Here is a 72,089-nt window from a genome sequence, read left to right on the forward strand (position 1 = left end):
CATGTACTGGTCTGCCGACACTGACTTGCAGTTGCAGGCTCTGGCTAGCTGTTGAAGCTCGCACGCGTACTGTTCCATCGTTTCGCCGGGCTGCCGTCGTCGAGTAGCCAGAAGGTATCGAGCATGCATCTCATTCGGCGGTTTGTTGTATCGCTTCTTGAGAAGCTCGAGGGCCCCTTTGTAGTCGGTGGCTCCACGGATCGCTAAGTACACAGCGTCGCTTACCCTCGCGTGGAGGACCCGGAGTCTGTCGGCGTCGTCGGTGACCGCTGTGGAGGCGTCGAGATAATCCTGGAAACACTTCAACCAGTGGTCGAAAGTGTTCGATGCTCCCGCCGCACGTGGGTCCAACGTAAGCCGTTCGGGTTTAAGCATTTGCTCCATGTTTTCTTTGTCGTTTTGTTTTTCAAAAAAAAGAATTTACTTGTTGGCAATAAAATTGATGCGCGATATAACACACGAGAGGCGTGATGTACTCGGGAAATAAAGGCTTTTATTGCCAACAATAACAGAGCTACTATATACAGTATACGATCCCAGACTAAAGGGTCACCAGGCAGAGCAGTGACCTTTATACCTCTCCCAGGAGGCGGAGTTGACTGGGGTGTACCATAACAACTATATTAACATGTAGAACAGCCCAACCCTAACCCCAACAGTAACATATATACAGACTCATAGTACTGGCCAGACCATGGCTCAGCACTACCTGGTGGGAACCAACAATGGTTCACCACAAGTGGGTTGGTATGTGATCTCAGACTTTTGTATCATTTTCCTGTCGGAAGAAGGTTATAACTGGAGGTTAACTTATTTTTGTTTCCAAAAGGGGTAATTACTTCAGATCTTTGCATGTGTTTGACCACTTTTTAAAAAGCTGGAGTGAAGCCATTAACATGTGGCAGCATTGACATCTAACTAAGACCACAAAAAACCTACAAAGGGCTGTGAACATAGCCTAGTGAATCATGCAAACTGGCCTTCCATCCATTGAGCTTTGTCAGCTTTGACAAAGGGTCACCTGGACTCGAAACATCAGCTCTTTTCTCTCCTAACAGATGCTGCCAGACCTGCTGAGATTTTCCAGCATTTTCTCTTTTGGTTCCCATCCATTGACTCTGTCTAAACGTCTCGCAATCAGCAGAATCAAGGACCCCACGCACCCCGGACAAACTCTCTTCCACCTTCTTCCGTCGAGAAAAAGAAACAAAAGTCTGAGATCATGTACCAACCAACTCAAGAACAGCTTCTTCCCAACTGCCATCAGATTTCTAAATGGACCCACCTTATATAAAGTTGATCTTTCTCTACACCCTAGCTCTGACTGTCACACTATATTCTGCATCCTCTCCTTTCCTTCACTCCTATGTACTTTATGAGTGGTATGCTTTGCCTCTACAGTGCGCAAGAAACAATACTTTCTACTCTATCACAATACATATGACAATCATAGAATCCCTCCAGTGCAGAAGGAGGCCATTCGGCCCATCGAGTCTGCACTGACCACAATCCCACCCAGGTCCTACCCCCACATATTTACCTGCTAATCCCTCTAACCTACGCATTTTAGGATTCTAAGGGGCAATTTTTAACCTGGCCAATCAACCTAACCCGCACATCTTTGGACTGTGGGAGGAAACCGGAGCACCCGGAGGAAACCCACGCAGACACGAGGAGAACGTGCAAAATCCACACAGACAGTGACCCGAGTCGGGAATCGAACCCGGGACCCTGGAGCTGTGAAGCAGCAGTGCTAACCACTGTGCTACCGTGCCGCCCTTAAATAATAATAAATAATAAATAGTAATAACAATAATAAATCAAATTACAGGAAAGTGTGAAGGAGTGATAGTGTAGACTGAGTGAGGAAGTGATAGTGTAGACTGAGTGAAGGAGTGATAGTGTATGCTGGGATGTATACTATGTGGACAGCAGCAGTCTCAGTCTCTCTGTGATTAGGGTGATAGTGTATGCTGGGATGTATACTGTGTGGACAGCAGCAGTACACTCAGTCTCTGTGGTTAGGGTGATAGTATGTGCTTTTTAAAAAATTCATTCTTGGGACATGGACATCGCTGGCTGGCCAGCATTTATTGCACATTCCTAGTTGCCCTTGGAAAGCATTTGAGAGTCAACCACATTGATGCGGCTCTGGAGTTACATGTAGGCCAAACCAGGTAAGGATGGCAGATTTCCTTCCCTAAAGGACATTAGTGAATCAAATGGGTTTTTCTGACAATTGACAATGGTTTCATGATCATCAGTAAATTCTTAATCCAGATTTTTTTATTGAATTCAAATTCCATGATCTGCCGTGGCGGGATTCGAATCTGGGTCCCCAGAACATTAACTGAGTTTCTGGATTAATAGTCTAGTGATGAATGGAAGAGCAGGCCCAAAGGGCCAAATGGCCTCCTCCTGTTCCTATCTTCTATGTTTCTATAATGCCACTTGGATATCACCTCCCCATGCTGAGGTGTTGATGCACTATCAATCAAGCAAAGTCTAGTTTGTATGCTAGAACAAATAGGCTTTTATTAGCAAAAGAATTGGAGCACACCCATGCCGATGAACTGGTCCAGAGACTGAGGCAGGGGGTGGGGAGCAGTCACCTTTATACCTAGACCAGGGGGAAGGAGTCCCAGGCCGGGCCGGCAAGGGCATGTCCAGGCATGTCACACACACACAGGCAATAAGCTAACAGTGGTTTACCACATTCACCCCCTGCTTTGAAAAAAGAGTCCAGCCGGGGTGAGGTGGGTGGAACGATATTTACAGAATTACAAATTTACAAATTTAGTCTCTCTGGGTGCTTGATCTGCCGCTGCGACCGCTGTAGTGCCGGTTGTGGTGTCGGTTTCGGTGGCCGCGGTGTTGGTTCAGGCGCCAGGCCGTAGTCGCTCGAGTCGTCTGTAGTCCCTTCCGATTATCGGGTGCGTGGTGGCGGCTCCTGGGGCTCAGGCGTGCTGTATACGGGGGTTGGGGTTGTGGGGTTGTGGGTCGTCGTGGTCCCTGGGGCACCTGCGGGTGCCAGGTCTAAAATAAAGACCGTGTCCTCCCACCCGTCGGGGTATGCCACAGAGGCGTATTGGGGGTTGGCGTGGAGGAGTTGGACCCTTTCGACCAGGAGGTCCGACTTCTGGGTCCTCACGTGCTTCCGGAGCAGGACAGGGCCTGGGGACGTCAGCCACGACGGTAGTGAGGTCCCCGAGGAGGACTTTCTGGGGAAAACAAACATTCTTTCGTGAGGGGTAGCATTGGTAGCTATGCAAAGGAGTGATCTAATCGAATGTAGTGCATCAGGGAGGATCTCTTGCCAGCGGGTGACTGGAAGACCTTTAGACCTCAGAGCTAATAAAACGGCCTTCCAGACTGTTGCGTTATCCCTCTCTACCTGTCCGTTCCCCCTGGGGTTGTAGCTAGTGGTCCTACTTGAGGCCATGCCTTTGGAGAGCAGGTACTGTCACAGCTCATCACTCATAAAGTAGGATCCCGGTCGCTATGGATATAGCTAGGGAAACCAAACAGGGTGAAGAGGCTGTGCAGGGCCCTGACGACCGTGGCCGAGGTCATATCCGGGCAGGGAATAGCGAAGGGGAAACGTGAATATTCGTCAATGACGTTGAGGAAGTATATGTTGCGGTCAGAAGAGGGGAGGGGGCCTTTGAAGTCGACGCTTAGGCGTTCGAAAGGGTGGGTGGCCTTTATGAGGTGTGCTCTGTCTGGCCGGTAGAAGTGCGGCTTGCACTCTGCGCAGACCTGGCAGTATGTGGTTATAGACCTGACTTGCTCAATGGAGTAGGGCAGGTTACGGGCTTTAATGAAGTGAAAAAACCTGGTGACCCCCGGGTGGCAGAGGTCATTGTGGAGAGTCTGCAATTGGTCTATTTGTGCGCTGGCACATATTCCCCGGGACAGGGCGTCTGGGGGCTCATTGAGCTTCCCGGGCCGGTATAAGATGTCGTAATTGTAGGTGGAAAGCTCAATTATCCACCTCAACATTTTATCATTTTTGATCTTGCCCGCTGCATGTCATTAAACATGAATGCAACTGACCGTTGGTCCGTGAGTAGGGTGAATCGTTTACCAGCTAAGTACTGGTGCCAGTGCCGTACAGCTTCCACTATGGCTTGGGCCTCCTTTTCGACAGAGGAATGTCGAATTTCAGGGCCTTGGGGGGTTCATGAGAAGAAGGCCACGGGTCTGCCCGCCTGGTTAAGGGTGGCGGCTAGGGCGAAGTCAGATGCATCACTCTCCACCTGGAACGGGATGGATTAGTCTACAGCGTGCATCGTGGCCTTCGCGATGTCTGCTTTGATGCGGTCGAAGGCCAGGCGGGCCTCTGCCGTCAGGGGAAAAGAGGTGGATTTGATGAGCGGACGGGCTTTATCCACATAATTGGGGACCCACTGGGTGTAATACGAGAAGAAGCCCAGGCACCTCCTCAGTGCTTTGAGGCTGGTGGGGAGGGGGAGTTCCAAGAGGGGACGCATGCGGTCAGGATTGAGACCGATGACCCCGTTTTCCACAACACAACCAAGGATGGCGAGGCGGCGTGTGCGGGATGCGCACTTCTCCTTATTATAGGTCAGATTTAGGAGTGTGGCGGTATGGAGGAATTTGTGGAGGCTGGCGTCGTGGTCCTGCTGATCATGGCCGCAGATGGTGACGTTATCCAGGTACGGGAAGGTGGCCCGCAGCCCGTTCTGGTCTACCATTCGGTCCATCTCACGCTGGAAAACCGAGACCCCGTTGGTGATGCCGAAGGGGACCCTAAGGAAGTGATAGAGGCGGCCATCCGCCTTGAAGGCAGTATATTGGCGGTCTTCCGGGCGGATAGGGAGCTGGTGGTATGCAGATTTTAAGTCGATGGTGGAGAACACCTGATATTGCGCAATCTGATTAACCATGTCAGATATGCGGGGAAGGGGGTACGCGTCCAGCTGCGTGTCACGGTTAATGGTCTAACGGTAGTCAATGACCATGCGATGTTTCTCACCAGTCTTAACAACTACTACTTGGGCTCTCCAGGGGCTGGTACTGGCCTCGATGATCCCCTCCCCTAGGAGCCGTTGTACTTCGGACCTGATAAAAACTCTGTCTCCAGCACTGTACGTCTGCTCTTGGTGGCAATGGGCTTGCAGTCGGGGGTGAGATTTTCAAACAGTGAGGGAGGGGCGACTTTAAGGGTCGAGAGGCTGCAGGTGGTGCACGGTGGGCGATCTAAGAACTGCCGATTGCAAACAGAGAGCGGGGGAAAAGGCCCATTATACTCCATGGTGACGCTCTTAAGGTGACGCAGGAAATCTAGCCCCAGGAGTACGGCAGCGCAGAGTTGTGGCAGCACGAGGAGCCTGAAATTATTGTACACTGTGCCCCTGATGCACCATCAATTTACGAGGACTCCAGCGAGTGAGTGGAAATAACAGGCTTTTAATCGCAAAGAACTTGAACACACCCTTGTAGCTAGCCTGGCCCAGACTGAGGCAGGGGGGAGGAACCGTCACCTTTATACCTCGTTCAGGTGGAAAGGGAGGAGTCTCGGGTCAGGTACAGCAGGGGTATGTCCAGGCATATAACATGTAATTACAGTGGGTTACCACAGCCCCGTACAGTCAGGGTCGCCACGCAGTACCCGAGGACATCCACCGAGTGGGACTTTAAAGCCATGGAGATCGTTTGCTTCACTGGCAGTACTGAAAGGGCGTAGCGACTCACTGTGTTAGGGTGAATATAGCTCTCCGTACTCCCACAGTCAAATAAACAGTTTGTAGTGCGACCGTTTACCTTGATGTCCATCATGGACCTGGCGAATTGGTGAGGCCTGGTCCAGCATAATCGAAGCCACCATTGGATTTTGCGACACGGCTGACGGCGTCCAAGATGGCGGCCCGCTCGGCTCACACGCGGCTGAAGGCATCCAAAATGGTGGCCCGCACGGCTCACACGTGGCTGAAGGCGTCCAAGATGGCGGCCCGCACGGCTCACACGCGGCTGAAGGCATCCAAGATGGTGGCCCGCACGGCTCACATGCGGCTACTGGTGCCCAAGATGGCGGCCCCCATGGGTTGCACGTGGCGCTACTGGGCTTGGAGGTTGATTTCGCCCTGCATACCTTCACGTAATGGCCCTTCTTTCCACACCCGAAGCAGATCGCATCCTTCACCGGGCAGCGTTGTCGGGGATGCTTCCCTAGGCCGCAGAAGTAGCACTTTGGGCCTCCGGAGACTGCCGCAGCGGTCGGGTCGTTGGTGGGGCGTGGCGTGGCGTAGGCCTGCAGCCCTCCCGAATACAGAGGTGGCGGTGACCACGGTGTCCACGATGCGCCCCTGTGGTCAGGGGTGTAGGCCTCGAGATTACGGAAGGTCACCTCTAACGAGTCGGCAAGCGCCACAGTCTTTTGTAGGTCCAGCCCACCCTGTTCCAGCAGTCGTTGTCGGATATAGTTTGACCTGATACCCGTGACATAAGCATCTCTGATTAAGTCCTCAGTGTTTTGGGTGGCTGTTACGGCCTTGCAGTTGCAGGCCCTGCCAAGTGCTCGCAACGCACGCAGGAATTGATCACCCGATTCTCCTGGCTGTTGTCTGCGAGTAGCCAGAAGATGTCTGGCGTAGATTTCATTAGACTGTTTGTTGTACTGGCCTTTTAAAAGTTCGATCGCATCCTTGTAAGTTTCAATGTCTCTAATCATCGAGAATACTTGATCGCTTACCCGGGCGTGGAGCACGTGGAGCTTGTCGGTTTCGGTCCGGACGACGGAGGCAGTGGCGGTGAGGAAAGTTTCGAAACATCGCAGCCAGTGATCGAAGCTGTTAGAGGCTCCTACAGCTTGAGGATCCAATTCAAGTCTATCGGGTTTTAGTATCTGCTCCATCCCAAAACTTTTGCTAATAAAATTGATGCACTATCAATCAAGCAAAGACTAGTTTGTATGCAAGAACAAATAGGCTTTTATTAGCAAAAGACTTGGAGCACACCCATGCCGATGAACTGTTCCAGAGACTGAGGCAGGGGGAGGGGAGCAGTCACCTTTATACCTGGACCAGGGGGGAGGAGTCCCAGGCCGGGCCGGCAGGGGTATGTCCAGGCATGTCGCACACACACACAGGCAATAAGCTAACAGTGGTTTACCACAGGTGTATACTGTGTGGACAGCAGCAGTACACTCAGTCTCTGTGGTTAGGGTGATAGTATATACTTGACAGTATACTGTGTGAACAGCAGCAGTACACTCAGTCTCTGTGATTCGGGTTTTAGTGTATACTGAAATGTGTACGGTGTAGACAGCAGCAGTACACTCAGTCTCTCTGTGGTTAGGGTTATGGTGTACACTGAAATGTATAGTGTGTGGACAGTAGCAGTACACTCAGTCCCTCTATGGTTGGAGTGATAGTGTATGCTTGTAGGTATACTGTATGCACAATAGCAGTACACTCAGTCTCTCTGTGGTTAGGGTGATAGTGTATGCTTGGAGGTATACTGTGTGGACAGCAGCAGTACACCCTGTGGTTAGGGTGATACTGTATGTTGATATGTATAGTGTGTGGACAGCAGCAGTATACTCAGTCTTTCTGTGGTTAGGGTGATAGTGAATGCTGGGAGGTATACTGTGTGGACAGCCATGATGTGGAGATACCGGTGTTGGACTGGGGTGGGCACAGTAAGAAGTCTCACAACACCAGGTTAAAGTCCAACAGGTTTATTTGGTAGCACAAGCTTTCGGAGTGCTGCTCCTTGGACACTGCTCGAAAATCACCAGGCAGGAGTGTTCCCTTCCTGTCGGGGAACACTTCAGCAGTCACGGGCATTCAGCCTCTGATCTTTGGGTAAGCGTTCTCCAAGGCAACCTTCATGACACGCGACAATGCAGAATCGCTGAGCAAAAACTGATAGCCAAGTTCCGCACACATGAGGACGGCCTCAACCGGGATCTTGGGTTCATGTCACACTATCTGTAACCCCCGCAACATGCCTGGGCTTGCAAAATCTCACTAACTGTCCTGGCTTGAGACAATTTACACCTCTTTAACCTGTGCTTAACCCTCTCTCCACTCGCATTATCTATACCCGTAAAGACTTGATTACCTGTTAAGACTCGCATTAGGGTGATAGTATACGCTGGGAGGTATACTGTGTGGACAGCAGCAGTACACTCTGTGGTTAGGGTGGTAGTATATGCTGGGAGGTATACTGTGTGGCCAGCAGCAGTACACTCTGTGGTTAGGGTGATAGTATATGCTGGGAGGTATACTGTGTGGACAGCAGCAGTACACTCTGTGGTGAGGGTGATGGTATATGCTGGGAGGTATACTGTGTGGACAGCAGCAGTACACTCTGTGGTGAGGGTGATGGTATATGCTGGGAGGTACACAGTGTGGACAGCAGCAGTACACTCCGTGGTGAGGGTGATGGTATATGCTGGGAGGTATACTGTGTGGACAGCAGCAGTACACTCTGTGGTGAGGGTGATGGTATATGCTGGGAGGTATACTGTGGGGACAGCAGCAGTACACTCCGTGGTGAGGGTGATGGTATATGCTGGGAGGTATACTGTGGGGACAGCAGCAGTACACTCCGTGGTGAGGGTGATGGTATATGCTGGGAGGTATACTGTGTGGACAGCAGCAGTACACTCTGTGGTGAGGGTGATGGTATATGCTGGGAGGTATACTGTGGGGACAGCAGCAGTACACTCCGTGGTGAGGGTGATGGTATATGCTGGGAGGTATACTGTGTGGACAGCAGCAGTACACTGTGGTGAGGGTGACGGTATGTGCTGGGAGGTACACAGTGTGGTATACTCTATGCTGAGGGAGCTGCCCACGCTTCCGCTGGGCGGGGCGGGGCGGAGGGCGGGCACGCGCTTGCCTTGCCGCACACTCTTCCCACCGCTCTGATTGGTGAAAGCCGGGAAAGGGGGCGGGGTGGACCAGCGACTGATACAAGCCGGCGGCCAATGAGCGGCCGGATCATGTTGCCCGGGCGACGTTTCCCTCCAATCACGGGGCGCGCACCTGACGAGCTGTCAATCAGCGAGTATCCTTTCCCGTAGTTTCCAGGCTCCGAGCCCCCGGAGCGGCGAGACCGGCAGCTCGGGGAACGGGAGGGGGATCGCGTTTGGGAGCGGCAGCCTGTGTGTGCGCAGAGCTAACGGAGGGCTCTTTAACCATGTAGATCCCAAATGTATCCGGGCGAATGCCTCCGAGGGAACACTTTTCCGCGAAAATAAAGGCAATCTCTCCGAAATCTGTCCGAGTGCTCGACAGAAGGAAGTTGCAAAAGTCTCCTCTGTATTAAGGTGGGTGTCGGAACTGTGGACAGGCTCCCGGGTTTATATATATTTTTCTTCTGGTGTGCAAAAGCGTCCCTTACTTACAAGTGGGGCTAAAATGCTTCAGACACACCGTGTCTCTGTAACACTACACAAGTCAGAAAGTCATCCTGACAGGTTTGTGTTTGAGGCTCCAGCAGCAAAAGGCGAAGCAAACCCATTCAGCAAAGCTCACTTCGTCCAAAGTGGACGCGATGTTTCCGAGCGGCTGTGGGTGGGGGTGGAATGGAGCTGTTTCTCAGCGTCCACTTGGCTGGGATCCGTCCTCCCAGCGCTAAACATTGCGCTGCGTTTTTAACCATCCCTCACTGACTAATGTTTCTCCAAATCGCGAAGCCCCTTGAGTTAAATGTTGGCACATTGTCTCGCTGCTCCAGCCCATCCGACTCCCCAAGTGCTTTTTTTTGGGGGGGGAGGACTGGTTGTTCCGCTTGATTTGATGTACCGGGTTTGGCCAAACATGACAGTTTGACGGATGGAGGAGTCGATCTTTTAGTGTCCCGATTCAGGAAAGAATAAGCGGGGGACAGAATGGGGACCGGGGAGAGGTGGAATCATAGTCCATCATGAAGATTAACTGAAAGGAGGTTGAATAACTAATGCCCCGATGTATGTTATATGATATTAACATGTAAGATAGCATATAATCCAGGAAGATACCTGTTTGATCCTGGCCTGCCTTGAGTAAGTTGGGGTCAACCAGAACTCTTACAAATCTGACACACTGGGTGCTGTGAAAAAAAGGGATAGGAAACTTTGATGTTTAAATCTTGTCCTCTTGGGGGGGGGGGGGGGGTTTCTAAATATAAATGAGTTTTCAGATGGAGTGTCTTGGGCCTGTGCCCTGGAGACAATGAAAGATCCTTTTAGGTTCTTCTCGTGATTGACCTCACTCATTGCTGTTGGGGAGGACTATTTCTTTCGATATCTGTAAGTTAGGCTGGTGGATTCCTCCCTGGCGGGGTGGGGGTGGGGTGCAGGGTGGAGACTTAAAGCTGACACTGGAGTTAAGCTTAAAAAAACCCAGGGCCATTGGAGCAGCAGTGAGGAGGATGGGTCATATAGGAGGCGGAGTCAGAAAATTAGCTTTAAATAAAGAAGGACGTCTTTCTGAACAGCATGTCTTTTATTCATTATGCAACAACAAGTTGTATTAATGGTAGTAAGTAAAACTGATTGTAACGGTTCTGTAGAATAAAGCAGCAAAATACTGCGGATACTAGTAGAATAAAGCAGCAAATTTCATACAAGTCTTGACTCACTTGGTGGAGATTTGCCCCAACTTTAGTGGGATTGAAAAAAATAAAGCAGCACAAATATTTGGTCCAGATTGCAAGGCCCTTTTATCTGAAAACTAATTTTTATTTAGAGATCCACTTTAGAGGCCAAGATTAGCCTTTTAGCATTAAGGCAAAATACTGCCGATGCTGGAATCTGAAACGAAAACAGAAAATGCTGGAAAATCTCAGCAGGTCTGACAGCATTTGTGGAGAGAGAGTAGAGCCAACGTTTTGAGTCAGGATGACCCTTTGTCAGAGCCTTTTAACATGTTTTGCACGAAAGGTTTCCTTCCCCTCTTCTCAGATTTTACCATCCTACAGGTGGATGTGAGATATAAAATGATTTCAGACTTATCGAAAGAGTAACTGATGCTATTGAACCTAAGAAGGTATCTACAGCAGACGTACGTTTGTCACTGTACTCTGTGTAAGAAAGTGTAAACATTAACTTGGGACCTGACTGCTGTTCACCTAATGACTACTGCTGAAAAGTGTCTCTGTGTGATACACAGTGAACAGTAAGGTTAAAATTGATCATGGCCACTTATTTGTTCCTCTGGTTGAATAGCCTTTTGATAGTTGCTGTCTAGGCTCTGGCATGATCAAAAACCTTTTGGGAGAGATGTTAGAGGATTGCTGCTACCCATCCAGCATGAGTGGTTGACAGACATTTGGGGTGGGCAATGATTACTGACTGAACAGTTTCAAATGGTGGCAGTCTGATTCTATACAGTCTACACTAAGACTGCCAGAAAATGCGCACATTTCAGACATGCAATATGACTTTAACTTGGTATGAGATGGCCTCATGAAGGGGGCTCATTCTTCACTGCCATTTTTGTTTTGGCATGTATTCAAAACTGTTCCACATTAATTCAAAGGTGGCAGTCTAACTGGAGCCTTAAATACATTGTGCATGTCTGAGAAATCAAGAATGTACCTACTGGTGGTGGGATTTCATGTGACAGGTATTGTCTTTATAATGCCTGCTAAATTTACTTGTGTAAGAAAACATGTTAGATTATTATTATACGCTTTCATTAAAATGGAAGTTGCTTCAGGAACAATATGAAAAATCAAGAATTGATTGGGCTTTATGCTTGATGCAGTCAGCTGTCCTTTGTAACCAAGTGTTATGTTGACATTTTCCTTCTATATTCAATCTTTGCAATAAGACAGTCCTATAATCACAAACACACTGATAAAATAAATTAAAGCAACATTTGGGTGCCACGGTAGCACAGTGATTAGCACTGCTGTTTCACAGCTCCAGGGACCTGGGTTCGATTCCCGGCTTGGGTCACTGTCTGTGTGGAGTTTGCACATTCTCCTCGTGGCTGCGTGAGTTTCCTCCGGGTGCTCCGGTTTCCTCCCACAGTCCAAAGATATGCGGGTTAGGTTGATTGGCCATGCTAAAATTGCCCCTTAGTGTCCTGAGATGCGTAGGTTAGAGGGATTAGCGGGTAAATGTGTAGGGATAATGGGGTAAGGCCTGGGTGGGATTGTGGTCGGTGCAGACTCGATGGGCCAAATGGCCTCTTTCTGCACTGTAGGGTTTCTTTGATTTCTATGATGATTATGGAGGTGGGCCCCTCATGATAAGTGGAAATGAAATCCCTTTACGAAGTTCATTATTGATAATTTCTCAAAGCTGTAAAGTCGCATAAAACATTTTTTTTAAGACAACCGCTGCCACTGACAATGTTAATGTTGAAACATTTAAATGCAAGCCTGGGTTTTAGGAGTGTAGTGTGATGCAGCCTCTCCAAAGAGTCATTTAAATGGCATGCACCTGTACTGTAATGTGCATCAAATCAAAATTAATTAATCTCCCATTAATTTTTTTTGGCTCAAACGTAATTTAGCATTAGGTTCCGAACTAGAGGACATGGGTGAACAAAGAAAATTACAGCACAGAAATGGGCCCTTCGGCCCGCCAAGCCTGCACCAACCATGTTACCCAACTGAACTAAAATTCCCTACCCTTCCGGGGACCACATCCCTCTATTCCCATCCTATTCATGTATTTGTCAAGATGCCCCTTAAAGTCACTATCGTATCTGCTTCCACTACCTCCCCCGGCAGCGAGTTCCAGGCACCCACCACCCTCTGTGTAGAAAAAAACTTGCCTCATACTTCTCCTTTAAACCTTGCGCCCTAGTAATTGACTCTTCCACCCTGGGAAAAAGCTTCTGACTTTCCACTCTGTCCATGCCTCTCATAATCTTGTAGACTTCTATCAGATCGCCCCTCAACCTCCGTCGTTGTAGTGAGAACAAACCAAGTTTCTCCAACCCCTCCTCATAGCTAATGCCCTCCATACCAGGCAATATCCTGGTAAATCTTTTCTGTACCCTCTCCAAAGCCTCCAGTGTGGCGACCAGAATTGAACACTATATTCCAAGTGCGACCTAACTAAGGTTCTATAAAGCTGCAACATGCCAACTTGCCAATTTTTAAACTCAGTGCCTCGGCCAATGAAGGCAAGCATGCCGTATGCCTTCTTGACTACCTTCTCCACCTGCGTTGCCACTTTCAGTGATCTGTGTACCTGTACACCCAGATCCCTCTGCCTATCAATACTCTGAAGCCATTTACTGTATATTTCCTATTGGTATTAGACCTTCCAAAATCCATTACCTCACATTTGTCCGGATTAAACACCATCTGCCATCTCTCCGCCCAAGTCTCCAACCGATCTATATATACCCTGTTGTATCCTCTGATGGTCCTCATCGCTGTCTGTAAATCCACTAACCTTTGTGTCGTCCGCAAACTTACTAATCAGACCAGTTATATTTTCCTCCAAATCATTTTTTAATATATATATATATAACAAACAGCAAAGGTCCTAGCACTGATCCCTGAGGAATGCCACTTGTCACAGCCCTCCATTCAGAAACACACCCTTCCACTGCAACCCTCTGTCTTCTTTGACTGAGCCAAGTGGGTGCTCAAGTCATTTAAACTACTCAATTGCACAAATCACTTTTCTGAATTAATTGCTTGTCAGGCTATCTTAAATTCTGTGATGGTACTGTGATCTGTTTGGCATTATCTTTACGTGTGACACAAGCACATACATAAGATCTCCTGTATTATTTAGAATTCTGGATTGATAAATCAAGGTGGACTGTACTGTTCTGTAAATGTCTTGTGTTAAACTTCAGTCAGTTGGCGAAGGAGGAGACCAGTAGTAAATCCTTACTCGGTTTTATATTTATTCACAAAGTGAGACTTTAAAAATGTATAGCACCTCACACCAGTGTCAATAAGTGTCCCTTTATATGTGGCTATGTAATTACCTAATGAGTGCCCCACTGTATACACTTAACTTTAACTTTCACAATTAACATTGTGTGATCAAGTAGTTAACAGTATAAGCAAAATTAGATAACGACTACAACTTACAACAATAATTACTCTTTAATGCACCAATATGCCCCAAGATGCGTCACGTGTATAATCAGACTGAAATTAATACCTAATGAAAGGAGGAGGTATCAGGTGACTAAAAGCTTGGTCAGGGAGGTAGGTTTTAAAGAGCATCTTGAAGGAGGCGAGCGAGTCAGAGGTTGAAGAAGAGAATTTCAGAGCATAAACCTTGGTAGCTGAAGGCGTGGCTGCTGATTATATAGCACTACACACTTATGTAATAACAGTGAATGCAGTTCAGAAGTACTGCTTTTAACCTGAGACTTTAAGAAGAGATATTTCCTTTTTAATTTTATTTACGTTAGCTGATTCGGTCCCCCTCTTGATAGTTGAATGGAAACAACAGCAACAACTCGTATTTGTGTATCACCTTTAACATATTAAAACACTCCAAGGCACTTCTCGGAAGCATTAATGAGCAGCATCTGACACCAAGCCACATAAGGAGATATTAATGCCGATGACTGACAGCTTGGTCAAAGAGGTAGTTTTTAAGGAGCGTCGTAAAGGAGAAGAGAGGTTTAGGGGAAAAAAAATCCACAGCTTAGTGCCCAGGCAGTGAAGGCACGGTCGGCAATATTGGAATGATTAAAACTGGGGATTCACAGGAGACCAGAATTTGGAGAAGTGTAGGGATCTGAGAAGATTTTAACATTGGAGGAGGTTACAGAGATGATGAGAGGCGAGGCCTTGAAGGAATTTGAAAACAAGGATGAGGATTCTGAAACTGAAGCATTGCTGGATAGGAAACCAATGTAGACCAGTGTGCGAAGGTGTGATGAGTGCATAGACCATGGTGCCTATTGGGATATGAGCAGCACAAAATCTATACTCTATTATATAAAATTAAAGTCTTGCAAAAGAACACTTTGGAATTCTTACATGCAAATATTATGAAAAATGTCTGTGATCTGCATGTCTGCTACACTGATTACAAGTTTTGAATATTCTCTGAGGAAGCTGTATTGTCGTATAGAAGTTTGTATTGCTTCTATGTTGATGGAGGTTTCTCTTTATGTTATTGTGTTTGTTTGTCTCAATCACAGATCCCACAACTATTTTAAGTTACAGATTTATTTTCTTCAATGTACCTCTATTTTAAAAAAAAATTGCCATTTGATGGTTTAAATCATGTTTTCCAAATCATCTAAACATTTACAACAAAATTACAACAAATAGTTTCTACCACTGAGCTGTTTTTTTTTCCTTAACTCTACCATAAAGAGGACGTTGTATTAGTATCTAACTGAGATTAAGTATCTTTTACAGAGTACCAATACAGGATTAATAGTGGTACCAGAGTCTTGGTAACAATTAATACACTTCGAAAGTACTTAATTGGCCATGGCATTCTTTGGGATGTTCTCAGATTGCAAAAGGTGCTATATAAATGCAAGTTTATTCTTTAATTGTCAAATTTAGCAAAATATTGTTCTTTGGCTGAACAACTAAAATATCTTTGATCTGAATTGTGCACTGCACTGATAGTAGGAATTTGTAGAATAATTTGCAATCGTCAAATTGGCACAGTGACATGCAGATAAAGTGGAATCCTGATACCAGAGTACAAATCAAGGTCTAAACTTATGAGAAAATTCAAAGATCCCCAGCAGTTTCCATTTAGCTGATTCTTTATAGTGAAACATTGTACTAATTTACAGATGTTTAGTAATGGAATGTACCTCATAGATAAATGCAAATTGGTACTTCAAAGTGCAGAAATACAAACTTTACATGTGCTGTCACTTGTTTTTGTATGTTGCTTGTACGAGTTTAATTAATGCTTTCTATATTTTAACCAGTTTCAAATCCTTATAAATAAAGATCACCAGAAAAGGGTTCTTCACTGTGCTTCAATATATTAGGGCGAGACTTTGGACTGTTAAACAGTGTGAGACAGGGAAAGAATGCAGTGAGGCTTCGGAGGGTTTAAGAGCGTGAGGTGGGGAGAGAGGGGGGTCAGTCTTCTGTGGGGGTGTGTGTGTGTGTGTGTGTGTGGGGGTAGGTGTGTGTGTGGGGGTAGGTGTAGGTGTGTGTAGGTGTGTAGATGTGTAGATGCCCGGGGTCATAATCAGCACAGGAAGGGAAGAGAGAGCAGCGCGGTTCTGGAGGATTAACCAATGCGGAAATGGGTGAGAAAGTGGGGTCAGCAGCTTCAGAATCAACGCGAGAGAGAGTATTAGTAGGGATTACCAGCAGTAGTAAAGTTTATCAATAGTTGGAAGGTTTATTAGTATTGACATGGTTGATTTGCAGTAGTAAGGTTTATTAGCAGTAACAAGGTTATTAGCTAATGAATAGCATAATGGCAGGCTACTCCAACTTTGAGAATGCACTTCCTTTGCAATGTGGGAACTCCAGGATGTTTCCCATGTCCTGGATAATCATTTCTGCAGGAAATTTCATCCGTTGCAGTAGCTTGAGTTTTGGGTTTCAGAACTTGAACAGCAGTTAACATTTGTGGTGCATCCATGAAGTTAAGAACAACATGGATAGCAGGCTTTTTGAATTGGTTAGCCTTCAGGGTATACAGGGAGACGAGGAATGGGTGACCACCAGATGGTCAAAAAGAAGCAGGAGTGCTCTGAATGTATCCCACTTTCCAGCTAGTATTCACTTCTGAATACTGATGAGGGTGATGGTTCATCTGCAGGATGCAGCCACAGCCAAGTATATATTTTTTAATTTATTTATTTGTATTACAAGTTTCTATAGGTGCAGGTCAGTGGGACTAGGCACAAAAATGGTTCAGCACAGGCAAGAAGGGCCAAAAGGCCTGTGCTGTAATGTTCTATGGTTCTAAGTAGGCTTACATTAACACTGCAATGAGGTTACTGTGAAAATCCCCTAGTCACCACACTCCGGTACCTGTTCGAGTACAATGAGGGAGAATTTAACATGGCTTTCAGACTGTGGGAGGAAACCGGAGCACCCAGAGGAAACCCACACAGACACGGGGAACGTGCAAACTCCGCACATACAGTGACCTAAGCTGGGAATCAAACCAGTGTCCCTGTGCTGTGAGGCAGCAGTGCTAACCACCATGCCACCCCGGTGTATAGGGGATACAAAGAATACTGGAAGAGCCATAGTGATAGTTGATTCTGTAATTAGGGGAGCAGACAGGCAGTTTTGTGGGTACAGACATGAATCCAGGGTGGTATATTGCCTTCCTCTTACCAGGATCATGGATGTCACTGAGCTGCTGCAGAACATTCTGGAGGGGGGGAGGTTACGGTCTATTTCGGTGTCAACAATGTAGGTAGAAAAAGGGATTAGGTCCTGCAGGCAGAGGTTAGGGAAGACATTAAAAGGCAGGACCTCAAAAGTGGTAATCTCCAGATTATTCCCAGTACCATACGCTAGTGAGCATAGAAATAGGAGGTTGGAACAGCTGAAAGCATAGATGGAGAGATGGTGTAAGAGGGAGGCCTTAGATTCTTGAGGCTTTGGGGCTAGTTCTAGAGGAGGTAGGACCTGTACAAGCCAGACAGTTTTCTCTTCACCTGGGCAGGGACAAATATCCTTGCAGAGAGGCTTGTAGGTGCTGTTGGGAAGGGTTTAAACTAATTGGGCAGGGGGATAGGAACCTGAGGGTGAATTCAGATGGCACAACATCAAAAATGGAAGCCTGCAAATTAGTGAATGAGTCTGGAAGGCAGAGGAAACAAAGGTGAGGAAAGTTTAAAAAAGGCGTTTGTAGCGCTCAAGGTATCTACTTCAATGCAAAGAGAATAGCAAATGAAGCAGCTGAGCTGAGGGCACAAGGCTGAGAGATAGAAATGTGGCATTATTATATTATAACCATTACAGAAACATGGCTTAAAGAGGGACAGGAATGACCGCTCAACATTCCTGGCTACAGGGTTTTCAGAAAAGATAGGGAGGGGGATAAAAACGGAGGGAGGGGGTGGCAATTTTGGTTGAAGAGCATCAATGACAGCTGTGAGGAGGGCTGATGTGATAGAAAGATTATCAAATGAGGCAACAGGGCTTGCACTAAGGAACAAAAAAGGGGCAAAATGTTACTGGGAGCATGCTATAGGCCTTCAAAAAGTCAGAGATGGAAGAACTTGTATGTAGACAAATCTCTGATTTAAAAACAATAGAATTTTAACTTCCTCCATATTAGCTGAGATAGCTTCAGTGTGAAATTAATGGAGGGAATAGAATTCTTGAGGTGCCGTCAGGCAGAGGTTTTGGCCAGTATGTAGCAAGTCCAACAAGAGAGGGCATGGTTCTGGACTTACGTTTTTGGAAATGAAGCTGGACAGATGGAAGGAGTGGCAGTGAATGAGCATTTTGGTGGTAGTGATCATAATCCAATTAGTTTTAACATAATTATGGAAAAGGACAAAGATGAAGCAGCAGTTAAAGTTTTAAATTGGGCTGAGGTTAATTTTACTCAGCTGAAGAGTCATTTAGCAAAAGGCAAAAAGGTGGCACGGCCAAATCTAGAGTCCGCTGCATGTCATGGAGCATGATGTGGAGATGCCGGCGTTGGACTGGGGTAAGCACAGTAAGAAGTCTCAACACCAGGTTAAAGTCCAACAGGTTTATTTGGTAGCAAAAGCCACTAGCTTTTGGACATCCTTTCCTGCGGCGTATCAGGTAGACAACGTTGTCTACGAGGCATGGTATATTGGGGAGACCATGCAGATGCTACAACAACGGATGAATGAACACCGCTCGACAATCACCAGGCAAGGGTGTTCTCTTCCTGTTGGGGCACACTTCAGCGGTCACGGGCATTCGGCCTCTGATCTTCGGGTAAGCGTTCTCCAAGGCGGCCTTCACGACACACGACAACGTAGAGTCGCTGAGCAGAGACTGATAGCCAAGTTCCGCACACATGAGGAAGGCCTCAACCGGGATCTTGGGTTCATGTCACACTATCTGTAACCCCCATGACTTGCCTGGACTTGCAAAGTCTCACTAACTGTCCTGTCTGGAGACAATACACATCTCTTTAACCTGTGCTTAACGCTCTCTCCACTCACATTGTCTGTATCTTTAAGACTTGATTACCTGTAAAGACTTGCATTCCAACCATTATTTTGTAAATTGAGTTTGTGTCTTTATATGCCGTGTTTGTGAACAGAACTCCCACTCACCTGATGAAGAGGCAGCGCTCCGAAAGCTAGTGGCTTTTGCTACCAAATAAACCTGTTGGACTTTAACCTGGTGTTGTGAGACTTCTTATTGTGTCAAGGAGCATACAGGTTAAGATAAAGTAAAAAAAGGAAAGGCAGACACCAAGAACTCAATTACAGAAAGCTGAGAGGAGTGTAGAAAGTGCAGGCGTGAAATTGAAAAGGAAATTAGGAAAGCAAAGAGGACATGAAAGAATTGGCAAGCAAAATCAAGGAGAACTCAAAGATGTTTTATCAATACATTAAGAGTAAGAGAATAACTAAGGAAAGAGTAGGGTCCATAAAAGATCAAAAAGGTAACCTAGTATGAAGGTGGAAGATATGGGGATGGTTCTTAATGAATACTTTGCATTTGACTTCACTAAAGAGGGGGCTGAGGCAGATATTGTAGTTAAGGAGTGTGGAATATTGAATAAGCATAGGACAAGAGGAAGTATTAGGGGAATTAACATTCTTGAAAATGGGTAAACCACCAGGTCCGGATGACAAGTACCCCAGGCTGTTAAAAGAAGCCAGGGGAAAAAGTAACGGATGCTTTGACCATCATTTTCCAATTATCACTGGATGCAGGTGTGGTGTTGGAGGATTGTACCTTTGTTTAAAAATGGAGTGAAGGATACATCAAATAATGACAGGGCAGTCAGTTCAACCTTGGTAACGGACAAATTATTGGAATCAATTCTGAGAGACAGGATAGAGTATCACTTAGAAGGGCACGGAATAACCAAGGATGGTCAGCATGGATTTGTTAAGGGAAGATTGTGTGTGACGAACTTAAGTGAATTTTTTGAGGAGGTAACATGGAGAATTGATGAGGGTAGTGCAGTTAATGTGGTCTACATGGATTTTAGCAGGGCTTTTGACAAGGTTCCAGTGATCCAGGGGAATGTAGGAAGCTGGATACAAAATCTGTTCAGTGGCAGGAATTAAAAGGTAATAGATGACATGTTTTGTGACTAGAAGACTGTTTCCAGTGGGGTTCTGTAAGGTTCAGAACCAGGTCTCCTGCTTTTTGTGGTATATGAATAATTTGTACTTAAATATAGGGGGCATGATCAAGAATGTTGCAGACAACTCAAAAATTGGCTTGTGGTTGATAGTGAGGAGGGAAACTGTAGACTGCAGAAATGGGCGGCACGGTGGCACAGTGGTTAGCACTGCTGCCTCACAGCAGGGTTCGATTCCTGGCTTGGGTCACTGTCTGTGTGAAGTTTGCACGTTCTCCCCGTGTCTGCATGGGTTTTCTCCCGGGTGCTCCGGTTTCCTCCCACAGTCCAAAGATGTGCGGGTTAGGTGGATTGGCCATGCTAAATTGCCCGTTAGTGTCAGGGGGACTAGCGAGGGTAAATGCATGGGGTTATGGGGATGGAGCCTAGGTGGGATTGTGGTTGGTGCAGACTCAATGGGCCGAATGGCCTCCTTCTGCATTGGAGGGATTCTATGAGGGGTTCCATGAAGATATCAATGGACTGGTCAGGTGAGCAGAAAAGTGGCAAATGGAATTCAAGCTGACAAGTCTGAGGTGATGCATTTGTGGAAGATCAAACAAGGCAAATGAAGACAGTAAATGGGAGGATACTGAGAGGTTCAGAGAAAGTGAGGGATCTTGGAATGCGTGTCCACGGAACCATGAAGGTAGCAGGACAGGTTGATAAGATGGTTAAGAAAGCATATGGAATATTTTCCTTTATTAGCTGAGACTCGGGTGTACAGGTTTGTGAGGGGCTTGGACAGAGTGGATTTCCCTTATCAGATATGTCAACATTAGCTTTAAAGTGATTGGTAGAAGGATTAGAGGGAAATTATTTAAAGAAACTTTTCACCCAGAGGATGATAGGGGGTCTGGAAATCTCTGCCTGAAAGGGCAGTGAAGGCAGAAACCCTCAACTCATTTAAAAGGTGTCTGGATATGCTCCTGAAGTTCTGGAACATCCAATGCTATGGACCAAGTACTGGAGAATGGGATTAGGTTGGGGGGCTGAGTTTTCCGCCTGGCGCAGACATGATGGGCAGAGTGGCCTCCTTCTGTGCCATAGATTTTTCCACATTTTTCTAAATTTTCCAAATTTTTGAAAAGGAGAAATGTGGGGAAGTGACCCAATGTGAATTGCTCCATAGCAGAGCCAGGACAGATACAATGGGCCAAATGGCCTGCTGTGCTGTAACAATTTTCATCACTTCCCCCCCCCCCCCCAAAAAAAAATTCTTAAACCCCCAATCTTTACAAGCTACTCCTTCATCTCCAACTTTATTTTCCTTTTAAGTCCTTGACCCACTTGTTCTCTCCCAGATCCCATCCTGGCTGGGAGTTTCTAGGCCTAATGGCGGTGGGTGTAATGTGGGTGGCGGTGGTGGAGGGGGTACAATGCAGTGTTAGCTGAAAAACTGGTTTCCTGCCAGTGTGAAATGACATTGGGTCATGGGGAGTGGGCAGAGTGGCAGGTTCGCTCAACTGGAGGGGAATGTCAGCACAGAGTACTGAAGCATTTCAACGGATGAGCACATGAGGAGTAAAGAAAGGCTCGTGCTGGGCACCTGTAAGAGAGAGAGGAGAGAACAAGTGATTGCATGAGCTGCCTCCAGCATGGAGGAATGCATGATGTTTGGGTTTCTATGTGACCACAATATGTCTGGATCCTTACTGGATGGAGGCTGCCTGCTGGCCTCTCAGTCTGCACTATCTTGGTCTGACTCCTCCCCGCCAGCTCAGTTGCCTGCTCCTCAAACCCTGTAAGGTTCCCCCGTTCAGGCGGGCTCACTCCTGTCTTCACTCTCTCTCCCTCTCCTTTTGTGCTGGGAGGTTTCTCACGCAAAGAGAGAAGATGGGGTTAAAAGCAATTGGGTTTTATGAATCTTACAAACGACCCACTGGATTATGTTACACTGCAGATTATCCACAAGGTTCTGGGGCAGCACCCTCCAAGGTGGTGAGCATATTCAGATAGAACTATAAGGCTCACAGAAGCATGTCATTAGTGGTGCCTGCTGCCGCTCAGACTGCATCTGAGTTCTCTGTGTGGAAGGCTCAGGGACCTGCAGTGGCCTGTCCACCTGCAGATTAGATGGACTGCAGTGGGGCGATGAGGCATCATTTTATCATGTTGAGTAGTTGCATGGGGTGCACAGATGGTGCATTTGCCACTGAGGCTAATGTCCTTGATGCCATTCGGTGAGGTGAGCAGCCGAGGATTCATTTACCCTGGCGACGCAGATGAGGCCACTCATCCTTTTCTGGCCCTGCAGGACAGTCTTCAGGTCGAGGTTGTGGACACTGACCAGACAACTTCCTCCCATGCAGGATAGGTCACACGGTTTGGCCTCTTTCCATCTTCGGGGACAGAATGCTCCTTTTGGCCTCTAGTGCACTGAGCAGCACACTGAGGGAAGCATTGCTGAATCTGGGGGCTAGAGCTCCCTGGGATTGCCAAGCCGTATCCTCTTTCCGTTGTGAGCTTGTGACAAAGAAGTTGATGTACAGGCACCTTTTTAAATATGGCGCCTGGACATGATGGCTTCATGCAGTCCGCCTGTCCTGCAATGTGTAGGAATCTCCTGACTGCATAATTAATGAGCCCAACATCGCGCAATTCTGTGTGAATTCCCACATGTGGCAGGAAACACTCCCAGTTTGCACCCTCATCACAAGACTTAGGCCCAGAATGGAAAGCAAATCCCTGTTTGAATCTCTGCATTGCCCTAACCATCACAACAAAACTGTTCAAACCAATTCCATCAATGGCATCCTCAATGATTCCCTCCTTCACTTCTCAGCCACACTGTCAACCTCTGAAACCTCTCTCGCCCTTGATTGACTTCATTCTCACCTCTCTAGTCATAACTGTAGCATCTTCAACAATGGCTTATTTTCCTGTCCCCTCAGTGTTGCGACTGGAATCCCCCAAGGATCTATGCTTTCTTCTACTTGCAACGTCATTTCCCAATGTGCGCTCAGGTTCCAAATGTGCGCTGATGATATACAGCTCTCTGGACTCTCTCCTGTTGCTGTACTGATTATCCCACATCCAGTCTTCAATGAGCTGCAGTTGCCTCCATTGGGGTGACAAATGCCACCAACCCCTGCCACAAATGCTGTACCTCGGTACCAATTCCACTCCCCACCCTGCCTACTTTTTCAGACTGAGCTATGCTGTTTACAACTTCGTGTCCATCTCAACCCTGAGCAAAGCTCTTGTTGGTTCATCATAGATATTGCCCACTTCCACAATATTGAAGTCTTAGCCCAATTATTACTTAACTCTCATTCACGCTTTGGCACAATAGACTTGGCTATTCCACTGCTCACCTGGCTTCCACACTCTGTAACTTCAGTCCTGCTGAAGCTTTGAACATGTCCTACCCCACCCCAAGTCCTCTTCAGCTAACACCTTACATCAATATCTCTGCCTATGCTGTGAAATTCCCTCCCTAAAACTCTGCTGGTCCTCCTCTTACTGAAGCCATCTTCTTTGACCACGCTTTTGATGATCTCTCCTATTAATGTCTTCCATGTGGCAAATATTTTTTGTTGAGGTCGTCATGAAGTAGCATGAAATGTTTTCCAATGTTAAATTATTTGTGTAAATGTAAGTTGTTAGTGAAAAAACCCATAACTGCTTAGAGTCTCTTCATAATTGTAACCTCCTATTCCTTGTTTTACAAACAGAACTGCTGAATACTATTTCTACAGCTTGGATAGTATTGATAAGTTGCTTCTGTGATTGAAAGATTAAATGTTTGCAAGCAAAATCTCCTTCCACGGAGTAACTTCTTTTTCCTTAAGCACTTCAGCGTTAATAATTTATAATGGAAGTTTAATTTTTTCTATAATGAAGAATTCCCTCCCAGAGATCACTGAAGTCCAATACCGCAAAAGTCTCCATCCAGATTTCCAGGTTGATAGTTCACGTCAAACTAGTAGTTAAAAAGCCAGCAAAGACCTGGCCTCATCAGAAGTGTTCTGTGCAGTGTTTTATTCTTGGTAGGATTTATACAGCCTGAATCCCTGATCCAAAGTGCATGTTAAAGTGTACGTAAGGCGCATGAAGTTACAGTGCTGCATGCAGTTGAAACAACCCACAGGCCCCACTTCCATCTGTCCAGTTTGGATGCACTTGCAAACACAAGTAATAGGGGAGCAGTTAATTGGGGCAATCTTGTATCTGTTGTATTTGAGCTGTGGTTGCATAAGAATAAGCTCCCTTGTAGAGGGAGCATGGAAATTGAATGTCATGCCTTTGTAGCATTGGTGTAGTGAAATAAGCTTCTTTTACGTGAGGTTTGGCTCACCAAGATTTTTTTTTTTCAGTCGTTTAATATGAACATTTCAGAATCCAGTTGGTTAAGCCACTTTGATGTTATTACAGGAATTTTTATTTTCCTCACAAAGCAATTCATTTGAATTAATAAATGCATTTTATTTGTAAGTGCTTGTGGAGCGTGTAACCTGTGATTTAAAATTTCTGTACAATAATATGTTATATTAATCTGATGACTGAGTGCACTGTAGCTACGTTGCAAGAAAAACCTGTCATGAATTCCTGTTTTTTTTCCCCTCCGGTCTCGGTGTGTTTACCACATTTATCCTTAGACCTGAAATTGGCAAGAGTCTAGGCACTCAGCAGCACCATGTTCTTCTTGTGAGGCTGTTTGTTGTGCAAATGGCTTCCTGATTAAGGGAAGGGTGTTTGTTTCTGAAGTGAAAAATGCATGGCTGCTGTTATCCTCCACATCTCCCTCAATACTTTTGGTTGTTCTTAACTTGACTGAGGCTCCTTTTCTCATCACTCCAAACTACAATTGGACAAATATACGAACTTTAAAATGTCTGTGTATTTATCATCCCACATTGTGCCAAGTTTATGTGCCCTGAGCTAGTGTTTAAACTATTTAATATTTTAGAATGGTGGAAAGGGGAACCTCACTCCGGATGCTGGTTTACAGAGGATTTAGACTTTCATAGAATCCCTACAGTACAGAAGGAGGCCATTTGGCCCATCGTGTCTGTACCGACTGCAATCCCACCCAGGCCCTGTTCCCTTAACCCCACACATTTTACCCTGTTAATCCCCCTGATACTAGGGTCAATTTGTCATGGCCAATCAACCTAACATGCACATCTTTGGACGGTGGGAGGAAACCAGAGCACCTGGAGGAAAGCCACGCAGACACAGGGAGAATGTGCAAACTCCACACAGACAGTGACCCAAGCCGGGAATCGAACCCAGGTCCCTGGAGCTGTGAGGCAGCAGTGCTAACCACTGTGCCACCGTGCTGCCCCAGAACATTAGCTGAGTTTCTGGATTATATTTTAGCGATAATACCACAAGGCCATCTCCTTCCACATTAGGCAGAATTCAACAACAAATGAAAGCAGGTTCAGTAGTACACTGTAATTTAACATCATGTACATTTGAGGGTTGGGTATAAGTCAAATCTTCTGGAAAATCAGTATTCCTAGATTGAAACAAATAGGCTTGCATTTATATAGAGCAGGATTTTCCAGTGGCAGAGATGGCCTGGTAGGGGGAATCCTCCAGTCCCGCTGATGTCTACGGGGTTTTGCGTGCACTGCACCCTCTGCTGCTGGGGAATGTGCCATGGGGTCACCATCCGTGGGACCAGAAGATCCCGCCAGGAGGAGGACCCAGAAAATTTCAGTCCTGACTTCAGGACCTCCCAAATTGCTCCACAGTCACTGAAGTACTTTTGGAATGTACTCCCTGTTGAAATGTAGGAAACACAGCAACCAATTTGCAGAGAGCAAGCTCACGCATACAACAATGTGATAATGACCCAAATAATCTGTTTCCCTGTAGATAATTGGGGGATGAAGGACATTAGGGACAACTTTCCAGCTCTTCTTTAAAATAATACCATGCGATCTTTTACATCCAGTTGAGGGAACAAACAGGACCTTGGTTTAACGTCTCATCCAAAAGATCACGGGCGGGATTTTATGGCCTCGCTCAACCTGAGACTGGAATATCCTGCCCAAGGTCAGCAGACCTTCCCATTGTCCACCCCTCGCCCGTGTCGATTCCCGTGGCAGGTGGGGCGATAGAATTCCGGCACACATCTCTTCGAGTGCAGTATTCCCTCGGGAGCTCAAAACCACAACCTCTGTCTCGGAGGCAAGAGTGCTACCAACCGAGCCATGGCTGGCCCCCATATGATTTGTTATTAGTATTTACACACCTTTGTTTTTTTGTAAGGAATGTTCCTTTGTCTGAATGGGTCTTGTGATTGGAACTTCCAATTCCGTTGATGTCCCGCATTGAGGAAGTGAGAGTTCTGGGGCAGGATTTTTCGGATGGTGGAGTCATGGAAAATGGAGGAAAGGGGGGGAGGGGTGGACACTGGAAGAATCTTGCAGCCCTCCTTCTCTGTCTGAAAATCTGCCAGCGGTGGAATGTAAAAATCTGCCTGCTGTTGCTTGTTGTCAGGCCTAGTGCTTCTTGCCTTCCTGAGGCACCAGCTATTCCCATCGTAGTAGGTAGATTATATTGCCGTCATAGTAATGTATAATCACAACACTGATTTCTGTTGACTCCGATTGTGTACGTTCTTAAATTTGAAACTGAGGAACTTCAGTCCCTTCCTCCTCCTCCTCCACCGGTATTCTTAACGATTCTGTGATTGTGAAGAAGAGAACAACTACTTCAAAAAAATTTGGCTGCCCAAGGTCGAGCTGGGTAAACGCACTGCTTGGATCTAATATTAAGTCACAGAGCTCAGGAGGATCCCATGCGAAATTTCAGGGGTTTGTGTTGGGTTAGGTGGTCTCGGATACAACAACAGTAGCGATGCGGTGATTTATATCAGAGCCTTGGAGGAGAAAAATAAGCATAATATCCTGTTGCTGATCGCTGTGGCCTCTTCAGTGAGATATTCTGGGGCTGCTGCACCTATGGAACTGTGCCAAAACCTTCAAGCGATGACGAGAACTGGGTGGAGGAAAAAAAAAGAGTAGAAAAATTACTGCTATGAAACCAGTTGCTGCTTTAAATATGTCTGACTGGCATATGTTATTGCTGGTAAAATGGGAGGGTGATTTGCTCTGTCAGTTTAGGTATTGTCACCTCACTGGCATATTGATCCATGGGTGTTGTCAAAATGGCCGTGGCTTACTTGGGCCTGGATAAGAATCAGCAGACTAATTTCAAGGAATCTCACAGCTAACTCCAGTTGTACTCGCTAGTTTAGGAAGTATTGGATCAGTAACTTGGTACATGAGACAGGACAGCAACCCAGCCCTTGCCTCCCTCACATATGAGTTGGTGATTACTGTCGCAGCAACAAAGCATTGGCATCTTTCCGTGGAAGAGCAAGCCAGTTGGTGGCCTAGGTGCATGCTTGCCATCCAATCAAGGACGGAGGCAGGCTCCTAAGGCGAGGCTCCGTACAGGCGGCACGGTAGCACAGTGGTTAGCACTGCTGCTTCACAGCTCCAGGGACCTGGGTTCGATTCCCGGCTCGGGTCACTGTCTGTGTGGAGTTTGCACATTCTCCTTGTGTCTGCGTGGGTTTCCTCCCGGGTGCTCCGGTTTCCTCCCACAGTCCAAAGATGTGCGGGTAAGGTTGATTGGCCATGCTAAAAGAAATTGCCCCTTAGTGTCCTGAGATGCATAGGTTAGAGGGATTAGCGGGTAAAATATGTGGGGGTAGGGCCTGGGTGGGATTGTGGTCGGTGCAGACTCGATGGGCCGAATGGCCTCTTTCTGCACTGTAGGGTTCTATGATTCAGTTGGAATCCCTCCAGCACTGACAGATCAGCAGCCCCAACATCCAAGGCCAGTGCTCCTGATGTAGATAAGAGAAAGAGAGAGAGCATGTGGCTCAAGATGGAGTCCTCTGAAAAGCTTATATCAATTTAACATTTCTAAAGGCCACTGCTGCCAAGTCATCATTGTGGAAGGGCAGTCTCGCCACCTGATCAAGGTTCTCCATAGTTGGTGTCCACAGAGTGGCCCCAATAGGCCTTGTAATTGGCCTTAGCGACTGGTAGCTGTCAATACCAATCTCCTCCTCCCCCCACCCCACCGGCCTGTCTTTGGGGAATCCCCCCTTTTTTGGCCCTCCCCTCTCAGGTGAATGAAACCTCTGCCTCGTATCGCAATTGAATATTGAGTTAACCATATGGGGCAGAATTCAATCCTCCTTCAGGAGCAGCTTGGGAGGTGTGTGGGGCTGTTGAATCAGGAAGTCACCTTCTAGACTGCTGTAAAAACGACTCCTGGTAAAAGCTGGAGTCATGCTTGTCAGCTTGGTGGAGTGGTCCTCCTGATCTGGCACTGTGACCCACAGAGGGCCCCTATTCCCCTCTGCTACCAACAAGGGGCCACTCCCCTCAGAAAGCCATCCTCCATTTCCCTCCATGATGATGATCTGCCTATCCTTCTTGGGGCCTGCCTGATTTGGCGTTGGTGAGCCCCACGCGTTTATCTCCATTCCAGGGCCTCCTACTTTGTTGCTGCTCTGGGCAGGGTGCAGTACCACTAGTGGCCATTACTTCTGATGACCCTGCTGGCACTGAAGAGCTGCCTGCCATCCGATTGGTTGGCAGGTCTTGACAGAGGGATCTTTGTCCTTGCTGTACCCCAGTGAGGGTCAGTGCCTGTGGAACTGTACCCCAGCGAGAGTCTGTACCAGGGGAAGCACAACTCAGAATTTGTTGCAATGGGTACTGTATCCCAGGAGAGACAGTACCTGTGGAACTGTACCCGCGGGAGTGTCAATGCTAGGGAAACCATGCTGAAGTTAGAGTTAGTGAGAAGATAAATGTACTGAAATGAGAATCGGTGCCGGGGAACCATAGCCCAGTGAGAATTGTTGTCAGGGAAACGTACCTCAGCAAAATTCGAGTCGCTTTATGTGAGAAGGGGAAAAAGAAAACAAACAAAAAAATGCAATAGAAAAGGGGGGAATTATTAAATGATGGAAGAGAAATTCCCTTTTGAATACTGGATTATTTCATATACTTTGACTCTTTAAGAGGCATGTTATTGACCATTCTTGCGTTTGGCCCAGAGTATTCAATATGTTTGTCAGGAGCTGAAATTCATTGATTCCTTGTTCTGTCGAGTAGATGGCATTGGTCCATTTAAGTTCCAGGTGAAGGCCAGCCCCCAGGATTTCCCTCTTGTCTCTGAGTCACCGGGAGGTCAGTACTGCCTTGGTGAGGTTGAGGAATGATCTATTGATACGCAGGCCATTGATCAAATAGACCCACACTAACCTCATTTGCTTGGCCATGTCCCATCTTTGGTGTACAGAAGGGCCATCGCACTATTTTTGACTTACTGCAAGCACAGTTGGGGACAGCCTAAGAAATGTAAGTTTTTTTTTCTCCAGAGTTGCCAACAGAAGCACTTGGGGAAACGCCCAGACAAAGCAGGCAAAACCCTGTTTAACCGTATCCCATTCACTCTCCCTCTGAACTAACCATGCAGTCCGATTTTACACACACAATATTAGGTGTTTTGCATATTTTGACTTTTAAGTATAGTTAGCCCACTGTCAATTTAATCAGGTCATTTAATTTTGAAAGGGTTAAATAAATGGTCATAGCAGAAAGGTTTTCAAGTTAGTTAATCTTGTTTGTATTTGAAGCAGAACTCATTGTTTGCTATCTTCTCCATGCCGTTCATTTGGTATTTTCCCAGGGTCTTGCACCAGCTCTGATGAGGATTCCATCCAAGCCTCATCCACTCCAGCTCAGGTGGTCTAGGGGTGATGGAATTTTCTCTCTTCCCCACAACATGGCAGCATTGGAAAATGAAGGGCACAGACAATCAAACCAGAAATTGTTCTTCCATCAGAGCTTTACTAGATTTTATTTAGTTCAATTTAAAATTAATCACAATTTAATAGAATGTTTTGAGGACGTAACAATGATAATACAGTAGATATCATCTACACGAATTTCGGTAAGGCATTTGACAAGGTCCCACGTGGCAGACTGGTCAGAAAAGTGAGATCTCATGGGATACGGGGAAGGTGGCAGGTTGGATCCAAAATTGGCTCAGTGACCGGAAACAAAGGGTAATAGTCGATGGATGTTTTTGTGACTGGGAAACAGTTTCCAAAGGTGCTCCACAGGGCTCGGTGTTAGGGACCTTGCTGTGTGTTGTATGCATTAATGATTTAGACTTAAAACGTGGGAGGCATGATTGGAAAATTTGCTGATGCAAAAGTTGTCCGTGTAGTTGATAGTGAAGAGGACAGCTGTCGACTTCAGAATGATATCAACGGTTTGGTTGAGTGGACAGAAAAGTGGCAAATGGAATTCAATGTGGAAAAGAGTGAGGTAATAATGCATTTGGGGAGGTTCAAACAAAACAAGGGATACTCAATAAATAGGAAGATATTGAGAAGGGTTGAGGAAGTGAGAGACCTTGAAGTGCATGTCCACAAATCCTTGAAGGTAACAGGACAGGTGGACAATGTGGTCAAGGAAGCATATGAAATGCTGTCCTCTGGCTGAAGATCAATTAGCAGAGTGGGGGTAGATTTAAGGTGGTAGAAGCATTAGAGGGGACATGGGGGGAAAATGTTTTCATTCTGGGTGTCTGAGATTCAATCCTTAAACTTGTAGTTGAGGCTGAAATGCTCAACTCATTTAAAAGGCAACTGGATCTTCCTCTGAGGTGCTGCAACCTGCAAGGCTACAAACTAGGATCTGAAAAATGGGATTAAAATGACCGGCTGGTTTCTTTTTTCTCTTTGGCCAGCGCAGAGACATTGGGCTGAATGGCCACACCATAACTTTTTTTCTGTGATTCCAATAAAAATGGGATAAAATAGGACAAGTTGCAGATCAATAATTTAAATTCAGTAGTTTTTGTCAAGAGACACGCTGCATATTTTTCTCCTGATTCTCTCTCTTTGTTTCCTGTGGTATGTGAAAGACATCACAAACTGTTCCATAAATGAGCACACACTCCTTTCATTTCCTATTGCCCAAAGTTACAAGGCTAAGTAGCGATTATTTCTGTTTGTGCTGCATGTCGTGACATAAATATTTTCAAACCATAAGCAAAATGTGCAGTGACATGAAACTGATGCCACAACTGAACACTGAAGTTGTTAGCTTTATAGCGTTTATGAGAAAATCTCACTAAAATATGTTTCAGGTCCCTGATGTCCAAAGGTAAACTCTAGCATTAAGGCACTAAGAAGATATCATTGCCATGACAGGAATCAAATCAAGTTAAGTCACTATGGTATGCAACAGGGGGTCACCCTTCACTGCGTTACTCGCGTGGGTTGCAGATGGAACCATGTTTACCCACTTCAATTACATAAGATCACACTCTGGTGTCCCCTGTAAATGGCTTTCAGTTCAGTATCTTGTGTTCTTTTCTGCTATTTTGGGCAATATTTTTGAGCAACTATATTTAAAGTCAGATTTTCAGTAAGTGATTAAATTACTTTATTCATAAAAAAATATGCTGAGAGGATACAATTGAAACTCAGTTTAACTTGTTAAATGACAATAGTAGCAGTCAGCTATTTATCTACTGAATATATTAAGATTTCAGAATTTGGGGGGTTAAGCATTATTTAAAGTACCAGAGAGATCCTGAAATGCAACAGTTTACTGAACAGAAGAAACCTTAATTTAATACAATGTGCTAATCTGCTCCCCTTTATAAGTGCATTCTAATGTAAGAGCATCACCAAAATGAAAAAGCGGCCTTCGGGTCTCCTCTGTCCAATGATTCTGCATAATCTATGTTATTATAAACTTAGAGTCTGCCCATCTCATATCACGGGGAATGTCCAGCACAAACACTGCTTGATCCTCAAAAATAATTACGCTAGAGTGTTAAATATGTATTCATCTGCATTATTAGACCTCGGCTTGCTGCTTTCCACTGGAGATAATCCCTCCACCTTTTGCCACCAGCACAGGAACAACCATAAATCTAATGAATGGAAAATAGCAGGCTGGAGGTGCGCAGTTTTGTGTTTTGTAATTCTCTTGGTGTGGCCAATGTGTGGTGCACACCGGTTTTTGAGCCCATGGTTGTGAAGTAGAACTTCTACACCTTGTAACTTGGACGCTGATGTTGTTCAATATATACTTGGTATCCATACTTCCTGTAACCTGTGGAGTGGCACTGTATAAGTAGGTACATTTAAAAAATATATATTTTACTCCATCCTTAAAGTTACAAAGCCAATGCTCAGAGTGGACCAGGCAAACCCAAATCCATTCTTTGCTTGCTCCGAAAACCAAATTCAAAATCCAATTTATGGTTCCTAAAAGAGAGACAAATAAGATCCAAGCTGACAATATAAACATTACACCCCATCTTGGGATTGACCATAGCCATGACAAAAACTGTGGTACTCCTAAAATTGATAATTGAAGCATTCATTGTGTATGACGATATACTCTGCCCAGCACACATTATATATAAGGTTGCTGACTGTTAATTCAGTCAGATCTGCCCCATTAGCTAAGTATAGGTGATGGCATTGACACATTGGAATAGTGTAGCTGTTAAAATGATACTTCACCTGGAATGAAATTTCTAAACTGTCGTAGAATTATAGACAAAAAGAGGTCATTCGGTCCGTCATGTCTGTATTGGATTTGTCTTAGCAATGCACTGAGTGCCACTCCCCTATCTTTTTCCCAGAGCTCCTTTTTTATATAACGATCCAAGACTTGAAAGTCATGATTAAACCAGACTTCATCTCACTCTCAGGCAGCACACTGTAGATTCTAATGACAGAAGCTGTAAAGAAGTTTCACCATGTTCGTGAATCTTTTCTACAATCTCTCTAATGCCTTCACATACTTTCTATATTGTGGTGCCTAGGACTGGATGCAGTACTCCAGTTGAGGCCGAATGTCCGTTTTATGCAGGTCTATCGTAACTTTCCTCCTTTTGTACTTTATGCCCCTATTTATAAAGCCCAGGATCCTATATCCTTTACTAACTTCTCTCTCAGCCTGCCCTGCTACCTTCAGTAATTTGTGCACATATACCTTCAAGTCCCTTTGCTCCTGCACCTCCTGTAGAATTGTAGTCTTTGTTCTGTATTGCCTCTCCCATTCCTTGCAGTCAAAATGAAACACTTCACAATTCTCGGCATTACATCTGCCACTTGTCTGCCCAATCCACAAACTTTTCATAAGAACATAAGAACTAGGAGCAGGAGTAAGCCTCTGGCCCCTCGAGCCTGCTCTGCCATTCAATAGGATCATGTCTGATCTTTTCGTGGACTTTGCCTTAAAAATATTCAATGAGGTAGCCTTAACTGCTTCTACGTCCTTTTGAAGTTTAATACTATCCTCTTCACAGTTCTCGCTACTTCCAAGTTTTTGTTGTCCACAGATTTTGCAAATGTGGCCTGTCCATAAAGGTCTAAGTCATTAATCTATCACAGGAAGAACAATGGCTCTTAACACAGAGGAGCTGTACCCCAGTCTGCAAAACAGTTATTCAGCACTACTCTCTTTCCTGCCACTCAACCGATATCCATGTTGCTTTTATTCCATGAACTCTAATTTTGTTCACAAATCTGTTGTGTAGCACTTTATCAAATGCTTTTTGGAAGTCCTGTATACCACATCAACCTCTTTGGCCTCATTGATGCCCTCTGTTCCTTCATTAAAAAACTCAAACAAATTAGTTTAGGGAAGGCAATGGCCTAGTGGTATTATCACTGGACTATTAATCCAGAAACTCAGCTAATGTTCTGGGGACCAGGTTTGAATCCTGCCACAGTAGATGGTGGAATTTGAATTCAATAAAAGATCTGGAATTAAGAATCTACTGATGACCATAAACCCATTTGGTTCACTAATGTCTTTTAGGGAAGGAAATCTGCCATCCTTACCTGGTCTGGGCTACATGTGACTCCTGAGCCAAAGCAATGTGGTTGACTCTTGACTGCCCTTGGGAAATAGGGATGGGCAATAAATGCTGACCAGCCAGTGATGCCCATATCCCATGAATGAATAAAAAAACATGGTTCTCAATTGTATTATCCTTCTGACATCTGACCCTTTTTCTGCCTTGTCTTCCTCTCTGTATACAGAATGTATACAGAACTCCTTCCATAAAATGTTTTCTCATAGGCCTTCAAGGATATAGACACTGCTCGATCTGTTTATGAATAATGAAATAGATCAAGGAGATAAATGTGGGTGAGCATCTTGGGAATAGTGACAGGTGAGCTTTAAAATACAACTATAAAGGGAAAATAGCCATACAAACCTAGAACACAAAATTAGTTTAGATTAGATATTAGGAAGGTGAAAAAACTAACTTGAGGTGAAGGAGAGTGAGAACTTGACAGAGAGGACTGTAGAGAAATAGTGGAATTGGTTTAAAAAGAGATTGCAAAGGTACGGGATAAGCAGGAAAGTAGTTTTGGAATTTCATGGATAAATATAGAGAAAAGGTTAGAAACCAAAAACAGTTGGAGAAAGGGCTTATGGGGACCAAAGAATAATAATTAGAAAGCTAAAGGAGAATATGAGGAAATAGGAGGTCGTAGAATCCCTACAGTGCATAAGGAGGCCATTCGGCCCATCGAGTCTGCACCTACCACAATCCCACCCAGGCCCTATTCCCGCAACCCCACATATTTACCCTGTTAATCCCCCTGATACTAGGGTCAATTTAGCATGACCAATTCACCTAACCCTCATTTTTGGACTGTGGGAGGAAACCGGGGCACTCGAAGGAAACCCATGTAGACACGGGGTGAACGTGCAAACTCCACACAGACAGTGGCCCGAGGCCGGAATTGAACCTGGGTCCCTGGCGCTGTGAGGCAGCAATGCTAACCACTGTGCTGCCATGTTGAGGGTGGGATATGAAAACCTATGAGGGATTATGAGCAAAACAGTTTAAAAAAAACATCAAAAGGAACTGAATGTCGCATGTTTATCAATGGAAAGAGAATGGCTAACTGGTGTGGGGTTCTTAAGAGGAGGGCGTTGTAAGTGATTATCAAAAACTGGTGCAGGTATTTAATAAATACGTCACATCAGTCTTTAACAAGAAGTGTATCAGGGAAGGAGATGAATCCTGAAATAGTTGGGAGTGAGATTAGTGATATTATTATACATAAAAGGAACTGGTTAAGCTAAGGGAAGACAAAGCAATTAGGGCTGACATCATACATCCTATGGTCCTGCCAGGGTAGACGAAGGACATTTCAGCGGCCCTTGAAATTTTCGGATATTATCGAAAAGTATGACTGCATACAATTTCAAACGAAATGTACATCGGATTAACATTTTTTTTCTACAAATGTAATGGACATTAAACCATAAAGAACTAAGAGTAAATACTCGTATGCATCAAACTTTGGTTCAGCAAATTCTGAATGAATCTGCTCTTGCAGCTTTGGTACAAGGAATCCTCACGAAATGTTAAGTGGAATGGATCTGCGCTGATTGTACGAAACAACATTCTTTAGGCCAAGATATGATTTGGTGAATTATGATTAAAGAATATGCATCTGTTGAAGATATTTAAAATGTGTATTTGAGTGACAAACCAGATGTAAAGTAAATCTTAATTCCAAGAAAATTTACAGTGTGGCCATGTGTGTGTGTTTGCCTATTTTACACTTCCTTTTCATTTGACCAGCCATCGAGCATTTGATTTCGGCAGTAATTAAGTTGCACTGTGACAATTTAGTTATCTTCTTCCTTGAATTGTGGCTGAGTGAGGTGGGGAGCGGGGGTTCGCTGTTAAACTGATATGCAAGTTCAAGAATTTCATTAGGAATGCTTAGGAAATGTACTATGAATGTTGAAACTTGGGGCAAAAAATCCTCATTAGAAGCTTGAAACGCTACTTAATTGTACACTTTGGTCATTTGTGTTTCAGTGATGTGCATTTTTCATCTGTGGTTTCAGCCACGTTGACATCCCCAATCTTGGGAGAAATGTTATTGCAAATGGTATATTCCTGATGGAGATGTTTATTTATTTGCCTATTTAAGGCACTATAAACAATAGAAAAGGTATTGGGAGTGTAGTGGGAATGACAGGGTAGATAGACTGTTTCCAGTAGTTGAAAGGTCCGGAATGAGGGGAATTGATGGAAGATCAGACGCAAAGAGATTCAGAAGAAACACTGGAGAAACCTTTTCACATAACGGGTTATGAAACTGGAATGTGCGACTAGAATTGATAATTGAATCAGAGACTAATGTCAATTTTTAAGATTGGGTTAAACAATTGGTTGAAGCACAGGGGGACTATAAAGGGATGTAGGAATAGAGCAACCACCTGGGATTAGAACTACCACATGTGAATCTTTAACACCAACAAAGAACAGTTAGATCAAATAGTGCGCCATTGGTATTGTAATTCAGTGTATTACTGTACCCAAGAAAATACTATCAAGGTATTCCTTTTGAAAATGACTTTTTGACATCGTGCCTCTTTGGCCAAAGAATAATGAAAAATACTGTTTGTGTATCCTACAAAGTGTGTGCTAGCTCAGTCATTACTTCTAGTTTAAACTTTTCTTTACAGCCACAGAAGAATTTGTAACTTGGTGACTAACATAGTGATATGTGTAGATGAGTCATAATAGGCAGCTGTTTCACTTACTGATATAGACAGCAATGTCTTTCGGCTTGTTAACTCTCCTTTAATGGTAAAATAGCCCTAATGAGAAGGGTGGCTGATGATTGGCCTGCCCCGAGCTAAAGTGCAGCCCACTCAAATGCAGCTTCCTACGTGGCTAAAGCCATCACTTATTTCCTGTCGATGGCTTGCTTCTTTGTCGAGCTGCAGCCAGTGAGAGGCTGGCCTATGCTCCTGCCCTAAGTGTGTAATCTGTGGGAGTCAGACAGCCAAACGCCCACTGCATCACTGAGTCACGCTTGACAATATTTCATGCGAGGTGACTGAATTGTACCAACAAAATGTTAAAATAAAAGTACTTTAATGGTATGCACAGTAGGAAGTCTTTATATGGTGTCTAAATTTAACTGAAATTTTTAGCTGAAGAAAATTAAGCCTTTAACATGTGGCATTCAAAGCCTCCTACATTACTTCTTTAAAAAATAGAACAGATGTGCTAAAATCAGAGGGTGAAATACTACATGTGGCTACTTCATACTTATCCCACTGCCATAACATTGTGGACCATTTATTCTCGAGATTCTCACTGCTGTCTGGTGAGGTGTGGCTGTGCATTCGTTTGATTGGTTTGCGAACTGGACAACCACTGATGTATTAACTTTTCTTTAAAGATAGGTATTCCTTTGGAATGGGAAATCATTTGATTTTTGGAAGATTGACTGTTATTTGAATCCCAGGCAAAGCAACACAAATGAATTTGATAGTTGTGCAGTTTGTGCCGTATTTATAGTTTCAAATGTGTAACAATTTTGCAGGAGTAATGATGCTTTTCTGAGGAAGGATGTTCTTGCTCTTGAGGGAGTGCAGCGAAGGTTTACCAGGCTGATTCCGGGGATGGCGGGATTGATGTATGAGGAGAGATTGACTAGGTTAGGATTGTTTTCGCTGGAGTTCAAACGAATGAGGGGGGATCCAAGAGACTAATAAAACTCTAATAGAATTAGACAAGGTAGATGCAAGAAGGATGTTCCTGATGGTGGGGGTGTCCAGAACCAGGGGTCACAGTCTGAGAATTCAATGTAGACCATTTGGGACAGAGATGAGGAGACATTTCTTCACCCAAAGAGTGGTGAGCCTGTGGAATTCATTACCACAGGAAGTAGTTGATGCCAAAACATTGAATGTATTCAAGAGGCGGCCAGATTAGCATCTGGGCCGAATGGGATCAAAGGTAATGCGGAGAAAGCAGGATTAGGCTATTGAGTTGGATGATCAGCCATGATCGTAATGAATGGTGTTTCTATGTTTAAGTTCTCTACGGTGGCTCAGCGAGTTCAATCTGCAATAAATGATCAACTCTACAGCGACATTGGTCCAATCAGAGATCTCTACTGAATTGGATGTAGGAATGTTCGAATTGACTTCTGTGCTCTGGATTAAGGAGAGGAAAATTTGTTCCTGCTTCTGGTCAAGATCTGTAACTCTATCTGAAAGGGGGTCGTATAGTTGGTCTGTTGGTCCACAGGTTGATAATCTTTGGCTTAGTAAATATTGATTTCTTTTTTAAAAAAGACAAGCAGATGAGCTTTACATTTTTGTAATGTAAAACTTAAGAATAGAGATGATGTCAGAAACCTATTTGAAGAATTGTTCTTCTAGGACTTTCCGCAACATGGGTTGATACTTGGCAAACTTGGACATATTTGTTGACCATGTACATGTAGCAGAATTGAACTGGGCTAATAAGCATGGCAATTGCCAATTATTACAGTGGTGCGTTTATTTATTCCAGTTGTCCTGCATCCTTCACATCTTGAATAAATACATTTTTTGGTAAGATGTAAATAGTGATGCAATTTTTGAACATTTTCAAATCTTATAGTACCATCAATTTAAATTTTACTATGTTGTGTATGCTATTATACATATCCTACCTAAGCCAGAGCTGCCTAAGCTTTTTCCTGATATCCCATTTTAATGTCTCAAACTTTGGAGTGGAAACTTGGAGGGTGCGAGAGCTGTTGAATGGGGAAGGTGGGGTGGGTGGTGGCATAGGCTTCAGTTGTTGAACGGGGGTGGGGGAGACTTTTGACAAGCTGTATATGGATGAAGAAAGTCATTTTTTTCCATTGTACCTCATTCCTACTGAATGACCCCAGATTCCCCACATTTCAACATCTAATTGTTTCTGAAATTATTCCAGGGTTTTTGCCTCCACTGCTCCACCTGAAGCCCATCACGTGTTCTTTTTCTGAAAAGAATCATGATATCGCTCCTAAATTTGCCTTTTGCTAGTTTGAAGCTTGGTTTCGGATTCAGTTATGGACTATTCGTATTTGGCAGTGGTACTGATTTGAGTGGCTGCAAAGGGAGTAGACCGGATTGATGAAGGCATCTAATATAACGGAATCATTAGATTAACCAGAACCAATTAAGAGACCTCCAAAGCCTCATTCATTTGTGTTTCGAACTGGATCCTTTCGCAACAACACCTCACACGGCAGAATAAACATACTTAAATCATATTTGAGTGGCCTAAATCTGTGGCCATAAACTTCACGCCTAAAATATCCTTGATAGTAATGCTCTCTTACTTAGTAACCTTATGTTCAATTAATCTAAAAGGATAAAATTCAAAAAATGAGGAAGATCTTTGGACAGAAGAACAAAATCTCTCTAATCTAATGTAATCATTTTTCTGTTCTGTTACCTTTTGTACATTGAATTAAATGGCGATTGTAGTTTGGAAAATGCAACATTTGAACACAGAACTATAAGCTTTAAAATCAAAAGATAATTACAAAATCAAACACTTATCTGTTCTCAGGCATTTTGAGTAGCAGTCAGCCTCAGAAAGCAATACATGAGGCCAAGTCCACCATTAGTGAAGAAACGGGGATTTAATTGCAACAGTTAACACTCAGTCCAAGTTTCTTGGCAGCATTTGCTGCCTTGGAGCTCGCGACCGCAAAACCTCATCTTGTGACCCCACTGGGATAAGAATTACTCCGGGGGTGGGAGGTTTCACCTGCTGGATTGAATTCTTTGCGCTATCCTCCAATTGGTGCGGTGGCAAAGTGGTTAGCACTGCTGCCTCACAGCGCCAGGGACCCAGGTTCAATTCCGGCCTTGGGTCACTGTCTGTGTGGAGTTTGTACATTCTCCCCGTGTCTGCTTGGGTTTTTCTCCAGGTGCTCCGGTTTCCTCCCACAGTCCAAAGATGTGCAGGTTAGGTGGATTGGCCATGCTAAATTGACCCTAGTGTCAGGGTAAATGAGGGGTTATGGGGATAGGGCCTGGGTGGGATTGTAGTCAGTATAGACTCGATGGGCCAAGTGGCCTCTTTATGTACTGTAGGGATTCTATGATTCTATGGTCCATGGTCAGCCAGGTAATTGACACCTCCCCCATCACTGGTTAAAATTACAGTGGGGGTGGGTAGGCAGCAGGTATAGAGCCACCGCCATAGCGTCCAATTTTATGTCCCTGCCCCGCCCTGCACCCCATCCTGGCCTGCCATCTCCTTCCAGGGCCTCTGTAAAGTTCCACCCCAAATGTCATCTTCAGGTAAAGTGGGTTAGAAGGTTTAAAATAATTGGGCCAAGGTACATCGCAGTAATACTAAACTCTTTTAAATTTTTACGGTGATATTTGTTTCTTTCCAATACATTTCATCTTTAATTTCACAGAATAATTTAATTTTTTTTAATAGTTAGAGTAAAACTTGCAGCAATCTGGGAAACAGAAGTAGAGTTTGTTGGAGTATTAAATATTTTGTGATGTACAGAGTGAGGATATGTGGCATACAAAACATAATGTCACCAGTATTGAGCGTGTAGAGTATGGCTAATTTACTCGGGCAGTTCACATTGTAAATGAAAGAAGCTTCTGCAAAAATATGGCGGTATGAAGTAAGGTCTTCGTGAAAAATGCCACATAACTCCAAGCTTGTTACTTCCTATTTTTATTCCAGTTTGCCATGGATGGAATGTGACATAAAACATTGTTGGTGGTGTGTGAATGAAATATCACTCGCTACTTTGCCACCTTAGATTATACAATTGAAAATGTACCCCTTAAACTGCTGAAAAGCTGAAGAATTTACACATTTATTCTGTACTAAGAAGCTATTATGTACTAAGTAGCTATCAAAAGCTATTTTGAAGAGCATTGGTAATATTTTTATGTTGTGCCTGAGACTGATAATGGCAGTTCCTACTGTAACTCTCCGCACAAAGCTACCAGCCTCTGTTGCCCAGGCCATCCAGAAGACTGACTCCCTTCTCCATTTCTGACAGTTTTAAAAATTAGGTTTGACCAGGCACGACATCCAGTTTCATACTCGATGTAATAAAGAACCTCTTCTAGGGGTTACATGGTGGGAGAGTTTGGCAGTGATGGGGGAGGTGTCAATTATCTGGCTGACCATAGAATCATAGAATCCCTACAGTACAGAAAGAGGCCATTCGCCCCATCGAGTCTGTACTAACCATAATCCCACCCAGGCCCTATCCCCATAACCCCTCATTTACCCTGCTAATCCCTCTGACACTAGGGTCAATTTAGCATGGCCAATCCACCTAACCCACGCATCTTTGGACTGTGGGAGGAAACCGGAGCACCTGGAGGAAACCCAAGCAGACACGGGGAGAATGTACAAACTCCACACAGACAGTGACCCGAGGCCGGAATTGAACCTGGGTCTCTGGCGCTGTGAGGCAGCAGTGCTAACCACTTTGCCACCGTACCAGAGGCTCCATGGGGGTAGTGCAAGGAGTTCCGTTATGGGGGGGGGTTCTACTTTTAATTCTTTGTATCAGTGCGCCCTTTAAAATGGCACCCCAATCTTTCAAAAACTTAAGTTGCTGAAGATGCAGGCTGGATCAGAGCCCGCTGGGGTGATGTGGTGGGACCCACCCCTTCACTGTTATTTCTCTAAGAGCCTAAAAATACATCGGGGGGAGCTGCCCCCAGGGCCAGTGGCTTCCACACTATTTTTCCCACCTGCTGAGCCACTCTGGCTTCTCCTACTAGAATCACTCGTGGTGCGTCTGGGATGGGGTGGGTGGGCGGGCATGGTGAGAAAATTCTGCCCAGTGTCTGCTTCCTGGGGAGTGAACGGAGGGTGGGCATGGAAGGAAGAAATGGGAAGTGTGAGAGGGGGCAGAGACAGCTGATGGGGCGTGAGGGTGAGTATGTGTCAATAGTGACAGAGGGGTGGTGAGGATGGTTGGTGGGGACTTGGAGGCTGGCGAGGTCACTGTGGATGGGGACGAGGTGTTTTCGGGGAGGGACGGAATGTGTACGTTCACCAGGACACTGCTGAGGAAGAAGGGTTGGGCAGAAGGGTAATAGAGAGGAGGTTGAAGATGGTGCAGGATGAGGGGGGGTGCGGTGAGGAGGATTGGGGGGTTGTGGGGGGGGGGGGGGGTGGTTGGCAGCAAAACAAAAAGTAATTGTCGCCAGTGTTGGACAGACACTGGTGCTGCAGGGGAATGAGTCGGCGAGAGATGTTGAGCAGGTCAGATGAAAAACCGGAAGCGAATCCCCGCAAGCAGCATTGCAAAAGCTCAGGACCGTTAGATGAGTGTGATGGTTGGAGAATCTGCATGTGGGGGAATGCTTGCACGGGGCTGTGAAAGGCCCTGACAAAGACCCTTCTCCTACTAGAATCACTCGTGGGGGGTCTGGGATGGGGTGGGTGGGCGGGCATGGTGGGAATGGGAAAAGGGTGGGCCTTGCAAATATACTTGCATATAATAGTGACAACATTCATCTGTGCAACCACTTAATTTTCTGGGCTTACAAGTACCTCTAAGTGCTGCTGAGCAATCCGCAGCCGGGGTGGAGGCAGCCTGTGGAGTTGTTGACCCTGTTGCCTTTGATGACTGTGGCGGCTGATCGCTGGACAGCAGAGGCCTGGAGGGCCTGGCTTATTTTGGCTTTTCACCAATGGGCCAGCTGTTTCCTCCATGCCAACAGAGGATGAGGTTGAAGGGATCGCAGGCTGAGGGAACTCCGAGGGAGTAGGCTACCTCAAAGCCCCGAGTGAATGGCACAGTGGTTTCCAGCTGCTGCTACTCCTCCCTTTGAATGTCCGAGGGCCCCGGCCTGACCTCTTGAGGGGACAGCATACCTAGAGCGATGTCAAGGTGCCCCATTCCTCTCTCGTGTTGTCATTGCATGAACTCACCCATGGTAATGGTGGTGGAGTACAGGTCTGCATTCATCTCTGCGTTCAGGGTCTCCAGGGCATCTTTCACGCCGCCCCCCCCCCCCCCCCCCCCCCCCCCAATGGAGTCCTCAATATACATGAACAACTGTGGACCACTTCAAAGAGATGACGGACAGACTCCAACTCGCGTGCTATTTTGTCAATGGCTTCCAACAGCTCTTTCTGATGTTCCCCCCGCCTCTTGCTGACTCTCTTCCGAGAGTTGGAAGGCCAATTCCTGAGGCTCTTCATCAGACTCACACATGCCACTTCTAAGAGCCAGGAAGCTCAACTGAACTTGCCCTCTCTTGGTGACCACTAGATTGTGCAAATCCTCCTGAACTAGCACTAATCCCCACCGCTGTGTGCGTATCTGAACTGGTGGAGGGTGCAAATGAGCTCAATGGCTTCTCCCTCCTGGCTAATTCCTGGCTCTGGCTGGGGCTGGAAAAGGACACACTGCCTTCCACTCCCCCTCCTCCTCCACAGGCCTTGGTCTTTTCCTGAGGTATGTGCAAATGAGAATGTGCAAGTAACAGCATCAGCTGTCTCCAAGATGGAGGCACATTTGACCCTAAGGTCAAATCAACGGCGGAATCTTTATTCGGTGAATGGTCAAGGCCAAGCTCCTCATCGTCAGTGGCTCTGACCCACTTGATGCCGACATGCTCTGAGGCCCTCTTCAAGCTCCATTAGAATACTCAAGTGTGGTCAAGTCCCTGTGGTCTTCTCCTGATCAAGTCGGTTATGCTGATGCTTCTGCTCAAAGAAGAGAATGCTTGAGAGGAGTTGCATATTATGTTGGATGGAACATTGCATTTTGGTTCATTCCTCATCCTTCCCACCTCCGTAAGATTAGCCCACTCCTGTAGCCGGTCATCAGTGGTGCAAACTGGACAGAGGTTGTGAACCACCTCCAAAACACAGAGCACATCCACATGCAAGGGGAAGGCTCAGACATGCATGTAATGTGGAGGCTGTACCTTTTCTACGCCTAGGCCAGGACACCACCTTACTATTTAATGGCCACTTAAGGGCCTTTTCCCGCACAGCCTCAATTTTCAGGCTGGTGGATGCTGGATATTTCAGTGTGGGAAACAGAAAAAGTGAAGAACCTCAAGCTTGAATGGGGAGGGGAGCACCTCCATCAGAAGCCCCTTCTAACTGGGAGCACCGTCCCCTCGAGGGCCAGACACCTGGACCTCCACGCACACGCACACACACTCACTCCCTCAGGGCATCCCTAACCCACCCCTCCCTGGGACCCCTGCCATTTACCTCACAATGGCTCCCTGCACTTGGGCCCAGGCATGGTGCTGCAGTACCTCTTCCGGCCAAGCCCTCACCATCTGAAAAATTCAGGCCATGCAGTCTAACCAGCCATTGATTGAGAGTTTGGAGTAAAATATGAACAATGGTTATTGTGAATTCCACAGAAGAGTGCTGTCTGGGTGGGGTGGGGTTTCCCCACCCAGGGTGATTCAATTAGGAACTTTCTAGAAGCTTGATATTGTCTGTTTTGAATTTGCAAAAATCACCTGACTCTGGGCAGCCATCTTAACCACCTGGTTCATGTGCATTTAAAAAAAGATAAAAAGAAATTTCCAGAAGTTTTGATACAAGCACAGTCCATGTATAAAGTGATGACTAAGCCATGCCTTCACTGGGCATAACAGCGTGTATTGAAAGGGGAATTGAGTATTAGTGTAGAGAAGTGTTGCTACAGTTGTGCAGGGCCTTATCGAGACCACATCTAGAGCACTGTGTGCCGTTTTGGTCACCTTATTTAAGAAAGGATATAATTGCTTTGGAAACAGTTTAGAGAAAGTTCACTTGGCTAATTCCTCGGATGCAGAAGTTATCTTATGAGGAAAAGTTCAGCAGTTTTGGCCTTTATCCATTGGAATTTAGGAAGATAAGAGATGATTGTATTGAAACATATATCCTGAGAGGACTGACAGGGCGGATGCTGAGAGGATGTTTCTCCTGTGAGGAAGTCCTGAACTAGGGGACACAGCTTCAAAGTTAAGGGGTCTCCCATTTAAGACTGAGATGAGTATTTCAGATCAGAAACGTGCGAGGTCCTGGGTTCAAATCCCAGATGAGCCCTTTCTGGACTGGACAAGATGGGTCGAATAGCCCCCTTCTGTGCTATAACTTTTCAATGGTTCTATGAGGAGGAAGTTATTCCCTTCCCAAGTAAGGCAATGGGGGCTGAGTAATTGAATATTTCTAGGGTGAGTTAGGCAGACTTTTGATCAACAAGGGAATCATGGGTTATGGGGGACAGACAGAAAAGTGGAGTTGAGGCCAGAATCATATCACCCACGATCTTATTGAATGGTGAAGCAGGCCTGAAGGGCAGAATGGCCTATTCCTGCTCCTTATTCTTGTGTTCAAGGAGCCCCTTTCCCTTACTTAGTAACTTGAAATGTAGCCATGGGCAGAGATAAGGTCCCCCATGCAAGGCTTCTAGAAAAAGTGAGAGGGCATGGGATCCAAGGGGCTGCTGCCCTGTGGATCCAGAACTGGCTTGCCTAAAGGAGGCAGAGAGTGGGTATAGATGGGTCTTTTTCTAAATGGAGGTCGGTCACCAGTGGTGTGCCCCAGGGATCTGTTCTGGGACCCTTGCTGTTTGTCATTTTCATAAATGACCTGGATGAGGAAGTGGAGGGATGGGTTGGTAAGTTTGCCGACGACACGAAGGTTGGTGGGGTTGTGGATAGTCTGGAGGGATGTCAGAAGTTACAGAGGGACATAGATAGGATGGAAGACTGGGCGGAGAAGTGGCAGATGGACTTCAACCCAGATAAATGTGTAGTGGTCCATTTTAGCAGGTCAAATGGGATGAAGGAGTACAATATAAAGGGAAAGACTCTTAGTACTGTAGAGGATCAGAAGGACCTTGGGGTCCGGGTCCATAGGACTCTAAAATCGGCCCCACTGGTGGAGGAGGTGGTTAAGAAGGTGTATGGTGTGCTGGCCTTTACCAATCGAGGGATTGAGTTTAGGAGTCCGGGGATAATGATGCAGCTATACAAGACTCTCGTCAGACCCCACTTGGAGTACTGTGCTCAGTTCTGGTTGCCTCATTACAGGAAGGATGTGGAAAAGATTGAAAGGGTGCAGAGGAGATTTACAAGGATGTTGCCTGGATTGAATGGCATGCCTTATGAGGATAGGCTGAGGGGGCTCGGTCTTTTCTCCTTGGAGAGACGTAGGATGAGAGGAGACCTAATAGAGGTATATAAGATGTTGGGCGGCATAGATCAGGTGGACTCTGAGGCTTTTTCCCAGGGTGGAAATGGCTGCTACGAGAGGACACAGGTTTAAGGTGCTGGGAGGTAGGTACAGGGGAAATGTTAGGGGGAAGTTTTTCACACAGAGGGTGGTGGGCGAGTGGAATCGGCTGCCGTCAGTGGTGGTGGAAGCAAACTCAATAGGGACTTTTAAGAGACTCCTGGATGAGTACATGGGACTTAATAGGATGGAGGGTTATAGGTAGGCCTAAAAGGTAGGGATATGTTCGGCACAACTTGTGGGGCCGAAGGGCCTGTTTTGTGCTGTAGTTTTTCTATGATTCTCTCTACCCTGTCAAACCCCTGAGAATCCTATATATCTCAATAAGGTTGCCTCTCATTCTTCTAAACTCCAACAAATACAGGCTCAATTTCTCCTCATAAGAAAATCCCTTTGTACCCAGAACAACCTACTGAACCTTCTCTGGACTGTCTCCAATGCAGTATGCCTTTCCTTCAATTTGTCCACAGTATTCCAGGTGTGGTCCAACTAATGCCTTGTATAGTTTTAGTTTTTTTTTTGAAGTTGCACCTGGTGTAAGGAATATGCCACTGTTTGCCTGCCTAATCTCAGTGAACAAGCAGTTCACTGAGTCTTATGTGATATAGCTTCCGGATTGTTGCGAAAACCCAACTCGCCCACTAATGCCTGCCCTTCAACAACTGGAAACCTACTCAGTCTGACCTGTGTGATTCCAGCCCCAAAGTATATGGTTGACGCTTGGTGCCTTCTGCAATAGTCTACAACTTGCTTGTTTGTTGACAATGGTGGAACCATGGAAATTATGTCGAATTACAGATTCAGTGGGATGTCCCTGGAGATGGCAGGTTTAATCGATTGCAAAAACTAGGCTTAATTCCGTGGAGTAACAAGGGGAATGTACTAAGGGAGAAATTGATAAACTCTTAAAAAATTAAGGCGTGAGAAGGAACAGGGCAATTCAATTCGATAACTGCAGTGTGGACCGAACAAAACCATGCTGGGAAAATCTGAAATGTTTATGATTGAGCCTGGGTAAGATGCTCTGTCGGAGAGTCGATGCAGACTCGATGGGCTGAATGGCCTCCACCTGTATCGTAGGGACTCTATGATACTCTGTGACATGGATTTAAATGAGTTCTGATCAGGGCGATAACCTGATCTCACCAGGTGCAACAGGCCAGGAGACTCTCAATGGGCTTGGCACCAGGCAAGAATCCTGATTTGGCCCCCTCGCCCGATTCAGGAGGCCATCAAAATCACAACTGGGGCTAGTGGCCCTGGAGAATCACCCCCAATATCTTTATGTACTCTATTAATTGTAAACTTCTAATCCATTTAAAAAAATTAAATTGTATGAATGATTAAAAATTGTATTTCATCCCTTAATGTCTAGAGGGTAATTTTCAACGTTGCCACCAAAGAAGTAAACTGTAAATAAATGGAATGAAAGTAGGGTAGGATTTTACAATGGCAAGTGATCCACGCATTAAACATTCCCTCAATCTAATTGCATTAAAATGTGTTCAGCTGTTTGAATTTAACCATAATCCCTTTAAAAATAAATTCATAGAAATGCAAAGATTCCATTATCTGTACCAAGGTCTTCCATATGGCCAGCAGAAATATGGACTCGTCTCTAAGTGAGTCCATGTGTCTTTTTAATGTACTAGGGTGGCATGGTGGCACAGTGGTTAGCACCGCTGCCTCACAGTGCCAGAGACCCGGGTTCGATTCCCAGCTCGGGTCACTGTCAGTGTGGAGTTTGCACATTCTCCCTGTGTCTGCGCGGGTTTCCTCCGGGTGCTCCAGTTTCCTCCCACAGTCCAAAGATGTGCGGGTTAGGTTGATTGGTCAATGCTAAATTAATCTTAGTGTCAGGGGGATTATTAGCAGGGTAAACATGAGGGGTTACAGGAATCAGGTCTGGATGGGAATGTGTTTGGTGCAGACTCAGTGGGTCAAATGGCCGCCTTCTGCACTGTAGGGATTCTATGAGATTAAGTTGAAAAATGAATTAATGTATGAATGATTACAGTCCGCCAGGCACAGTAGCCATTCCAAGCCGGTACCCTCATCTAAATTGTTATCGCCTGCAACTTGTGTAAAAATATGTTTTTTTTAAAATGGAGAAATTGATGGAACAAGTACATTAAAAAGACACATGGACTCACCTAGAGACAAGTTCATATTTCTGCTGGCCATATGGAAGACCTTGGTACAGATAATGGAATCTTTGCATTTCTATAATCTTGAACCGTTTCTGTTTTTGAGTCTGCTTGTTGATTCAGCTCACCTGTTTGGTTACTGTAGCTATCTCATTTAACCCAGTGTTCTAGTCAATGTAAAAAACCTTTACTCTTTAACAGAGTTGTACATTATTTAAACAGAGAGCAAAAGTAAGAGCGTTTCCATGAATGCTTTACAATTCTCAGATTTCTTCCTTAAATAAGTATTTTTAGAATTTTGTATAGTGGAACTGCCTTGCATGTTTTCTACTAAAATAGAAACATCCTAAATGGGAGCCCAGTTGTGAAATAAGTTTTTAAATGTCCTGTTTCTTTGTTTCCGGCTCTTTTATTTCAGTAATCTTTTTACAGTATCCAAGTGGATTGCAGTGTGTAATGCTTAAACAAACTGCTGTTAGTGGACATGCTAGAGACACTGTCAGCATTTCTGGAATAGCGCAATTGGGGCCCTGTCTGCTTGTTGAGCAGTTCTCTCCGACTGTTTCACCAAGCTGGAGATGGACACTACTGCAAGCCACAAAGCTCCACCTACTTTTTCAAGCCCACTCCTTTCCACGGCAGCTTAGTCTTCTGCGTCATTGTGCTTGTGCAGTTGCTGTTTGTCAGCTGTCTGAAAAAAGCAGGACAGCTGCATGGCAGTTAGTGCAAGTGGAGAATTCTAGCCTGCACACACAAACTGCTTTAAAAACCAACCGAGGACTGATTCATTTTTATTTGAAATGTTCAGAATGTACTGCCACACTAACTCCAAAGATTTGGAAATAAAAACTGTGGCACTTTGGAACAAGGTAAGCTTTTATTGTGTAGCATTTGCACTAATTATCAAAAATATCTGTTTCTTTGTTAGATTGTTACTTTGCTTATAATCAGATCGTGTGGAGACCTAAAAAGAGACAGTGGTGCAAGCAAGGGTTAGTCCAAATTCTGTTATGGCTTTAAAAAGATTCAGTCAGACAGACTTCTTTGTTTACTGTACACCCCATGTATGTGAAGGCATACAGTAATCTGGGTAGGAATTGTTCTGCCTGGACATTATAAACAATTGATAATTACAAGAAGAAGGGGAGTGCTTTTGTAGGAAGGAGCAGTATTGATTTAAACATTATTTGATTTGGGTAAATATGCATAGGGACAGTAAAGAGTAACCTCTTAAGTATCAGTCATAAACAAAGATCAAGTAGTTTAAATTACCAAACTAGTGTTTGCCTTGATTTCTATGTATCAGGTCAGATTATTTGTAGTTATTATCGTGTGAAGTTCAGAGTTACTGAATTTTTTGTTTTGTGATTAATTTGGAAAATGTGTAGAAATTCAGTGAAAGTATTCTGAGGCTCTGTTCTGAAAGTCCATTACCCGGTCTGCGTTAAGTGCTTTGTTGAATTCCAATGTTTGTAACAGACATACTTAAATGGGTTTTTTGAGATTCCAACAAAACTGTCCTGCATAACGTGTTTTATTTTTCCTTATTATCAAATACTTAAGTTTATAAACTGTAGTAAGCAACGTAGCTTCACCACTGAAGTGGTGAAAATGCAAGAATTAAGTAAATCAGCACTTTGGTAAACTCTCATCTTGCTGCCTGGGTTCACTTCTTTACAGGTTTCTGATACAGTGGTCGTATGGTGGACTAAATGTACATGCAGTCAACTTATCAGCTTTTTACGATCTGGCTAGTGACATGATTAGCACAGGCGATTTGTTAAGAATCTAAATTTGTATTTCTCCAAATTATGCAAACTTTTAAAGATTACTTTATTGGTCTTGAATCTGAATTAAAACGTGCACATTCATCCTTTTCATTCACTGCAATTGTCTGTTATCACTGGAGATAGGGCACTGCAACTCCCCTAGAACTTGTTAGTAAAACTATAACAAGTGAGTTTCTGTTATTCTGTTGCCAAAACATATCGAGGTGTTTGTCATCTCATTTTTGCTATACTGATTGGTGGAAAGCTCTATGGTACTTATTTTCTGTTTTATGACTACAGATCGGTTCGATGATTTATTGATTAAATTAGAAGGTGTTAGAATTACTTTTTCTGTCACAGGAGAGATGCTTGTAAAGCTTGCATTAAAAATCGTCAGCAAAAAGTGAGTCCTTAATCTTAAATAGTAGTGTGTGTTTACGGTATTGCAAGAAGAATCATGTCCTGGAAATACGTATTTTACTGTGGAGAAATGCTACAAATTCCTCTCTTGTGCAGCAAGCGGCTAACAAATTAAGAAAGAAAAGCCATAAGAATTTTGATTGTCTTAAAATAGCTGGAAAAATCATAAATTGTGCCAAACGTATTTGAAAGCTTCTGATCAATGCTATATCAAATAGATGTCAGACTAATGGCGATCAATCGCTCTTAAGAACATTTGCTTTAATCCTGAGTCTTCCACTCACTCACAGTGAAGTGTGTATGTACCTAGTGGTCGAGTTTCCACTAGATTGTGCTGATACTTCTAGTGCAATTCACTGATAATTGGCTAAATCAGCACAAAAGCCTGTGCGGGTTTCTACAATCTTGTGTATTCGTTTAAAAATATTGCGCTGCCCATGAAACTAGCCATGCCCCCAATCGAATTAATCACAATGGCGAGTTTCCACTAATTGAACCTGTTTGCGGACATTCAGCGGCCCTTCAAATTTAACTTTTATTAGACTCAAGGCATCTTTTTAAAAGCTTTTAAAAATATTTTGTTCTTGATTTGCTAAGAGACTGACTACTGTATGCCAACGATACTGGTAAGTTGTTCTGTCTAGTTTTTCTTGAGCCTTTTTCAGTCAGTTAAAATTGAGTACTGGGCTGGATATTCCGATTTTATAGTGTTTTGTGATGAATCCGTTTTCAAATGTATTAATATAACTGCACCTTAATGTATCAAGGACAGTTTTTAACACTAAAAATTCACATCCTAAAATGTTGCCCAATTGCAATGGTTTGAAGGAAAGTTTCACATTTGGCGATATACAAATGAGTTTAAGCAAATAGTTTGGCTCAGAAAATCACAACTCTTGAGCGCAATTTCTGCCCAGATTGTCAATTGTGCTCAAAAGAGGAAATGAATATTATACAAAGTAAAATATACATGATCCTGAATTGGTGAACTAGCAATATAGTTATTAGTTTCATTACATTGTCTGCATTTTGCAACTGTTAAATTGCTGTCTCAGGTATTTAGTATATGCCTTGGTCAGAGCACTTTCTTATGTAAAGAGCCACCTAAATTTGCCGTGGTCACCTTCCTGATTAAGAATCGTGGATAAAAGAGGCTCATTCAAGGCATCCGGGCTGTGTGGATGCGCAGCCATACCACAATCTGAAATGTACCACCCAGGGAACAAGCAGGCCACACTCCAGCAGAATTTCCCATAAAACGTGCATATTCCCGGCAGTGTGGCAATCTTTAAGGGATTACGCAGTATAACGGACTCTGCACAGCGAAGGAACACATTACTCCCAATGTGGTTCTTGTGTAGAAGAAACCTTCGTCACAATAGTTTGATTAATGCAATAGGACTGGAAAATGGTGACTTAAAATATTAGAGAGAATCATTTTGTTAAAAAGGGAACGAAGGAACTGAATTCATGATTGATACATCATGGTTGGTTGAAACTCCTTTTAAGAGGTTGCTTGCAGTAATCTCCAGGGCTCTTTAGCCTACATAGAAAATGGAAGAAATCCAGAATGTAGCTTGTACTCTGGGTTTAAAAAATGAAGGATGATTCAATTTCCATGCCTCATAGCCTCAGTAGTGCATCTGCTGCCACACCATTTCAGAAACTAAACAGCACTGGATTCAGTTTTTCACTTGCTTTCCATCATATATTCTTGCATAAATATTGCATAGCGACAGCCTTGGTAATGACCAGATTGTTTGTCTATATTTTGTTAATTGACATTGGGTTTTATTATTGTGTCGGCCTATTTATTTATTTATACACTAACCATTATGCTAGCATTGCACTTCGATTACTATACTAATAATGCAGGGATCTGGGCTAATGATCTGTGGATACGAGTTCAAATCCCACAATGACAGCAGAGGAGTTTAAATTCACTTAATTAAAATAAATCTGGGGGTGGAATTTTCTGCCCCCCACCCCTGCAAATGGGCAAATATGGTTTAGCTGATGGGGAGGTGTCTGAGAAGTCTGTTTGACTCAAATCCGCCTCCATCCCGCCCATATGTGTTTTTCTGAGGTTGAAAGGTAGGCTTCCCACTGCCTCCCAATCCTGAATTACAGACACTCCATGACTTTGCTGTCTGCCGGCCTGGTAAGTAGTAATGTTGTCACATTAACCCCGTTTAACAGATTGAGGAGGAGCAGTGTCATGAGTTCAAACAACATAAAGATAGGAATAGACTGGATGTTAGGCAGTTCCTCTTTACTGGTGGATGTGGTGGTTGGTGACACTCTGTACACCTTCAAGAGACAGATGGACCAATTCTTGACTGGGGTAATGATCACAGCTTATCATAGGTAAGTGAATTTACAGATAACAGATGGTCCAAGCGATCTCTTGGACCAGTTTTCATTCCCTGAGGCAGTAGGAGAGAAATTTCCTGGATTATTTTTCCCTTATTGGCCCTGGTATTTTCTGTTGTTTTACTTCTTCCAGTGCATTCATATAGGGAGGTAAGAACTGTCTATTTAGGATGTGTGGAGCAGGTTGGTTGGACCAGTTGGCCTTTACCTAGTCATCAATTTTGTATATTGGTCACTTACTGCTGGTTGTTAAAATGGGAACGGCACTAACAAATGCAAATGCAGCTCACTCTCTTATGTTTCCTATAATTAATTCATTTCAAATAAAGTGTCGAATTATGGTTTCTGGATCGTAATACTGCCACTCCACTATGATCCAACCTTGTAATATGCTCATGGGAAAAGGTTTTAGAATATAAATTGTAGTAAGGTAACATTATACAAGTCAAAACTAGTTCCTGTTGTGGTCTGATGATTATAACTAAAAGAATATCGCATGTGACAGCAGGAATGTACCCAGGTGCTGCATGCAGTTAGACTGCTAGCTGTCTCTGGATTGAAATCTTTCCTACATCCAGTAAAGAGGCTCAATGAAGGATCTTCTAATGGCGTACAATGAATCAATTAACATGCGTTTGAAATAGCTGAACTGATATCACTGCGATTTTCAGTCTGACTCTTAAGGACTGCAAGGTCATCAAATTTCAGCTGTGTGCTCATATTTCAGTTTTTCTGATGTACTAGCATGTTATTCTTGTTATTGTTTACTAATGAGAGCATTGATATCCCTTTAAGAAGTTGATGATCCTTCTAAAGTCAGGGCATGCGTTCCCAGGAATGATTCCCCAATACAATAAGGTTTGTAACTCACTGGGCTAGGTAACGCTGAATCTGGTGTAGGAAAATGATAGACTGATTTTTCTTTTTTATAAAGGCAGACATCTTTTGAGTTGTACTGTCTGTGTGAGCTTTGTGTATTTGGGGCAGTTATCAATTAACTTAAACAGGCAGAAGATTAACTGCAGATATGCCTCTGAACGTCTAACATCAGCTCCTGTTGTGAGATGCTCATTGTTGGGAATCCAAACTTGCGAAGTGATTATTCCCCGTGCTTCGTTAACAGAGGAAATTATTATCTTAAAATAAAAAAACAGAAAATGCTGGAAATACTCAGCAGGTCTGGCAGCACCTGTGGAAGTAGAAGCAGAGTTAATGAGGCGAATTTTGCCATCCCATCCGTCATGGGAATTGGGGCGGACCATGGAAAGATCCATTGACCTCGGGCGGGATTTTCTGATTTCGGGCGAGCTAGGCCGGAAACTCCTGTCCAATATTTCAGGTTTGTGACCTGAAAATTGCCCTAAATTCAAGACATTGGTGAGGCCGCCCCTGGAGTATTGTGCACAGTTTTGGTCCCCTTATTTGAGGAAAGATGTAGTGGCATTGGAGGCAGTTCAGAGGAGGTTCACTGGATTGATTCCAGAGATGAGGGGTTTGTCGTAAGAAGAGAGATTGAACAGTTTGGGCCAATACTGTCTGGAATTTAGAAGAATGACGGGAGATCAAATTGAGGTATACAAGATGATAAAAGGTATGAATGAAGTAGACGTGGGGTGGATGCTTCCACTGGTGGGGCATTCTAGGATGAGAGGTCATCATCTTAGGAAAAGGGGTAGCAAATTTAAAACAGAGTTGAGGAGAAACTACTCCCAAAGGGTTGTAAATCTGTAGAATTCACTGTCCAAGTGAGTAAATTTAAGGAGGAGTTAGACATACTTTTAATTGGTAATGGGTTGAAGGGTTATGGGGAGAGGCAGGAAAATGGGGATGAGGAGCATATCAGCCATGATCAAATGGCGGAGTGGACTCGATGGACCAAATGGCCTAATTCTGCTCCTATTTCTTATGAACTAAATGTCTTTAAAAGTCTGTGATGCTAATTGAAATACCAGTTTACTGTTCATTGCTGAATATAATTTCTTCAGGTCACATTAATTAAAATATAGTGACAACAGTTACTCATTTTCTTTCCTTTTTCCTTCTCCTAGATTCATGTTGGCTAAAGGACTGAAGCGCAAGCTTAGTGATTACGAAGAAAATATGGCTGGTGTTCCTGGTGCCTTTGATTCGAACCCAGGGCTGCCCTATACTTTGCAGAGACAGTTAGTACTCAATATGTGCCTCATCAAATTGCAAAGCTGTAGGATGCTGGTAGAACCAAACCTGCATCGTTCTGTTCTCATTGCAAATACTGTACGGCAGATCCAGGAAGAAATGAGACAAGAAAGCAGCCATGAAGGATCTAACATTTGCAATGGAACAAATCCAATTCCAGACACTTACACAGCATCTCAGGCAGGTATTGAATTAACTGGAACACCATCATCTGTTCAAACTAACTCTCTGGATTTGAATAGTTCTTCAGATTTTTCAGAGAGTCAGATTGAGAACTCTTTAGTGGTGGTTTCAGATGATGACATGTCATCCGCCATTTCATCAATCCTCAAAGATTTGGATTTTATGGAGGATATTAGCCCATCTCCCTGTCCAACATCTGCAGGCGAGGGTGACATAAATACAGACATATCCTTGGGGGACAGACCGCAGGAAATTAAGCCTGCAGAAACTGTGTTTGGATCTTTTGAAATCACAAATTCAACGAGTTACCTAACAGACCTTGCTTTCGATGACATATTTGAAGACATTGACACATCCATGTATGACTCAGATCTGTGCTTACTTCCATTGACACCTGCTAGATCACCACCAGCTAATGTGGATGAAGTTTCTAAACCCTTTCAGTTATGCAACTCTACATCTGTGAATGCCATTCAGATCTGCAGAGTGGATTTGAGTGACCTGGACCATATCATGGAGATTCTTGTAGGATCCTAATTCATCACTAGGTGCTTCAACATTTTGGATGCCTGTCTTCCTACTTATTTAATATGGCTTCATCTGTACCATTAGTGATGGGAACAGCCACTGTATAGCGAGCTGCATTCAATCTTATAAATCTTGGAAGAGTTTGAACAGTATAGTTTTCAACTTTTTAAAGGTCATATACGAAAGACTCCAGAAAACAAGCAGATAATTAGCACGTGAATCATGGCAAGTGAACTCTTTGCTAGTAATGACAACTTCTGGCTTGAGATCCAGAAATGTGACCGTAACCATTTAGGTTATTTTTTTATGGGATAAGATTGTTTTTAAGAAATTAATGAACTGCTGCCACACACTGAACATTAACTTAATCAACTAAACCATTAATAGAGACTAAGCAGTATTTTGTGTTTCTGTACATCTTTTGATAGTTACGGTTTTACAGCATCCAGATCTGAAGTGTGGGCGGAACTAATCTTCCGAAGGACATTTTTGATGAGCAGTTTTATTCTATTGACTGAAGCACATGGTGTGTTTTGTTTCCTTGCAGAATGTTTTTATATGGTATTCTTGTACCAACAAAGGCACCTTTATCAAAAGGTTACAAGAATGTTTTATATTACATTTAAACTATTTATTTTTTTAGAATTTTATACTCTAAATCTCTATGTTTGTTGTTTGTCTTGTTTGGTCTTTAGTTCCCATCTGACAGACTTTGCTGTTGGATTTCACTTACACTACCTCTCCCAAGATCTAACAATAAAGCATTCTTTTTTTTTAAGAATGTGCTGTACATGAGCAGATGCAGCTTCTGTTTTTAATTTAGATAAATGTTCAAGGGGGAGTGGAATTTAATTTATCCAGAGCAAAGAAAGATTTTTTTTTTCTTCTTTAAATGTGAAGATAGATTTAAATATTTATGATGTAGACTAGTTTTATTCCAATTCGATTTGTAACTCCTCAGTTATCTGAAAACCTATTGACTCAACATTGACTTGTTTGATTTTGGGATTTATTTTGAATTGAGTATTTATGTTCAATTAAAATTGTGCACATTCAAGAACTACGGGCGAGATTCTCTGGCCTCCTAGTCGCCTGTGTCCCACCAGCGGGAGGTGGCACGTTGCTTGCTAGTGGCAGGATTCTTTGGTCCTGCCACTGTCAATGGGAATTCCCATTGATGTCACCCCCACGCCGGCGGGAAACCCGCGGGCGGGGGTGCACTGCCGGCATGAATGGCTGGAGAATTGTGGCCTCCGTTCTTCAGCTGTGCCAGAAGATTTCTTGTTTGGTTTTTTTCAGTACTGTAATTGTAGATATTCTGACATCTGACCTGTAAACAAATGTATTGCCTTTTTATTTCGATATATTTCCTGTGAGATTAACTGTCCAACTACCCAAAGCCATTCTGTTGACGAAAGACTACCACAAGGGAATGTATATGATGGTGGGAATGAGGAAATGCATGTGGAACCCTGAACAAAGGTATCATTTGGTTTGGAAGCTCTAACGCATGTGGCAATTGTAATTATTTGGGTGAACCAGTTTTCACAATTTGTACACTGAACTAGATGTTCCAATATAGTGCCCCAAATACAATTATCACATTATCATTGAATGCTGAGGTGAAAATGTTTGCTGACTTTAATGTTGCATCTTTCTTGCTTAGATTTCTTTATGTTCTGAAATAATAATATAAACTCTTGATTGGGCTTATTGTCAAATCCTGGAACAGATATAACTGAGGGAAGGGATGGTGTTTTAATGATTGTGTAAAAACAAAATTGAATTACACCGTAAGATTGATGCTGATATCAGCATGTCCAAAAAAATGGTGCCTCTTTCCTCCGTTATATTGATATGTGGTGTTTAGAAATGACGCCAGCAACATGGAGGATATCCCCGATCATTATGAAGACATTTAATGTGAACATACTCTTGCAATATTCTACCTAGCTCCTTCCCCTGTCACCACAAAGCCCTACAGATTTGAACACATGATCTAGACTGACAGTTTACCCTAATACTGAGAGAAATTCTTGGAGTTGCCAAATTTTTCAGGTAAGATGCTAAACCTTGGCCTTTTCAGGGATATTGCAGATCCCATGGTACTAGTTGGATAAGAGCACAGCATTCTTGTAGCATTCTGACCAACATTCCCCTATTAACCAGATTATCTAGTAAATGAGCAGTTGTGAGGTCCTACTGTGCTTAAATTGGCTGCTACATTTGGTTATATAACAGTGGCTGCACTTGTTGAAGTAATTCATTGTAAAGCACTTTGGGATGTCAAGCTGTATATTTGTTCGTTCTTTCTCACTCTGGCCTTCTGCTCCATTCATTAACTAGCTTAGCTTTTTAGTGCAAAAGCTTCTATGCTGTTCTTCAAAGAAGAGCAGGAGCGTTCTCCTGGTATCCCGACTAGCTTTTATCCTTCAATCCATATCAGAGAATCATATGGTTACAGCACAGGGGAGACCATTTGGCCCCTTGTGTTCATGTTGGCTCTCTGCAAGAGCAACTCAGCTAGCCCCACTCTGCTGCCCTTCCCCTGAAATCCTACAATATTTTCTCCTCCAGATAATTGTCCAATTTCCTTCCAAAAGCGACTACAAAACTTTCTTGCATTTTGCTCCCAGGCATTGTATTCTAGATTCTAACCACATGCTGCATTTAAAAAAAAAGATTTTCCTCATGTTGCCTTTGGATCTTTTGCCAGTCATAAATTGGTGTCTTCTGGTTCTTAGCTCTTCCACCTATAGGAAGAGTTTCTCCTTATCTACTGGCCTCTCATGACTTTGAAACCTCTATCAATTTCCTCTCAACATTCTCGAAGAAGAACAGCCCCAGCATTTCCATTCTAGCCACTTAACTGAAGTCCCTCATCTCTGGAACTTATTTTCTTCAATTTTTTCTGCGCCTTCTCTGATGACTTCATATCGTTCCTAAAGTGTGGTGTCCAGAATTGAACACATTACTCTAGTTTAGGCTCAACCAGTGTTTTTAAAGGTTTGTCATAACTTCCTTGCTTATGTACTGTTTGTCTGTTTATGAAGCCCAGGATCCTAAATATCTATTTAACCACTTTCTCAACCTGCCCTGTCATCTTCCATGATTTATGCCCATATCTCGGGTCTCTCTGGTCCTGAGACCTCTTTAGAATTGTTTTCTTTATTTTACATTGCTTCTCCTCGTTCATCCTACCAAAATGTATCACTTCACACTTCCTTTCATTAAGCTCAGCTGCTAAGTGTCTGTCCATTCCGCCAGCAGGTGTCCTCTTGATGTCTTTCACTATTCTCTTCACAGTATTTCCAAGTTTTGTGTTGTCTGCAAATTGAGATGTTCCCTGCGTATGTAAGTCTAATATAGATGAAGAAAAACAGTGATCTTAGTACCAACCCCTGGAAAATCGCACTGCATACCTGGTCTGAAAAAGAGCCATTCCTCATTACGCTGTTTCCTCACTCAGCCTAATTTGTATCCATGCTGCCACTGTCCCTTTTATTTGCTAGCTTTAACTTTGCTGACAAACCTGTTATCAAACACTTTTGGAAGTCCATGTACACCACATCTATTGCACTACCCTCATCAGCACTCTGCCATGTCGGCAAAACAACTCAGTCAAGTTAATTAAATACAATTTTCCTTTAGCAGATCCATGTTGGCTTTCTCTAATTAATCCACATTTGTCCAAGTGACTATTAATTTTGTCCCAGATTATCATTCCTAAAAGCTTTCCTACCGTTGAGACAAAACTGACTGGTCTGTAGTTGCTGAGTTTATCCTTGCTGTCTCTTTTGAACAAATATTTAAAATTCTCCAATACTCTGGCACCAGCCCTGTATTGTAGGAACATTGGTCGATTATGGCCAGTGCCTTTCCAATTTCCACCCATACTTACTTCCTTGCATACATCTCACCTGGGGAGTTCTCAACTTCTAAGTATGGACAGCTTTTCTAATACCTCTTTTTAAAACTAATTTTCAGCCAATCGAGCATCAAAGCTATTTCCTCTTTGACTTTAGCAACACCTTCTTCCTTGGTAAAGACAGAGGCAGCATGTTCATTTAGTATCTCAGCCATGTCCTCTTTCACCATGCTTAAATCTGCTTTTAGGCCCCACCCCAACTTTTACTATCATTTTTACTATTTATACTAAAAATATTTATTTTATGACTATAGAAGACTTTTATACTAGCTGCCAGGTTCTTTGCATACTCTCTATTTGCTTCTCATGTTACTTTCCCTCTGAACTTCCCATATTCAGCTAGATTCTCACTTGCGATATCAACCTGACATCTGTCATTCTTATATGTAACTAAAAACAGTTTCATTAGTCTTTTCTTTAATGGAATATTGACATTGTTGGCAAAGCCAGAACTTATTGCCCATCCCTTTTTGCCCTTGAGAAGGTGGTAGTGAACTGACTTCCTGAACTACTGCAGTCTGTAAATACACCACAGTGATGTTAGGAAGTGAATTCCAGGATTTAGACCTAGTGGCAGCGAAGGAACACTGATATATTTCCAAGTCAGTGTGCGGCTAGGAGAGGGATTTGCAGGTGGTGGTGTTTCCATGTGTCTGCTACCCTTATTCTTTCAGGTTATAGAGATCTGGGCTTGGAGGGTGTTTAGCAAGAGGCTTGGCAAGTTGCTGTAGTGGATCTTATTGATTGTGCACATTGCAGCATAGTGTGTTGGTGTTGAATGGAGTGAATGTTTAAAGTATGGATGGGATGCCAATAAAGCTTATCGCTTTGTCCACTATGGTGTTGAGTTTCTTGAATGTTGTTGGAGCCTATGCAAGTGGAGAGTATTCCATCAAATTCCTGACTTGTGCCTTATAGATGATGGACAGGCTTTGAGGAGTCGGGAGGCGAGTTACTTGCCACCGAATTCCCATCCTCTGACCTGCTCTTGTAGCCACAGTATTTATGTGGATGGTTCAGTTAAGTTTCTGGTCACCCCAGGAGGTTGATGGCGGGGAATTCAGCAATGTTATTGCCCTTGAATGTTAAAGGGAGATGGTTAGCTTCCCCCTTGTTGGAGACGTTGTTGCCTGGACCTTGCCGTACACCATGGAATAGGATACAAAACAATTCACAGTCAAAAATTGTGAGATGAGCAAGGTATTCTCTCAATGCAAATGCTTCCTTAGTAAAGCTCTCAAGATTTGGCAATGCTTCTCCTTTACCTAATTGGCACAACCAAGAGAGTCTGACTGAAAGGTGATGTTATCCGAGCCTCTGTGGTATAAGTGAAAGTATAATCTTAATACTAATGGGATAATAGCGTTAACTGAACCCTGTTTGGTTGAATTCTGGATGGTCCTTTCTTGATTTCAGTCGGAGGGTTGGGAGCAGCAGTGAATCTTGGATAAAAGTGACCCATTCATCACCCAGTTGGATATCAACAAAGCAGTTCCAGATGAATTATTTGACATATTGCTATTCATTTTTAAGTTGCAGTGCAATCCATGATATTTGGATATTTAGCTTTCTGGGCAAGTATATTTAGTGTGAAGTCAATTGGCATCTTACTGTAGCACGTCAGACTGAGGTGTGAATTACAGTTCACCTTTAATCCTTCCTTATAGTGGGAGATCAGCAGCTATTATTGGGATTGTGTATCACACATTAAAGGTCAAATTGTGACTTTTTTTTTGTTTAAATGGATTTCTATCATGTTGGAACCAAAATTGTCTCTTTCCCACCATCAGCAACCATCCCCTTGTGCACCCTCCCCAAATAATTTAATAATACATTTGACCACTGTAAGCACTTGTATCATTTTATTTTCAGTTCACTTGGATGCATGTTTGTTCCTTTCTGTCAAGTGTTAAAAGCATGTCTGATCTCTCAATTTGGTTACAAGTATCTGAGATATTCATACATTTTTTGTGGTATCAAACTGAGGTAACTTATATTTAGAACAGATGGTATTCAGTGTCATTTGAGTTTCATAGAATTGTGTGTGTTTTCATTAGTTACTTATCCTACGGTTGCTTTAAACACTTTTAGGTTAGATATTTAAATTGAAGATTTTGTTGAAACTCATGTACCTGGTTAGATATATATGATTGCTTCAGTGAAACTGGAAGCAGCACAGTATGAATTGGAACATTTAGTGATAATATATTGTAACTTAGCGTAGCTTATAAGATTTTCTTCAAAGTAAGGTTTATTTAGTTGTGGTATTTAACAGGAAGTTATTCTGAAATATTTAAATTGATTTTGTGTTTTACCATGGCAAGTGGAGAAAGCAGAACATCTTAATTTAAAAATTGATTATTTAGAAGAAAAATATTTCAATTCTTCTGGAATGTGACAAGTCTTTCAAAATTTTGGAGAAACTGAAGTATTTGGAACAATTGGGGTGAAGGCTCAAATGTCCAAACTCTAACTTTCAATATGTCGTTCATTTTGTGCATAATTATCAAAATAACCTCATCAGTGTTGAGAGGAAGTCTGTGGGAGTTATGACTGTGCGTCATCGGGAAGTGACAACATGTAAGTTTCCTGAGGTATGTAAAACAGTACTCTTTTAACTGACCATTTAGAATTCTATCCTAGTCCCATTCTGTGTACATCATTTGAGTTTTAAATTTCCAGATTTTTAACCAGTTTAAATCATTTTGTTCATGTTGAAAGCCTACTACCAATAAAATGGATTGGGGATTGAACCAAAACCACATGTCATTACTTACATGAAGGGGATAAATTTGCCTTTTTGTAGTTTCACTGTTAAGGATTTTACATTTGATGATGATGTCTGAAAAACAGGAATTAAAAAGGCAAGACCAATTCCATTATTATATTGCAGTTTACACACAATTTTCAGCATGTTTGCATTAATGTTGGTTGGTTCCCACTTATTCCAGCAGAGCTGAGATTTAAGTTATGTTGTAAATCATGATAATATGGTGCCATGGAAATTATGATTTGCTGGAGACGTGTGGTGTGACTATAGTTCTTATTGCACGGACTGTTCTATTTTTAAATGAGAAGTTTTGAATGACAACTGCAGAAATTTCAAAGTAATTTGTGTATTAATTTTCTCCTCTTGCAATACCGTTGTAACAGGTCAGTTTACTGAAAAACTTGCTTTTTTTTCCCAAACTTTTTGTTGAAAATAAAGTTTAGGTAAATCGCTAATTTGTGATTGAAAATGTTTTTCTCTCACCTTTCCCTACTGGGGGATTTCAACACGGGTGGGGTGCAGACCATGAGGCATGGCCCTCCTGCCTCGGACATCATGGTTTGGGAAATATAAATGGGAATGGACAGAGACTACTTGAGCTTTGATGCTACCTTGAGCTTTGTGTAACTAACACTTCCTGTCAGCACAAACCATGCCACAAGCTGTCCTGGAGATATCCAAGATCAGGACATTGATCAATCTGATTATTGCCAGACTTGACTCTGAGCAGAATTCTCATCTCGCAGCTACCACTGCGCTGACTGTGATACAGATTACTCCCTGGGATATACCAGGGTGTGGATTCAACCCTGGAAGTTTTAAATTCAGAGCAGAAATGCCGTCCCCCTGTATTAACATTGACCATACTGCCTAAGCAGATAAAAGCCAGCAGTTCTGTGACTCGAATGAACAGGCACTCGGGCATTCCCACAAAGAGAATAGAAGAAAATGGAACATACTTCAAGACACATTCTCAACAAATGGAAGGCAAGAGTGGAAAAATGTTGACTGGTTTGAGGCTAACATCACTGTGATGGAACCTATCACTGAACCCTAGCAGTTTGTTCTCATTTAATTACAAGAGATTTGAGCGAGGAAACTGAATGCACTAAGAGCCACTCAGAATAAAGTCCAACCAACTGCTAGGTGCCAGTGACTACTGGTTACAACTCTACCAGAATATCCATTTGTTTTTGAAAACGGAATGTTTGGGCAACGTATGAAGGGATCAAAATCAGCAAAGAAAATGGTTCCATTGTAAACAAAGGCAGGGGGAGGTCATTACTGATTAAAATAAACAGTTGGCAAGATGAGTAGAACGCCACCTTTGAGTTTTACTCTATTGATAATGCCAGCACTGAGGAAACTCTAGACACCGTAAGAAGCTTTCCTGTCATGGCGCAGCTGAATATCAAACCCGCAATGGAGGAGCTTATTGACTTGGTTGCAAAGCTCCAGGTGCTGATGCTATATCACCAGAACTCATCAAGCACAGGAAACTGGCAACTCCTGCAGCATCTGCACAAATGTCTCCATCTCTGCTGGAGGGCAGGGAGTAGTTCCCCAGGATGTATGTGATGCAAAGATGTGTGATCCTGTCCAAGAACAAGGGCGACTGCAGTGATTGCAACAACTAATGAGACAACAACTTGCTGAGCATTGTGGGAAAAACATTTACCCATGTTTCCCTTTGTCAGCCTGCTGATCCTTGCAGAGCAGATCTATCCCCAATTCCAGTCTGGTTTCGAACTAGAAGATCATCAATTGACATGATCTTCTTAGTCCGGCAACTGTCAGAGAAATGCCTTGAACAAAGGAGACCACTAGATATTGCCTTAGCCAATCTCACCAAGGCTTTTGACCATGTGAGCAGTGATGGTCTATTTAAGCTGCTGGAGAAAATTGGTTGCCAGCAGAAGCTGCGCGATGTGATCTCCATGACAAAATTGTCAGCAATGTCAGCAAGGATGGGGCAGCATTGGAACCCTTTGAGATCCACAGTGGGGTCAGACATAGTTGTGTTCTGGTGCTGACACACTTCCGCATTTTCTTCACTTTGCCTGCAGGCATATGATAGCAGCAATCTACAGAGCATGTCGACTTACATCCCAGATCTAACAGGAAGCTGTTCAGCCTTGTTAGCTCGAGATCCAAGGAAAAGATGTGCCATTTTTTCTATTCTATAATTGCTCTATGCTGACAATGCTGTGCTAACATTTCATACTGGGGCAAATAAGCAGTGGCAAATATACTGACTCTCACACCTTGGCATCAGGAAGAAAAATGTCATATGAAGCAGGAATAGGCCACTTGGCCCCTTGAGCCTGCTCCACCATTCAATAAATCATGGCTGATCTGATCGTAACCTCAGCTTCACCTTCCGCCCACCCCTTGCTTATCAAGAATCTACCTACCTCTGCCTTTAAAATATTTAAAGATTTTGCTTCAACTGCTTTTTGAGGAAGAGAGTCTTAAGTACCCGTGGCCCTCCTGAAAAGGAAAAAAAAGCCCTCATGTGTCTTAAATGAATAAACCCTTATTTTTATCAGTGACGCCTAGTCGTAGATTTTTCCACGAGAGGAAACATCCTCTCCCCAGCCACCCTGTCAAGATCCCTCCCAATCCACTATGTTTTAATCAAATCAGTTCTTACTCTTCTTAACTCAGTGCATCGACTGTCTCATGAGCCACTTATTTTAAGACCCTCGGGTTGAAGTATATCAAGACCTGGGGATGTCAGATTGCAGCTCCAGTGCTTTGTTCAGTAGCACTTCCCTGGTGTTGTAATTTTCTTGAGTTCTTCCCTCCCTTCCATTTCATGATCCAGGTGTCATCCATCAGGATTTCCAATGTGACACTGGAGGTTGTTGATAGCTTCACATATCTAGGCTCCATAATCACCAACAATCTGTCGCATCATACTGAAACCAATACACACATTGTTAAAGCTGCAGCTGTTATGTCCAAGTTGAATATGGAACAACAGCTACCTGACTCAATACTTTTGAATGGAGCTACCTCGCACGAAGTTGATCTTTCTCTATACCTTAGCTATGATTGTAACACATTCTGCACGCACTCATTTCCTTCTCTATGAATGGTATGCCCTGTGTACAGCGTGCAAGAAACAATACTTTTCACTGTATACTAATACATGTGATAAATCAAATCAAGCTGAGAGTCAAATCAAACACTCAGTTCTCAGTGCCCTCCTCTCCTTTGGTGACACCTGGATAACATCTGCTAGGCAGGAGAAAAGGCTGAACAATTTCCACCTTCTCTGTCTCCGCTATATCTTTGGCATCTCTTGGCAGACCAGGTTACCAAGCCAGAGGTCCTGGAGTGTGCTAATTTCATCAGCATACGCTCATTGTTAAGTCAATGGTATTTGTGATGGTTTGGCCACGTTTGTCAGATAGATGACAGCGATATAACCAAAGACCACCTACATGGTGAATTGGCTATGGGGTATGACCTCCTGGATGTCCATATCTCTGCCATAAGGACACCTGGAAGTGAGATATGAAGATGGTAGACATTGACACTGACAACTGGGAGACAGTGGCTGACATCCATGGCCTTTGGAGGCTGACTGTTTAGAGGAAGAGGAGAACAGAAACAAAACAACTTAACTGGCTGAGAAGAGGGCCCAAAGAAAATAGAGGCCGATGAATCGTGCACCTTTTCAGCCCAGGGGAAACTCAGCAGACACAGCCATGCCAGAGTGGGGCTCCTGAGCCACATGTGGTGATGCTGACCACAGAGTTAACTTCAGATACATTTCTTTGTGCCCAACGCAAGTTCCAAAGAAGAGTCATATTGGACCTGAAGCGTTAACTTTGTTTCTCTCTTCACACATGCTGCCAGACCTGCGTTTTTCACCCCTTTTAAGGTTGTAAGACAAGCATCCACAAACAAGCCCACACTTGCTATGAAATGTGACATTATTTTGCACATAAAGTGGGAATGCAAGTTCCAGGATGAACAACAGGCTGTGCACTGAAAATGCCAGTAGCACTACAATCTTGATCTCTGACTGCCACATGGAAGTATACCCCTAACACACTCATGGTTGTAAATCAGTGCTTACGGATACAATCACTGTACGAGCGAGAGCTATAGTTGCAGCCTTTTTCCTCAGTTGAGTTGTTTGCAACACCTAATGCAGGACATGTCTGAAAGACATGATCCTGCCTGAAAGACATGATCCCCATGCACACACTGCCTCCAGGACCTTGGGTATGATTTTCCCTCATTCTAAGTGCCCAATGGGGAGGAACAGGATGTTGTTTTCCCACTCGTTTTTTTGGATGAGCTAGTGAAATGAATTTATGGGGTGCACTGTGCATTACAGAGGCTGTTGGATGATTCATGTCAGTGGGGGGAGGTGGTGCAGGACCTAAATCCGCTGGTGAGGCTGGCAACAGAGTATTCGTGGGGCCATAGGTTGACACCCCCCGCACCTGGACATCGCCTGCCTCCTGATTGCTGACCCCAATCTCACCCCCCCCCCCGAACCCCATCGCTGACCTCCTGATGGCCAGTCCCGGCCTCCAATTGCTGGCCCCACATCAGCCCCCACCCCCTTGCTGCTGGGTTCCCCCCTTCACTCCCCCCGTGCCCCTCCCTGGAAACCTGAAGAAAAATTAATGTTTTTGTAAATTCACATTCAATTAAGTAGGTGGAACAGATTAGGACATAATAACTTAACGGTTATGATGTTGGACTAGTAACACAGGTTAAAATTCTACCATCGTAAATTAGAATTTTGCAGCATGTATGAGGCCAGTTTGGTTGTTTTTTAAAAAATTCTTTAATGGGATGTGTTGACTTCTTGAACTACTGCAGTTCATCTGGTGTGGTTAAACTCTCAGTGCCGTGGTGGCTCTAGAACGCTCCAATTTAATCTAATTATGAAATAAAATTCAATAAATCTTGCAATTTGCAGGCTAGCATCATAAAGTGAACAATGGTAGTTTTCACCAGTTGTGGTAATTGTACCAATGTCATAAAACCTATTGGTTCACCGATGTTCTTCAGGGAAGGCAGCATGCCAATGCAAACTATTTTTGAACAACATTGGACTGAATTGCTCCCCAGTCCCTAGCGAAGTTGTTCCAGTATACCACTAGCATTATCCAATACTTATGCCTTGCCCACAATATGTCTAACCCAATCAATCACTCCACTAAACAGTCTCCTCCCAATGATAATTCCCCATGAAGCAGCAACACCTCGCCAATGAGCCGCTCAGCTCCAGACCACCTCCGAATCCTGATCCAGGTTTTGGATACAAGAGCTAATGCCTTCAAATTAAAGTATCGTTCAACTAATGAAGGAGCCCTAGTAAAACTGAAGCCAGTGGAGGTGGTGTAATGAGTCAATAGGAAAACATTCCAGTGCATGAAGTTGTACCTAAGACAAGGAGTTGTGGTTGTTGGAGTTCAATCATTGCAGCCCTTCAAGACTGCTGCTTCATCAAAGACTTTCTATCTATCAAGAATGAGGTTGTTCATATCGCTTAACTCAGTTCATAAATGCAACTGTACACTTCAGCCTCCAGCAGGTTTGGACAACATTCAGACTTGGATTGACAAGTGACTACATAAGTGCCAGGTAATAAGGGAGGCATCAGCATTTCCAAGCATCTGCCATGAACACATTGGTGGCACCATTGATCAATGACTTAACTGGCCCAGTAATATCAGCCATAAAATCAGAGCAGAAGATGGATTCTCTCTGTTGACTCGATCACTTCCCACCCTTCATCTCTCCATCATTAGCAAGGTCCTTCAGAAATGTGGTGATGGAAAATGTACTACTTGTTTGAACAAGTGCAGCTGCAAGAATGCTCAATACCATCCAAGGTAGTGTGGTTCACTTAATTGATTTCCATATTACCAGAATGAACATCCATCAATGCACTGTGGCCACAGTACGGCAATGGCCCTTATTAAAATCACAAAATACATCCATGGTAAGTTGTTCCTCATCATTCCTCTCAATGTGCCTGCAGCTTTTGACATGTTCAGCCGCACCATTCTCCCCGGGCACAGAACCTTTGCTCCATTTTCCCGCTCAGTGAGGGTAAACATGTCTGCTTCCATTTTATCTCTCCAGTTATAGTCAGAGAATCAACTGCAATGGAGGGATGGTGGCATAGTGATAACGTCTCGAACTAGCAATGCAGAGGCCCAGGCTCATGCTTTGGGGACACAACTTCAAATATTACCATGGCAACTGGTGGAAACTAAATTTCATTAAATCTGGAATTAAAAGCTAGTCTGAGTAATTGTGACATGAAACTATTGTTAATTGCTGTAAAAACCTATCTGGTTCACAAAATATCCTTTGGGAGGAGGAAATCTGCCATCCTTACCTGGTCTGGCCTCGATGTGACTCGTGATCCATAGTGCTGTGGTTGACTCTTAACTGCCCCTTCAGTTGTATAGAAACATTTTTTAAAAGATTGGACGGACCACCTGGCATTGAATTAATGGAAATGATAATGGCCAAATCCGCCCTGTTGCCCTTGCAAAGTCCTCCTCATTAATATCAGGGGCATTGTACCAAAGTTGGGAGAGCTATCTCACAGACTAGTCAAGCAATAGCTTGACATAGTCATACCACATCATATCTTACAGCCAATGTCCCAGTCACCACCATCACCATCCCTGGGTGTGTCTTGTTCCACCGGCTGGAAAGGTCCGCCTACTAATTACCACCTATCCATTCTCCCTCAGCTGATGAATCAATACTCCTCCATATTGGCCAGCACTTGGAGGAAGTATTGAGGGTGGCAAGGGTACAGAATGTACTCTGGGTGTGGGAATGCAATGTCCATCACTAATAGTGTCTCAGTAGCACCACTATGACCAAGCTGGCCAAACCCTAAAGGACATATCTGCCAGCCTGGGCCTACAAAAAGTGGTGAGACAACCAACAAGAGGGGGAAACCCTGCTTGATCTGGTCGTGACTAATCTATCTGTGACTGATGAGTGACAGTATTTGTAGCAATGACTGCCACACAGTCCTTGTGAAGACCTAATCTCATCTTCATGCCTTCCATTGTGTTGCGTAGCACCACTGCTGTGCTAAATGGGATAAATTCAAAACTGATCTAGCAGCTCAAACCTGGGCATCCATAAGGCACTTTGGGCCAGCAGCAGAAGTGTATTCAACCATTGTCTGTAACCTCATGGCCTGACATCCCTCACCCTACTACACCTCGGGGTGACATGGTGGCACAGTGGTTAGCACTGCTGCCTCACAGCGCCAGGGACCTGGGTTTGATTCCCGGCTTGAGTCATTGTCTGTGTGGAGTTTGCATGTTTTCCCCGTGTCTGTGCGGGTTTCCTCCGGGTGCTCCGGTTTCCTCCCACAGTCTGAAAGATGTGCTGGTTAGGTGCATTGACCCAGACAGGCGTTGGAGTGTGGCGACTAGGGGAATTTCACAGTAACTTCATTGCAGTGTTAATGTAAGCCTCACTTTACTTATTGTCATTATTATGATCTGGCTCGGGACCAATGACTTTTTGTTTAAAGTAGATTAAATTTGAAATCCCAGTTTCTTAACTAAAAGAATAAAACCACAAGATTCCAAGGTTTTAAACAAATAGAAGATTTTTTACTATAAAAGTCAACAAAGCAAACACTCAATACTGGCTATCTTATACTGTAACATCTAGAATTAACATGAAATAAACATGCATTAACTGGAAAACTGTGGTTGAATGTGAACTATGAGCTCATGTTAAATGGTAGAGAAAACTAAGACTAATTATGCTAATTTACTTAGTAGCCCACTCTGATTTCAGGGATCACTGAGAGTCACAAAGCCATTCAGACTCTGTCTCCTTCAAAGAGTCAATCTGACCTCCAGCTGACAGTGCCTCTAATCAACCTGAGCTCCACAGGTATGATCCTCACCAAAAGGCACATTATTCTGGACCTCTCTCAGTTCTGCTCCCAGATCCAGCTTTCTTGGTCATCTTTTCCATCTGAGCCGACCTTCTTCAAGACTGTGTCCCAGTGTGTTGTCCAGCTACACTGCAGCCTTTATACACAGACATAGTTCCAGCTCCCCAGCTGAGCTGCAGCCAACAACTATCTCTCTGATTGATCTGTCTTGTTAAAAATCTTTCAACAGGGTACAGCCTCTGCCCTAAGGCAGAGTCTGATGTATTTTAAGGTACAAAGTGTACCAAGTTTAATGTTACAATATCCAGTTAGCCAACAGCTGCGAAATGACAATGGCTCAATACCCTCACACCATCAAGCCAAGGGATCAACCCTGAGAGTGCAGGAGGGCATTCCATCAGGCACAAGTAAAATTGAAGTATTGACCTGGTGAAACTAAAACAAAACTGCATACTTCTTTAGTTGTGTTGGCATTACAGACTAATATCCATATTCCACCAACATATGGGTGGAATGGTGGCACAATGTTTAGCATTGTTGCCTCACACTGCCAGGGACTCTATTTCAATTCCTGGCTTGGGTCACTGCTGTGGAGTTTGCACACTGTCCCCTTGTCTGCGTGGGTTTCCTCCGGGTGCTCTGGTTTCCTCCCACAGTCTGAAAGACGTGCTGGTTAGGTGCATTGGCCATGCTAAATTCTCCCTCAGTACCCGAACAGGTGCCAGAGTGTGGTGACTAGGGGATTTTCACAGTAACTTCATTGCAGCGTTAATGTAAGCCTACTTGTGACACTAATAAATAAACTTTAAAACTTAGCATTTATAGGGCTAATGCTAACTAAACCAGGCAGGACCTGCTGAACTGGTTGTCCTGATAATAAAAACCTTTAAATAGGAATTATCTAAAGATGAGTCCTGAAGATTTCCAGTGATGGAACTGTGACTAGTTTCACTGTGGGATTGTCATTGGGAAGGAAGATTGTTGATACACTCTCTTGGGGACAAATGGTCTTTGTAGTTTGTGTGGATGACCCCCTCATGTTTTGTCACTGTTGAGGGCATTGTGTATTTAATTCTGTCAATTCTCACCAGTCTATTCTATATTTTACAGAACGTGGTCCGTTTATTTCTCTCCCTTCTTTACTGTAGTGATTTCCATTCCAAATCTTTGATGAAGGATGTGACATTGGCATATTTCCCATATTAAAATATAACAAAAAGAATAAGCATCACTTTTACCAATTATGAAACTTAAATATGACACAGTATAACTTCTAACAGCAAACTATCTCTGCAATTCCAAGTTAAACACCATCCCACAGACGTACAACCTTCTTCAGTCTTGGCACAGAAACAATATGCTGACGTGATGCTGGGTTTGCAGCTTTTTAACACCTATGTGAATTGTTCCTTTGACTATTGGATCAATTCTCCAAAGCTCGCCAGTCTTGGAACTTCCAGGAAGTGTTTGGGGAGACACAGACACTGCGTTCTTCCACCAGCTTCTAGTAGTGACTGAACAATGAAACTAAAATCCTGGGATGCTCTGTAAAAGAAAGAATAGCTGTTCCTAGGCATATCACCTGACCTG

The 72,089-nt window shown here is 43.9% G+C and overlaps 1 protein-coding gene across 2 annotated transcripts; it reads left to right on the top strand.

The window, feature by feature from the left end:
• Positions 1-9,078: 9,078 nt before the first annotated feature.
• LOC144507160 (SERTA domain-containing protein 2-like) lies at positions 9,079-56,935 on the top strand. Of its 2 annotated transcripts, none has more exons than XM_078233973.1 (2): positions 9,079-9,301; positions 55,043-56,673. In XM_078233973.1, the coding sequence occupies exon 2, from the start codon at positions 55,047-55,049 to the stop codon at positions 55,887-55,889; it is 843 nt and encodes a 280-aa protein (XP_078090099.1). In that variant the 5' UTR covers positions 9,079-9,301; positions 55,043-55,046; the 3' UTR covers positions 55,890-56,673. The 2 variants fall into 2 exon arrangements, with proteins under 2 accessions (XP_078090099.1, XP_078090098.1); XM_078233972.1 differs by lacking the exon at positions 9,079-9,301 and adding an exon at positions 49,135-49,301 and having other exon boundaries at positions 55,043-56,935.
• Positions 56,936-72,089: the final 15,154 nt, after the last annotated feature.

Source organism: Mustelus asterias, chromosome 18, assembly GCF_964213995.1.
Source record: "Mustelus asterias chromosome 18, sMusAst1.hap1.1, whole genome shotgun sequence".
NCBI lineage: Eukaryota > Metazoa > Chordata > Chondrichthyes > Carcharhiniformes > Triakidae > Mustelus > Mustelus asterias.

What these genes read in the sequence shown, in the direction of transcription:
- LOC144507160 (XM_078233973.1), top strand. Translation starts at nt 55,047, where the DNA reads ATGTTGGCTAAAGGACTGAAGCGCAAGCTTAGTGATTACGAAGAAAAT.